This window comes from Quercus robur, chromosome 2 (assembly GCF_932294415.1).
Source record: "Quercus robur chromosome 2, dhQueRobu3.1, whole genome shotgun sequence".
In the NCBI taxonomy this organism is placed as follows: Eukaryota; Viridiplantae; Streptophyta; class Magnoliopsida; order Fagales; family Fagaceae; genus Quercus; species Quercus robur.
The window spans coordinates 92507549-92579637 of NC_065535.1; the positions used below are offsets into that span (position 1 = coordinate 92507549).

Sequence of the window (72089 nt, forward strand, 5' to 3'; positions counted from 1 at the left end):
GATGGAAGGTTGTAAGCAAGGTGAAGTTCTTAGGAGACCCTCTGCAACAGATATCAACTGGCCAGTTGTTTTAGATGTACAGTTCAGTGGGAACTCTTTATTTACAAAAATGGATTACAAGGAGGTTCCTATCACAAAGACTGGAATGTATAACTTGTTTTTTGTGGCATGTGATCCAAAACTCAAGGAACTAGTAATGAGTGGGAAAACAATGTGGAAAAATCCTGATGGTTATTTGCCTGGTAGGATGGCGCCATTAAAGAAGTTTTATGTATTTATGTCACTTGCTTATGTGATTCTTAGTATCATTTGGTTTACTCAGTATGTGAGGTTTTGGAAGGATATACTGCAACTTCAGCATTGCATCACTGCTGTTATTGCTCTTGGGTTATTTGAGATGATTCTTTGGTATTTTGAGTATGTAAATTTTAACGATACTGGAATAAGGCCAGTTGTAGTTACAACTTGGGTTGTAACAGTTGGAGCTGTTAGGAAAACAGTTTCACGCCTTCTCATCCTCTCTGTTTCAATGGGTTATGGCGTTGTGCGGCCCACTCTTGGCGGTCTTACCTCAAAGGTGCTTCTTATTGGGATAACTTACTTTTTGGCATCTGAGTTGCTGGATATTACTGAGTATGTGGGGACCATCAATGACATATCAGGAAGGGCAAGACTATTTTTAGTTCTTCCTGATGCTTTCCTGGATGCATTTTTGATATTGTGGATTTTTACATCTCTTTCAAGAACACTAGAGCAGTTACAGGTATCACATTTTTACCAGTGATTTGCTTCTATTTTGATACTTAATCTCTTCTTCTAATTTTATCATAGTAACATTACTTAAAATTCTTATTCCTGTGTGATGTTATTATGCTTTGATACGGCATAACTTTTAGACACTAATATAATTTCTTTCCAGGCAAAAAGGAGTTCTGCTAAGTTGGATATATATAGGAAGTTCTCAAATGCATTAGCTGTGACAGTAATTGCCTCAGTTGCTTGGATAGGATATGAGGTATGGTTTCTAGTTGATAGTGTAATGGTTTTTGTGCAAATTAACATTCATTTAGTATCCTTTGTCATTTTAAGAACTTATTTACTTCTTGAGTAGTTATTGTGATTTTTCTGGGGGGGCACTAAAGGAATGCAATATCATAAAAAAATCATCTAAATAAATATGTATAGTACATTGTTACGTGTAACAACTTAGTTTCTTTAGGAAGCTCCTTATAAACATGCAGAACTGGTATATCACCCTCTTTAGGCCAACCAGGAAGCCATAACTCACTGATGACCCGTTTTACCAAAACTTGGGTTTCCTGATTATATATTGCAATTATATTTTAAATTTTACTGCTTTTGCATGAGAATATTAAAATTTTCAAGTTGCCTTTTCGTGGTCCTTGACATTGTAATGATCTACATATTACCGAGTGAAACTGTCCCTGATTTTTAGAAATCAACTGTTAAATATCCGTGGCTTATTTTTAACTTATTTGGTTTGGGGTGAAAAATCAAAGTCAATCACCCTATAGATATCCCCGCATAGCTAAGGAGAGAGTAAGGATGGTGGTGTAATAAGTGCCTAAATTGCCTTGAGAGTTTTTAGGTGAGCTTGGTATTATGCATGATGGGTCTCATACATTCTTCTCTAAATCACTTAACAAGAAACGAAAACTTTCGGATCCTGTGGCCAAAGGCCCACATTGTTGGAAGGGAGTATATATGATAGCTTATTAACTATCAAAACTATCTTGGGAGTTTCAAGTTGGGTTTGACATTAAGCGTGCGTTTTGCATTAGCTTATTTTAGTTTTGTTTCTGAACGTGTGCTAAAGTATACTTGCACTTTGCGAAAGTGTGAAAAAGTGAGGTTTTAAAAAGTTTTACATAAAAGTTAAAAGCTAAAAGCTGAAGGAAAAAGCTAATGCAAAACAGACACTAAGCTTGCTTAATGGAGTGATGGACCTCATCTATTTCTCTCAGTGATGGACCTCATTTATTTCTCTCCTTCAATTTACTTACTAAAAAATATGATTGACTTCTATGACTTGGTAGTGGTTACAATTCTATGCATCACATTAGAGGAGAATAACAGAAACTTGGTAAAAGGTTTGATGATAATCTGTGTGGGTGAGGCAATTTACTTGATTCTTTTGTGTATCTCTTTTCCATATGGGTTAGATTGCTTTTCTTTTCCTAAATTTTGCACAATTGTTATTAGATCTGATAAGCTTGCTCATACAGGTCTACTTCAAAGCAACCGATCCATTCAATGAGCGATGGCAGAGTGCTTGGATCATCACTGCTTTCTGGGACATTCTTGCATTTGCATTGCTCTGTGTAATCTGCTATCTGTGGGCCCCATCTCAGAGCTCTCAACGGTATGTTATAATATGCAAACATCTATAATCAACAGCATGGTTTCTTTGCTAATTATTGGCTGAAATTTCCAATGCAAAAATTTTGCTTGAAATGGCAGTCTGCATAAAAAGGTTGAAAACATTATCCAAAGTTGTTTCTTCTCTCTAACTTTAAACAGGCTTGCTTAATAAGATTATTTGAGGATTTTACCCTTATGTTAAGAACTAAATTTAAACACTGGGTAACCTCAAATCTCCTCCAATAGGTAGCCTGGTAAAACACCCTTTGTTTAATCAGGTGTTTTCTTAGTTCAAATTTACATGAATCTATTCTGGAGGTGTATTTGTATTATTGCTATCGGAACTTGCACGTGCAAGCTGCCTACTCCTAAATAAAACATTATATAAAGTGGGAGAAGAATCTGGAAAAGAGGAATTGGGAGAAGTGGGAGTGTAGACATCCTTTACGGCCTACATTCACTAGGTCATCTCCAGTCTTTCTTTCCTTTTTATTTGGGGGAAAGTTCATAAATGTCTCTTTTTTCATGCCTAAAGAAAGTAACAAAGTAAACTATTCACCAGCACCCTTTTTTCTCTTTTTCATTTTTAAATGTTGACTTATACTTCCAATTATCACAGGTATGCTTACTCTGAGGAAGTGGGAGAAGAATCTGATGAAGAAGCTCATTCTCTAACCAGTAGAAAGGGGGAGGGTGATATCAGTTTAGTCAAGCAAGAGAAGAATGTTGGAACCAATGATGATTTTGAACAAGAAGATGATGAGGAAGAAGATAAGAGGGAATGATCACGCAATAATTTTTGGTTGTGCGTTATGGTCATGTTAATATGAGCTCTGGGGTTGAGTCTGTTGAGATCAGCCTATTCTCCCTGGAGTAACATTTATTGCTTCAATGATGACCCTGGTATGCAATGGGGTGGTGTAAGATTTTGTAAAAGTGTTCTAGGGTCAAAAGGCTGCTTACTATTTTTGATATTTTTTTTCCACAATATTAGCTTTGTTTCTTTGTGCATGTATAACATATGTTGCAAATGGTGATGTCAATAGGGTAAAGCAGCTTGAGAGAGAGAATGGGATTGAAATATTAGATGTCAATGCCCTTGACAATACGTGTGTCATCATGATTAATTGTGAGCTTGGATTGTCATGTGATGCCATTTCTTCTCTATTTTTTAGCATCTAATGTAATTCAATTTGTTCAGTTAGTGCGTTATGGTCATGTTAATATGAGCTCTGGGGTTGAGATCAGCCTATTCTCCCTGGAGTAACATTAATTGCTTCAATGATGACCCTGGTATGCAATGGGGTGGTGTAAGATTTTGTAAAAATGTTCTAGGGTCAAAAGGCTGCTTACTATTTTTGATATTTTTTTTTCCACAATATTAGCTTTGTTTCTTTGTGCATGTATAACATATGTTTCAAATGGTGATGTCAATAGGGTAAAGCAGCTTGAGAGAGATAATGGGATTGAAATATTAGATGTCAATGCCCTTGACAATACGTGTGTCATCATGATTAATTGTGAGCTTGGATTGTCATGTGATGCCATTTCTTCTCTAGTTTTTAGCATTTAATGTAATTCAATTTGTTCAGTTAGTGCAAGATGTCCCTTCTCATTTAAGTAGTCAGAGCATCTAGTTCCAGTAAATGCTCATTTGTATTTGGCAGAAGTTTGTTACAGTTGATTATGTTTCCTTCATAAAGAGATTGTTGCAGACTTGTAGGAATGTTCAACTATACTTAGCAAATAATCATATCATTTTAAGAAGGATTTAAGACTAACTCTTATAAGTCGCATCTACAATTTTCATTTTTCACTTCATCAAAAAAGAAATTATCAAATTTTATAGGACCGTATTCACTCAGGTCTTTTACTTAATTTAATATTATATATATAATTATATTTTATTATTATTTTATATATATACATACATAAGATTTTTGTATCACCGTGTGGTAAAGAAATCACTCCTGGTTATAACAATTTTAAGGGCTTGTTTGGTAAGGGATTTCGAACAACAATTTTCAGTGTTTAAATATTGAAAACTGAGTAAAAAAAAAAAAAAAAAAGTGTTTGGTAGGAATTTTCAATTAGGAGAGTCTGAGTTACGTTTCTTATTTTATGGTATTTGAATACTGAATTTAGAAAACTCTTTTTACCGGTTTTCAGTTTTCAAATAACATTCTTTAATGACACTTTTATAAATATATTAAAAATTGTAGGCCCCACCTGATAAGACTACATATAAAAGATAGTTTTGGAACTCTCCACTGATGTCGGAACTTCTTTCTCTCTCTCAAGTCTCAAGCCTTTGGTCTTCTTTTTCTCTTTCTTTTTCCTCCCATTCATGCCTGGGACCTTCCCTCTCATGCAAAGTCCTCTTCAAACTCTGGCTGTGCATCTATGTATCTTCCTATGTATAAACTTCAGAGTTTCTTCCATTATTCCATGTATGGACCATTTCATATATTGGGCATATGGAAGAATGCTAGCATGGCTCCAATTACTTACATTGTCTACCTTCGAAATTTCAAACCCATTCAAAGCCTTACCTGAATCATAATCATAATTAAACTAGAGAAATAGTACTAAAATAGCATACCCTACTTTGAAACAATGCAACCTAAACACCCAAAACTGGATAGCACCAACAAGAGGCCAAAATGGAAAATTAACCCTGTTTGCCAAACAATATAATTAGTAAGCATTGTTTTCAAACTATATTTTTTACTAGCATTGAGTCTAAGAGACTCGATTTAGGACCTATAAATCGAGCCTCAAAGACTCAATTTTTATAGTCTAATCACGTCTGATGTGACATTTTTTCCACATGGTGACCACTTGGAAATCGAGTCTCTAAGACTCGATTTATAAGCCAACCCTACAAAACAAGTAAAATCCTGCATCTTTAGCCTCCTTCTCATCAGAGAAGAAAGAGAGAGGAAAAAAAAAAAAAACCCAGAAACAGAACACCGACGCCGCCAGCACGACCCAAGCGGTGGTCAAAGTGTATTTTTTTTTATTTTTGGATTTGGGTTTCCGATTCGATTGGTTTTTATTTTGGATTTTGTAATTGGGTTTTTTGGGGCTTTGGAAGTTTCAGAAAGGAGAGTGGGAGAAGAAGAGGACGAGAGGAAGATGGGAAAGAACGACTTTTGTTTGTTTTGTTGAAGAATAAGAAGGACAATCTGGGTCTGGGTCTGGGTACCAGTACCACTCCAAACACTTGAGTAAATGTTGCAGATGTAAATCGAGTCTTAGAGACTTGATTTCCAGGTGAACGCCACGTGATAAAAGTGTCAACTCAAACCCGATCAGAACATGAAAACCAACCCTCAAAGACTCGATTTATAGTCCAAAAATCGAGCATCTTAGACTTGAGATATTAATAAAAAATATAGTTTGAAAACAATGCCTACTATTTATATTGTTTGGCAAATAGAGTTAATTTCTCATTTTGGCCCCAACAAGAAGGGTAGCCTACAACTAGATTTGCAGTCAGATCTGTGGATTTTCAGAGTTCAAGCCATACACTTTGATGCGTGGGTTTTGTAGTGGTTGTTGATGGCAACAAAAGCGACTTGTTTCCCCTTGGAATGCTCTGATAGAGATGAGAACCTCTGAGAGAGAAGTAGTAATGGGTTTTGAGGACACAAAGAAAAGGAAAAGAGAGGAGGAACAGAGGAGAGTAGTTTGAAAAGAGGCAATGGTAAAATGAGGGAGCTTTCTCCCTCTTCAAATAATATAATAATACTTTTACTGTACTTTTCAGTTTATATATATATATATATATATATAAACACATATACATATCAATGGTTAAGCAGATCTGTCATTTTTGAAAGACATGACATGGGAAAACTGTAAATTCCAACAAAAAAGGGGAAAAAGTAAATGACAAATGGGGACATGAAAATTATTAAAAACACGTTTGCAAGATACTAAAAATGAAGGGAACTGTAGAGGATTATACTAAGAAGCCAAAAAACACCTTATCTAATATATCGAGAACAAGAAATCAGTAAAAATATTTGGGCACCCATTCATGCCCTCATCTTCAATCGATTCGGATATACAAAAGTTGCATTATAGGTTGGGACACTTGGACATCACATCTCTAGCATGTGCCTGGCCTTCTACCCGACATTTGGAGAGAGAGAGAGAGAGAGAGAGAGAGAGAGTTAGATAATAGAATTTATAGAGAGGGAAGGAGGAGGAGGAGGCACGTGATTGGGGTATTTGTTTCTCAATTCATTGACATGGCTCCACATAATAAATCCACATAAAGCATTTACTTGCATAATAACTCATCACAAAACATTTACTTACACAAGTTTGCTGCCTCCATCTCAATATCCCTTGAATAACACAAACCAATAAGATACTGACAATATTAACCAAATCTTTGAAACAAAGGATCAATGAAGCTTCTTTTCTTTATCCAACAAAACAGAGCGTTTCATCAGCATCCATTGCTTTGCATTAGTGTACAAAGCAAGCAACATAAACTGTGAGAAGCAAAGAAGCATAATCATAGCATCAAAAAGGAAAGGATATCTGTGGGGGGGATGCATGGTTAAGTAAACAATATGAAGAACAACAGAGCATGACACAAGACAGATTGTGAAAAATGAATTGAAGGAACGCATCTCCTTTCTATCTTGTCTTCCACTTGGCACATAATAAATAAGGACGAAGAGAGCAGATACTGCAATATATGGTAGGATCAGCTTGTCACGACAAAGAAGAGGAAACATAGAGAACAAGGCATAAAGTGTAATCCATTTAAGAAGAAAAGGCTCTTCCAGTGCCAAAAGGCTTGCAGGCAGGAGAGGAAGCAAAATTGACTTCTCGTGCACTGTAAATTGAAACAATGAAAATAATTTTTATATACAATACTATGAAAAGAGAGATTAGGAAAAACAAAATGAATCAAATTCAAAAAAAAAAAAAAAAAAAGATGACTTACCTTGGAATGAGAACATATAGAATGAGAATGCACTATTCAGCAGTCCATAAAGGAAACCTTGGTTGCTTGGAGCCCATATCTGCTGAACCATTGAAGGCAGACATGTAGAAACAGTTGCACCAAGGCTGAGAAGCTTCAATGATTGTATTGTGAAGATACTCTTCCATTTTACAAGAACTGATGTTGTGCACCAAAAGTTAGCCACATAATCCTCATATATTCCTCTCTCAAAAGGAGCAAGACGAGAGAGAACCTGTAAATTTACCAAGCTTAAGTAATTCATAACTATAGTTGACTCAAAGATAAACTCAAAGAGAAGAATTTCTAAAAAAACTATGGATAGCCATAGCATAAAAACAGCAAAGATGGATTGCCATCTGATAGACCAACATCCTTGTAAGGAATTACCGCAAAAGATCTATGGAGTTAATTTAGTGTACAATAGAAGCATATTGACCACAGTTGTTTACCCTTGAAAAGGCTTCCATAGAATGAAGATATGGCCACCAAACAAGAGAAAATGTTCCCAAGACCACAAGGCCTAGTTTCAACACTTCAAGAACAGGATTCCGGTGCCTAAGACTTTTACCCAAGAGATGGCTGAAAAATGCAGGTGCAAAATATGCAGTCATCTGCAGTAAACCACAATGAAACATTTGCTGAAGCCAAATCAGCTGGCAGGAGTGAAGTCCAGGAATAACAAATACATTATTAAATATTTAGCTTGTTACAAAAGGACTTGCAGACCACAATTTCTTTCACACACATGGCGCATGGAAGAGCATATAAACAATATTTCATATATCTTCAAACATAAATTAATCAAAATCCCTGGGAGAATGTTACTCAATATATAGCAAGGCAATTCTGCAATGGGCTTTTTATGAAATAAGCATTTTCTTCCCCTCTGCATCATATTTTTTTCAGTGTTATTAAAAGACTAAACCCACTTAAGCACAAAGGCCTCTTCCTAGGTGCAAAGTGGAACCAAGCACCTAATTAAAGTGAAGTGTAAATTTTTTTTAAGGTTAAGTAATGACTTCTAATAGATGGATTCATAATATATAATAATAAATTAATTAAAATTTATAAAAATTAAAAAAAAAAAAAAAAAAAAAAAAAAAAAAAAAACAGTAGTGTACAACAGTTGCAGGTTCATAAATCAATTCCCACATAAGCTAATTTAATTTCTTAAAGTTTCTACGGAGTATTTTGAAAAGAATTATCAATGGACAACATATAAAATTTAAACATAACATTTTATACAATTCTCCTGTGCTTCACAAAATCTACTCAATCATCACAATGATCAAACAATGTAAATGACTTAATTATAACACCAAAATCATAGATCAACAAGCATACAAAATAGAAAAAAGTAGTGATTTTTATGCAAAGGGTTTAGGGTTTTAGGTTTAGGGACCTGCTTGTGGTTGAGAGCAAGACTGAACAAGAAACAAGCTACTAGCTCTTTGTTAGAGAGAACAGCAGCAACAGCTCCAACAGTAAGGCCTAAGCTGATACAATTGTACTGACAGAATCAATGAGAATGAGAATTAAAACATTAGCAACCCATACTAAGTGCCTTCAAAGTTTTAATATAGGGGTGGAAAAAAGCAATGGGAAATTCAATTTTGAACCTGAAAATGACCGTGATCTATGAGCATCAAACATGGACTCAGTAAAATCATTGCAATGTGCCATGCTATGTGAGTTTTATGGCCATTTGAGCGACCTGAATGGTACGCAAGAACAAAATAGAAAACTGCAGGAAAGAACACCAGTGCATCAGAGGATAGAACCGTCCACCTCATGAGAAGTTTTCTGCAGGAAAGAGCATAGAAAACTTCAGAAAGCTAAAATTTATCATTACTTACTGCTAATCAAGAAAATTGAAAAAAGAAGTTTTTGATGAAAAAGAATGTCTGATAATACAAACCCAAGGTAAGATTCATGGCCTCGAGAAGTGAAAAGAGAAACTGATTCAGGATGGAAGAATCTGAGAAATAGACCATGGAAATAGCTCTGGTAGGCAGTAAGGGGAGGGTAGTCAAGTCCCCAGTAGCTGATATTATTGGTTGTGCTGTTGCGATACCATTCCTTGACTGGCAAATTAAGGGTGATCTCCATCCAATGCCTCTGTGCCTCAAAGTCTCCATACTTGGGAGGATTTCCTGCACCAGAATAAGGATGGAGTGATATAGCCACTCTCATCAAAAGTGCAAACACAGCAATGCACAGGAATGAGGCTGCAATTCCCTTGTGAACCAACCACCAGCAAAGATCACCATCACCAACTTCCTTGTCTTTCACCACCTTCCTCCCCTTTGTCCTCTCCATCTCTCTTAGACTCTCCAGCCCTAGTCCACGGCAGAGACCACCAAAATTCTAGCTTTTTCTTAATGATCTGTATAATACAGGCAAAAGAAAACTATTGAAGAAGCCAACAAAAATATATCAATGTGTCACTTGAATCCCTATAATAAAGTGCGTTGGATCATAAATCGTATGGCGCAAATCAGGAGGCAGGCTGACACAGTACAATTTTTTGAATTCCACGTTACAGAAGAAAACACAACACGGATCTTCAAGAATATTGGGATATTGCTTCTTTTTGGTGCCAAACAAATAGGAGGAAGAGTTACAAATAAAGATTTGAAGCTTAAAAATTTGAATTGATTTATGCTCAAAAACATGATTAAAACACAGGTTACCCCACAACTATTGGCAGACACATTATTCCAAAATTAAAAGCAGTATTCAATTCAAGCAAGTCCCATAATTTTCAGTAAGAAGTATCTATACAGTAAAACGGTTTTGACAAAATAAAAAAGAATATGTATATAGATCCCACAATCTTGTACAGCTCTCTCTATCAAACATGAATGACACTAAAAAAAGCACAAAGAAATTATATTTTAGACAAACAATCTGTAATAGACATACATCCTTTGATCATAATTCAAAAGAAGAGCTACCAAAACTTTAATAATGTTGCTAAACTGTGTCTCCTTGACATTTTATCAAACACCTGAAGCTCAACATGCAAATGACTAGCATGTAGGTGCAATCATTGGTGAAATTCGTACTAAACCGTCAATGGGTCACAGAATTGACAAACACATAGACAACCCAGAACAAAGTTTGACTAAATATTAAAAACCGTGTCTTCTTGACATTTTATCAAACACCAGAACCTCAACATGCAAATGACTTGGATGTAGCTATGGGCAGTGATGAAATTTGTACTAAATCGTCAATGGGTCACCGAATTGACAAACATATAGACAAACTAGAACTTTTGATCAATATTTAGTTTTGGTACCTCTGGGATTCCTGGCGTTGGCAACCAAGTTTCAAATTTGGTCTCTTTCTTATAGTGTGACAGCTTGGTGTTCTTCTTCAACCTCTATTCCCACTAGCACCTTCATCTTCGTTTATTTGGTTAGTGTTTTTCTCACTCTTTGTGGAGGAAAGAAATGGAGAATGAAAATGTTGAAAGATCCGTGAGGGCTGTTTACGTTGAACTAGTGTTAAAAAATTGCTCCCATGCCCCCCCACATGGAAAACAATTATGTTAGATTTCGATGGAATTTTGAAAGTTTCATTTTAGTCCGCTTTAGAGGTACAAATTGAAATTACCAATTGAAAATTTAAGGACTAAATTAGAAAAATGTCAAACCACACAAGATGGATGCTAATTGATCCCAAACAAAACAAAATTGTGAATAACGGAATGGAAAAGTGAAAATTATCTTATGATACAATCTTATAAGACGTTTCTCTCATAAAATGTGTGAGTCCCAAATGTTGTGAATGAATCATTTCATGCGATACATTTTCATTGGAAAAGGGTGTTGTGTAAGGATAAGAACAAGGTAGAGTAGGGTCATATCATAATATCAATGTATCATTTTCTTATTGTAAGGTCTAATTAAATAAATAAGACTTCATTAACTTATTTAAATTTATATTCAATAAATGATTACAATTTACATAAAGAAGATTAATATTATAATCGAATCAAAACTAACTCTCAAATTTGACGTACCAAAATACATCAAATTAACAAATATATAGTTAGCCTTAAAATCTAGATTAACTCAAACTATGAAATTTAAAATCATATCATATCATATACTATATAATAAGAGTTGAGCTTGGAAGCCATGGTTGTGTCAAGTGTCTTCACCAAATTGCAGCAATATTTTTAAAAAATAGATATAATTTTTCTTCTCTTATAATTTCTTAAAAAAAAATTTAATTAAAAAAAAAAAAAAAAGGTTGGCTGCCCCAAATTGCAAGAAATTTATAGATGAAAAAAAATAAATAAATAAATATTAAGCCCTATGTATATCACTATATCCTACTTGGATTTGATCACAATTGAAATACTAATCCACATCAAGTACCACTTCCAAAACTAATTAGATAAAGCATGAATACAAAAACTTCTAATTAAAATGAATTACAAGGACCAACAAAACTAATTTGATAAAGCCCAAGACACCTAAACAAAAAGGAGAATGCGCATAAATATAAAAATCAAAAGACAAAAAAGGAGAAGATAATTTGATTACAGTTGAAACACTATCCGCATCAAATACCTCTTTTAAATATTAATGTTTTAGCTATTATATACTGATTTCTTTTTCAAACTAAGTCTATCTCTCAATTTGAAAAAAAAAAAAAAAAAAAAAAAATTCTCACTCCCTCTCCAAGAAACGGTTTGATATGGAAAACATCACCACCACCACCACACGCAAGTATTTTTTTACACTTTACATGCACTTGATTTGTCTTTCAAATATGCATACTGTTAATTTGCATTTACAAGATCAAAATGAAATTCCATTATGAATTTACGGCTATCAAGATCTATAGATTCGACCAATAAAAGACAAAGAATTACAGATTATATAAGCAATGAACAATTGATGATAACCAATATAGTCATACATTTATTTTACATAATAAATTTGCATCGATCTACTTCAATTGTGTACATCTATTTTATAATAAATTTGTTGAATACTTTAATAAACCAGGATGCTAATGCTGTTGCAAATTTCCAAAGATGTGAAATACCTTACGTGAAATACCTTGCAAAAACCCTTAAGACATACATAATATCAATTGGATCAATTGATAAAACACATTGTACAAGGTCAGTAGGTTGGGAGAATTATTGCAGCCTTGTAGATATATTGAAAAACTAAATTTTATCAAATAATAAGCCTTCAAATTGCAAAATGACAATTTTTGCATGAGTACATGTTAATTATAGTAATTATATAAAAAAATATTATCATAATTAATATTGCTATTTACAAATAAAAAAAAAAAAACATTGTTTGTTCTTTGTAGTTTTGTGCACTATTGAATTCCTAAAAAGAGGATTGCCCCGTGCACATATTTTATTTGGCTTCACCATTGCAGAAATTCCAAACAAAGATACAAACCTTGGTACATATAAAGTAGTAGCTCAATTCTTAATACATGCATGGAATATGCGGTGTAGCAATTAAAAACTCATTATTCCTTTCTCTATAATAATTATTTATCTTGTTATTGTTTTTCAAATAAAATATATTTTTTCAAATAAAATATATATTTTATAAGATTATGGTAAAACCTTGCAACACATGGGTCTTTAATTGGTGTATATATATATATATATATATATATATATTAAAATGATTAAGTGTGGATTAGGTTCATGTTCTTTGGGGTGGGGGGTGTGGTGGGGGAGGGGGAGGAATTATGTTAAACTGTATTAGCTTAAATTCATTGAATTGGTGGAGTAAATGCACCTCACTTAATAAATCCAAATTGAAGTGAAAGTGATGGGGTACTAATAATGTTTTGACGTTGATAAATTCTACAATTAAAACGGGAGAATAAAGATTTAAAACGTGAATGTTTTAATTGAAAATATCAAAAAATACTAATTGAGTTGCAAGTCTTTTAGAAAAGATTGGTTTTATTTTATTTTATTTAGAATCAAAGGGCTAATAATTTATAACACAACAAATTTATATCAATTAAAAAAAATTTTGAAAATGCATATTAATTGAAAGAGTAATGCTATAGACACAAACTAATTTATAACATTTTTACAAACTGTTGATGTGGTTTTAGTAATTTTCAAATAACTATTGGTAAATATAAATGTGATGTTAGTAGTGGACCCATATTAAAACTAATAAAAAAAATTTTACATCAATAGTTTGTAAAAATATTATAAAATAATTTGTGACTATAATATTACTTGCTAATAATATTTTTTTTTTGGGGGGGGGGGGGGGGAGAAACAAAGGTTTATTAAATAAATAAATAAATAAATAAGAATTGGTTGGGTGAGTTTGGGTTCATAATTGTTCCTTTTGGGCTTAACCAAACCTCAAAAGAGTAAAAAATAAAAATAAAATAAAAACAAAAATAAAAACTGTCTCTGTTTTTTTGTAAAAAGGTTATTGAAGAGGAGAGTAGCATCATCAAAGAGGGTCGGGTCGGAGAAGCAGCAAATCTGAAAGAAAACCCATAATAATAGTATCATGGCGAACAGCAATGGAGGTGTTGGAGAAGAAGAGTTGAATCGATTAGCGGAGCTGAGCAAAACCCTAAAAGAAGGGGAGAGAATTCTAGCACCGACCAGAAGACCCGACGGTACACTCCGAAAGCCCATTCGGATTAGGGCTGGGTATGTTCCTCAAGAGGAAGTCGCCATTTATCAATCCAAAGGAGCTCTCTTGAAAAAGGAGATGGCCTCTCAGCCCCAACTGGGCCCACCTGGCTATGATCCTGATTTCGACTCCAGTTCTTCTTTAAAGCCCAAGACTAAGTCCGTTAAGAGAAACGAGAGAAAGAAGGAAAAGCGGCTACAGGTTTCTTTTTTCTTACTATAACTTCTATCTTTACTTACTTAGTAGTTAAGGATAGTTTTAGTTAGTTGAACTGGTAAAGTATCTTGTTTTTGTGTTCAAATTTCACTTATGTTCAAAACTGATCGGTGTCTTGGTCTGATTAGACGTTATATTCAAATCTCGTTTATACTAAAAACTGTTTGGTATCTTGGTCTGACTAGACACCATAGGTTCAAATTTCATGTTCGGAAGGTGAAGAGTGGTTAGTGAAAGCACACCCTAGGATATCTGGTGTTATTAAATAGAAAAAAAAAATATTGTTATTTAGTGCTCCGTTCAACTGGTAAAGTCTCCTTTTCGTTGTTGTGTTATATAAGAGACCTGGGTTTGAATTCTGCTTATGCCAAAAACTAATTAGTGTCTTGGTCTGAGTGGGATGCCGTAGGTTCAAATTCTATTATGTAAGGTAAAGAATGCTTAGTGGAAAGTCATTTACATGGAATGGATACCTGGTATTATTAAGTTCATCTAGGCTTGGTTTCAAGCCTGAAGCCCAACTAGGTCACACCTAGCGTATTTGGATCTTCTGTAAAACACATTTGATGGGGCAGAAGGACTGAAAAAGTGTAGTGTTTTTGCATTAATTGACGTTAAGAATGCTGAAGTCAATTGGTAAAGTCTCTTATTGTCGTGTTGTATAAGACACTTGGGTTTGAATCCTGCTTATACGAAAATTAATTAGTGTCTTGGCCCGAATGGATGCTTTAGCTTCAAATTTTATTGTATCTATAAATAAAGAGCTATAAGAATAGATATACCTTTGTAAGGTAAAAAATGTTTAGTGAAAACTCATGTACATGGAATTGACATGCCCTAGGATACTTGGTGTTATTAAATGAATCTAGGCTCTATGCCCGAAGCCCAGCTAGGTAACATGTAGTGCGTTATGTTCCTTTTGTAAAACACATTTGATGGGGCAAAAGGACTGTTAAAGTGTAGTTGTTTTGCATTGAGTGATGATTTCATAAATGCAGTATCTACTAATCTCATGCAGGTTTCTTTTTGGTTGATTTATCATCCAGGCTGCTCTTGAAAAGGGTAAGAACATGGAACAAACAGTAGGTGGGGAGATAAAATTGGAAGAAGCACCACCTGATGAAGATTTAGGTAATGGATCGGAGTCTATCGAGCAGTTAACATCTCAGATAAATGAGCTAGCTGTTTCTGCAAATGCTAGTGTAATCACCCCTCCCTCAAACTCAACGGAGGGTTCAAATTCAGGAAATCCTGTTCAAGATATTGATAAAAGAATTCGCGCACTTAAAAAGAAGGTAGAATTCATGCATTTAGCCTTCCATTCAAATAGAAATGACCATATTTCATTTCATGTTCTGTTCGTGGTTGTTAGTATCATATGATACACATTGCATTTTGCATGATATTTATACACATTGCATATTGTATGATATTGATACACAATAAAATTCTGCATGGAGAAAATTATTTTTATCTTAATTTTTTTTTTTTTTAATCAATACGCATCAAATTAGAGTGTATTGGGGATACTCATGTATTGTATGATCATATGAATTGTATTGAATCATTTCATCCGTGTCTGTCATTCAATTCATAAACATGTGAATTTGCCTGTGCAAATTTATTCGATTAGGCCAGATTTTGTTGCGTCCAACAATTAAAAAATATAGCTTTTTAATTGTTTTCTTTGGAGAGTAGGCTTACAATGTGAAGGTTCAAGTGATAGCCTAATGGTAATGACATCCTTTGTGATGCCCATGTTTGTAGTTTGAACCTCGCCTACCCTTCTCCCACTATCTCCCTATAAAAAAGTAATAGATTTATAACATGTGTATACGTTTTCTAAAATTAGTCTTTTTGTATTCTTTCTTTTAATCCTTCTTCTTTGATTCTCTTATCTCTCCTTTCTTTTTGTTTTCACGATTTTTGTTCATCGGGGTCATAGGACAACAACAAGACAACCGAAATATCACTTTTGAGTGTGACAAATTTGAATGTAGATGTTCTAATAGAATCCTAATTTGATGCGTTTACAGAAAATATTATAGTGGTGATATATATAATGTACGTATTGAATTTCTGACGTAATTTTCAGTTGGTCAGATGATAAATACATGTGTGTGTAGAAGGGTGGGTGCATGCATGCATGCATGCGTTTACAAAAAGGTGCAACTTTTCTTACTTCAATTTCTACTTTTTAGACTACCAGATTTAATGAATTTTTTATATTCCATTTAGAAAAATTGAGGGAAAGAAAGGAAGAAACACCAAAATACATTGGATCTCTTACAGTCTTATTAACCCACCAAGGATAATTGTTGAAAATAGATTTATTTAAGCGTAAGTTGTTTAATTTTAATTTCCAAAATTTGCAACTTTTCTTATTTTGATATCTACTTTTTAGACTGTTGGGGTTAATGAAATTTTAATATTCCATTTAGAAAAATTGTGGCATGTGAGTGTGTGTATGTTTTCAAAAATGTGCAACTTCTTACTTCACTTTCTACTTGTTAGACTATTGGGGTTACTGAATTTTTAGTATTCCATTCAGAAAAATTGAGGGGAAGAAAAAGTAAGATAGACTGAGAGATACATTGGATCTCTTTTTTTCTTTTTGATAAGTAATACAATGGATCTCTTATTAACCCAATAAGGATAATTTTGGAAACTAGATTTCTTGAAGTGTAATCTGTTGAATTTTATTTTTATTTACCATTTTTTTGTAACATTTCTTACTTCAATGTCTACTTTTTAAACTATTTGGGGTTAATTAATTTTAACATTCCATTTAGAAAATTGAGGGAAAGAAAGGAAGACAAATTGAAAGATACATTGGATCTCTTATTAACCCACCAAGGATAATTTTGGAAAATAGATTTATTGAAGTGTGGGTGTGTTTTTTACTCTGGAAGTTGTTGAATTCTATATTTATTTACAATCTTTTGCAAACTTTCTTACTACAAGTTGGGGTTACTGAATTTTTAGTATTCCATTCAGAAAAATTGAGGGGAAGAAAAAGTAAGATAGACTGAGAGATACATTGGATCTCTCTGTTTTTTTTTTGGATAAGTAATACATTGGATCTCTTATTAACCCAATAAAGATAATTTTGGAAACTAGATTTCTTAAAGTGTAATCTGTTGAATTTTATTGTTATTTACCATTTTTTTTGTAACATTTCTTACTTCAATGTCTACTTTTTAAACTATTTGGGGTTAATGAATTTTTAACATTCCATTTAGAAAATTGAGGGAAAGAAAGGAAGGCAATTTGAAAGATACATTGGGTCTCTTATTAACCCACCAAGGATAATTTTGGAAAATAGATTTATTGAAGTGTGGGTGTGTTTTTGACTCTGGAAGTTGTTGAATTCTATATTTATTTACATTATTTTGCAAACTTTCTTACTACAAGTTCTATGTTTTAGACTATTTGAAATTTTAATAGAAGCTATCGAAATTATTGAATCTCTTTTGAAACCAATCGGAATAAGGTTCTTGACTCTCTGAAGTATCCATACCCACAACACTTTCCACATCTACAAGTGACTGCTCTGCCATGGCCAAAGGTAGAGAAAAAGCAATTGGATCAACAACTAGGGGCTGATCAGCTTCCTCCGAGTAGGTATCTGAAACCCCATCCTCCACCAATACTTCATCCTCTTCGAAGGGGGCTAGTTGGAAACCATATATGGTTCTCCTGTAAGGGAGCTAGGTGAGGATAAAATGTGTTGGATTCCTAGCAAAGATAAGGGTTTCTTGGTTAGTGATTATTATAGAATTTTAGTTGGCACCACTTTCTATGGTTTTCCTTGAAAAAGTATTTGGAAGCAGAAAATTCCCTCTAGAGTAGCTTTCTTTGTTTGGATTGCTGCCTTAGGGAAATGCTTGACGATTGATAATTTACGAAAAAGGAAGGTGTGGATTTTGGATTGGTGCTACATGTGTAAGAGAAATGGTGAATCGGTTGACCATCTATTCCTTCATTGTCTTTTTGCTATGGATCTATGGTCTATGGTTTTGGGTCTTTTTGGAGTAACTTGGGTTATGCCGCACACTGTTTTAGGGCTGTTACGGTGTTGGCAAGGCAGCTTTGGTCGTCATCGAAATGGTTATATTTGGTCCATCATTCCTCATTGCTTATTGTGGTGTCTTTGGAGGGAGAGGAATAGTAGATGTTTTGAAGATATTGAGAGATCTATTCCGGACCTCAAGCTTCTCTTTTTTAGAACTTTAAGGGATTGGTTGTTTGCTTTGCAAAATCAATCATTCCCTTCTTTTATTGATTTCCTAGACTCTTGCAATTTTTGTATTTGATTTCTTTTCCCTTGTTCACTCCCTGTGCACTAGGGTGTTCTTTTTTTTCTTTTCTTTTTTTATCAATATATCTTATTACTTATCCAAAAAAAAAAAGATTTATTGAATTCATTTCTTCAATGTTCCATAAAGTACAATAGATTGAATTTATTTCTTTTCAGTTTGTTCTGGATAGATCGAGTGTACAATCAGTGAATTACATTATAATTAACATTCACAGGTTACATTTTACATATGGCATGTGACGAATGAGCTATAACTCAAATGACATTTCCTCCTAGGTGAGGTCATGGTTCAAAACCCATTGAGTACATTTCTAACTTACCCATTGCCTATTTTATTAGTGTTGGCAGCACTGTCTCAAATTGTTTAGATATGATGATACGCTCTTTACATCTGAATACAATATGACCTAAGTTTGACAATGGGCAAGGTATTTATTTGATGATTTAAGAAAAAATGGTATTTCTTTTACTTTGCCTGGCAATTAGGCTTGTTTAGTTATGCATGTGAAGATGTTTGTGATATACTTAGGTACCAGCATTGTGCACTCCGAAATGTTTTTGTTTTTAGGCCAGAAATGGTGTAGCATTTTTCTTTCTCCTTTCCTATTTTCCATTGAGCTGATATTTAGTTAAGCCATTAGGTCTACACCTGGTTTGCCTTTTGCTGCATTCAAATGTAGTGGCATTCTCACACACAATAATCTCTGTTGCAAGAGATGCAGTTTACTGCTGATTTTCTTTAGAGTTGTTATGTTTGGCTGCAATCTGCACGCTGACCTTGTGTTTTGTAAGGGAATTAAAGGTTTGTTAATTTGTTTGAGATATTCTACTAAGTAAGAAAGTTGTTGCTTAATATATGAAATTAAATACAAAATCAGGATCACAAAAGCCTTGACCAGTTATCAGTTCAAAATTTTGTGATATCTGTGCACATGATCAAACTTTTTTTTTTTTTGGGGCGGCGCTCTTACCTTAGCAATTTATGTTTGTGCAAAATGAGGAATCATGAGGACCAGTTGCTTTTGCCTCTTCATCATGTAAAGTTTGTTTCTGTGTGATTTATGAGCTGACTGCTGTATTTATCTGCGTCTTTTCTTTTCTACTTCCTCCTGTCCTTCAGTCCTTTGTTTCCCTTCTTTTTATTTCTTCTTCTCTATGGTCTGATATTACCGAGTGGATTGCCTTTAATGATCTTGATTAAGGTGGTGTATTAGATCAAAAAAAGGCTATCTTGGACAGTGCCTAGTGCCTACGCTTCTAAAATGATATTTTCTGGGGAAGAGGCCTTTTAAAAAAAGGGGAAACTATAATTTCTAGCGTAATACTTTAAGAAAAATAATCTGAATTAATGTATTTGGCTTGGCCCAAAAACTGTTGTTTATCCTTAGTGTGTACTTAGCATACTAAAATGTGTGTGTGTGTGTGAGAGAGAGAGAGAGATGTGGATGCCAGGGATTTTTTTTTTTTAATGAGCCAATCTCAAGTTGTGCTTGGTAACTGTTCCCAAAGATTGGCTTTTTTGTCTACAAGCGGAGAAGTAGGTCAAATGACTAGCTGCACAATCTCAAGTGAAGCTTCAGTAGCTCAATTTATCTTATGGCCCTGTGTTTAGGAGAGTTCTGGGTTAGAACTAGATAAGTATGTAGGATATGGAGTTGGTCTTGCTATCTTGAAGAGTGCAATTTGAGTAAAAGCCTCAATTTGTAGATGTTTTTCAAAGTGATCAAGTGAAAGGAATAAGGGTTGGACTTGCAATATGTTTCCATGTCCAAGAACAGTGGGAAGAAAGGCACAGAATACAATAAAGAAGTGTAAAAGGAAGTAAAAATAGAGGGAAATTGCACTTGTGAGCTATGTGCTAGAGGCAAGTCCTTCAGAGATGGTGAGTGATACCAAAGCTAGGTGGTGATGGACGGAAATATATATGCTGAAACAGGACCATTCATTTGTTATTGACAGGCAAATAAAATCAGATATTAATATAGGGGCAAGGGTCCTTGATTACAAGCTACTACTTTTGAAGTGATGGGCTTCTAACATGAAGAGTTGAAGTCTCTCTCAAACTAATCTACCCCATTAATAGTGTCAAATGGATTGCAGCTAGTTAGGCATAAGGAATATGATTTCCAAAGAAAAACTTTGAACCAAATATGGAGGCTTAAGGAAGTAAATCAGGTACAGAGTATTGTTGATATTGGCAAGTGTCAATCTCAGAAGTACTATATGTTTCAATGGTCAGTTATTTTGAATGTCGATCATTATGGTGAGGGAAAGGGAATGTCTTTTGGGGTAGAAAAGAGAGAACAGGGTGTCAGGGACCGTGTCAATAGTTACGTGAACAGTAATCAAGAGAAAGAGAAGAAGAAAAGAGAGGGAAAAATAAAAAAGAAAGATCACACTAGGATACATACCTTCTGAAACCACAATGCTCAAATCTAAAAATCTCTAAGTACATGATCATATATAGAGACCATAACCCATGTAGAAATTTCTAAACTCGATTCAATTAACAAAGTATCCTTAATTTGCAAGGGCTGTAGAAAATTTCAAATTTTCCCTTCATTACAAACTAACAATAACTCGTGAATTAAAAACTGAAATTATTTTTTTAATCCTGTACTTCTTAGAACATTGTGATACCCCATATTGTGTGGATTTGATTGGATTGGATTGTATGAGTGTGTGTTGTGTGGGAATGTGTTGAGTCCCACATCAAGTGTTTATTAGGTAGATCCTTTCTATATAAGTGTTTACGAGGAGCTCTAATTGTAACTTGATTAGTCTGTTTAGGGTATAAAGTAGATGTGACTAGCACTTTATGGGCGGTGATAAATGGTATCAAAGTCAAGACTTGAGGGTATTGCTGCACAATACTGGTTGAGGACGTCTATGGGGAAGATTGTGGTACTCCAGATAGTGTAGATTTAATTTGATTGGCTGGTATGAGTATGTGTTGTGTGAGTGGTTGTTGAGTCCCACATTGGGTGCTAACTAAATAGATCTTGGTTTTTTTTGGGGGGGATAAATAACGGAATTGTATTGATAAAAAATGCAGGTACACTGGGGGTGTACATGGATAACAGTACATCAAACTCATAAATTACAATGATCAAGCATTTCTAAAAATTAGAACAAGGAAAAAGATTAAAGGACGAATTCCACTCCAGCAAGGTGTGGAAAAGGAGAGATTTAAGTTCCGAAATAGACTGTTCGTTCCCCTCGAAACATCTTGAGTTCCGTTCTCGCTGAATACACCATAAGACACAATGTGGTACAGCCTTTCGTAAATCAATGCTCCGATGTCCACCGAAGGAACCTGGCCAACTTGAAAGTAAATCAGTAACACTTTGTGGCATACCCCATAGAAGACCAAACACAGTCCACACCACAGACCATAACTCATAAGCAATAGGACAATGAAGAAGAAGATGATTTACCGATTCTCCACTCTTTTTACACACATAGCACCAATCTACAACTGTGACACCCTCATACCATAAGTTCTCAAGAGTCAAAATCTTACCTAATGTGGGAGTCCATGAGAAGAAAGCAACCCTAAGAGGGTTCTTTGAACGCTACACAGGTTTCCAAGGAAAAACAGTGTTAAGATTAGAGGAAAGGGAAAACTAGTACTCACTCACTTTAAAACTCTTATTCCTTGCTGGTTTCCAACAAAGTTTGTCATGACCTTCACCATTAAGAGGCATAGAATTGATAAGATCCAAAAAAGTGTAAAAATGTTCCAATTCCCAATCTTGGGCATCCCTAGAAAATTGAAGATCCTAGTGAAGCCTTTGGTTAGGAAAGTGCATAACATCCTCAATAGAAGACCCCTTATTACAACTAATGCTATAAAGTTCCAGAAATGCCTCCTAGAGAGTACAACCCCCACACCACACATGATGCCAAAATTTAATTCTATTACCAACACCAACCTCGAACTGAATGGATTTTGAAAAGGCTGGCCAGCCTTGTTTTATGGTCTAAATAGATCTTGGTTATATAAGCAATTACGAGGAACTCTAATAGTAATTTTATATAAGCGATTACAGGGAACTCTAATAGTAATTTGACTGGTCGTTTTAAGTATAGCGCCAAGTGCTTTTTTTGGGTCATGACAGACACGATCTTCAAAACCATATAAGACTCACTGTTGCATGTGAGCCCCTCCCACACACACGCACATTCTAGGGCCTGATTGGAGTAGTTCTCAAAAAACTATGTTCTAATTTTATAAACAAAAAGGCAGAAAAGTAGCAGAATTTGTGTTTGATTGGTTGTTTTATGTTTTTAATTTTCAAAAATTTCTGACTCAAAAATCATTGTATTGAACAATATTTAGGAATCCAAAATGGTGTTTTTGGCTATTTTAAGTACTTCTGTTCTAGGAACGAATCTGAAAACTTACACAACAATTGGACAATATGGAGACTCACTATTGGCAAACTCTCCAAAATGAAGTATTACGTAAAAACATATATATACTAAAGCTGTTTGCTCACTTGCTTTGAACACAAGATAATCTTGCAAGTCTTGTGGTCAAATTTTTTTGTGCAAACCACTATCAACTATAAAAGCTCATTTTTCTGGAGGGAAACAAACTAAAATTTTGCCAATTCAGTAAACTTCACAGGTTTGACTTTTCTAATTTGTGGATTGTCACTCTAAACCCACCAACCACCAAGGTGAGGGGAAATGACCCCTACTTGTCAGATCTGTATTTTAGATTGGCACAAAAGGGGGGATTAGAATCATAAGAAGAAAAGATTGTTATCAGTTGTTCATAATAGTTGTCTCATTTGACCCATTTTTGTTGGTTCAACTGGAGGCAGCATGAGGATGATTGGAGGGCAGTACTCCCCTTAATCCCAGCTAGTTTTCTAATCCATGTCTGGTGGAAACAAGAAAAAAAAATGCAACAATCCCAATATTGCTGGAAGGCTCATGCTTTATGTGGTCACTTCATTTTGGTCCAACTTGTTTAACCAATACGTTTGTTCAATTCTGCAGATTCGACTTACAGAAGCTCAACTGCAGAAAACCACACAAGAAGATATGAAGCCTGAGCAGTTGGAAAAATGGACAAAGCTTGAAGGCTGGCATAAGGAGCTACAACTATTGGAAGATAAAAAGGCTGAAATGGCAGCATCATGAACTAGAGTTGGGTTGGAGAAACTTTGTAGTTTCTGTCCTTGGTGCTTTCTTGATAAAGATAAAAACCCTTTATGGTGGGAACAGGAGTTCATCTATCTAGATTTTGTTCGTGTCAGCTGTGTCACACATGCATCCCGATTGACCATATGGTTCTATTCTCGCAGTTGTTCCTCCACAGTAATAGGGTTAATCTGCACAGTAACTATCCATCTCTAGTGTTTTCTTAATTATCTTTTGTTCAGTTTCTAATTTTCTAACTGTTCATCTCATCTCTAGTATTTTCATTAGCATACTCTATTCAGTCGACAACATTAATTCAATTTCATGACAATCCCCCCCCCCCCCCCCCCCCTTCCTCTTCCCCAAAAAAAAAGATTCTGTTAATATGATCCATTCGAAATCTTTCTTAAAATTCGTACTAACTAATGTTAATAGGGAGATGTTACTTGGTAATCCAAATGGTCCGATCATTCCAACTTCATGTCATACATGCATGTAATTAGTACCAGCTTTCTTTCTTCCTTGGCCTATAGGCTAATGTAATAGAATGTAGCTCATTCTTTAAATCCATTCCTATTAGTCTCTCTTTTCGCATTAAGAAACGTTCCTACAAGCTATAAGGGGACACTCGGAACATGGAAAATTATGTATAGTTCTGTAATATCTCAAGATTATTTATCATGTTTAACGCTGATACTGCATTCAATTTGCCTCTCTCTCTCTCTCTCTCTCAATTGGAAACGATGGGCCAATTGTAGGGTAACATCCACTCTAAGAACATTACTAATTCCAAAAAATAAATTAAAAAGAAAATAAAGATGTAGGGTAACTTCCTTAAAACACTCTTACAATAATACTGTTACCAAACCATAAATTAAAAAGAAAATAAAGAAGAAAAGGATTCTTTATCCCATACAGCAGCTTTTTCTATAGGTACTGTTTATTATAACTAGAGAGGGCAAAAATTTCCAGCTTTGCCTTGCACTGTCAAAATAAATCTTTCAATTTTGAAGGTCTGTTTTGGCCCTTTCTCTAACCAACATGGGGTATTGTTGTCCCTTAGGAAATACCAAAGTGTAGATACTAGTTCAACTACAAGGACATTGACTCCCTCTTCTGTGTGTATGGATAAAGGATTCTATGTGACATTAGGATTGGGTAGATTTCTCAATTGTAATATCCATAGGTAAAAGCTTGGGCCAACATGCCTCAGGCTGGCATAGGCGAAGCTAGGGGGTGCCAAGGGGGCCCTTAGTTTTCAAAATTTTCCTCTAATTTCTTTTACATTTCGTAATAATCTAAAAAATACACAAAAATGTATTTCAACGGCCACCCTTGAGAAAATTTCTTGGCTTCGCCACTACCTCAAGGCATGAGTTTGACTTTCCCTATTAGTAGCGTGTTGTAGCTCCTTACAATACCCAACTTGCAAGTTGTTCATCTAACTCATCAACAACTGTGGTGTGAGGTTTTAGCCTGAGAGTAATTAGGGTGTTGTTACGGTCACGAAAGCCAAAAGGTCAACCCCTTTTAACTATTATTTATTTACAAAAAAAAAAAAAAAAAGTCTATTAGATTTTGGACCCAATATTTTAATGCCCAACAAATTGTCCTAGGAGTGTCATGGACCACCCAATAGATGGTATTCACAAACTTTCTTGTCTCTTTCCATAGGGGTAAGGAGGGATGCTTGAAGAGTGACTACTAGTGGAAATAGTTTGCCGTGTTGTGGATGGTGTATGGAAACGATTTATGAGGATGGTTACTGAATAACTTCACCTTGCTTTCCTTAGCTTTTATAGCCGTATTACATTTCATAGCTTGTTGCTCAACTATATATTCAGAGGATGCTAGTGTCTCACACTCTTTATTACACACTCACCGTACATACACTGCCACATGACTAAAATTGTGTTAATAAAACAAGACTTTATAGTTTTAATTAAAACTTGTCACAAACCCACACAATGCATGGGCATAAATAATTATTTTGTATTGTAATATAATGTATACTTTTTTCTCTAAAATTTTTTTAAGATAATTTTTTCTCCCTAAAAATTAAACAATTTCTATTTGGTCCAATTCAATCCAATTAGGTCTTCTTTGGTCCAATTTGTTCCAATCAATCCACTCGATCAATTTCGGTCCCCCTTCAGTCCATTTTAGACTAATTGAGCCTTAAATTGATTCTTTTTGTAGGTTCTTTTCAAGTTTAGTTCAAAACTTCATTTTTTTCATAATTTTTGGGTTGAAAAGTATGAAAATGTATTATATTTGGGCTAAACTCTTTAGTTTTGAGTTAAAAAATACAAAGAAAAATACTGAAATAGATACAAAGAAAAATACTAAAATAGACATTAGAAATTAGAAATATGAGTCCTAAAAATGCAATAAAAATGATAAATATTTAAAAGTATTATTTGGTCCATTTTGTTCTCTTCAGTCCAATTTGTCCTTTTTGGTCCTATTTAGTCCATCCTATCCACTAAAGTTCTATTCAATCCAATTCGGTCCATTCAGTCCACATTGGTCCTATTTTGTCCACTTTGGTCCTATTCGGTCCACACTATCTACTTTGGTTCTATTTGATCCTATCTCAGTCCACATTGGTCCTATTCAGTCCATTCTATCCACTTTGATCCACTTCAGTCCTATTCAGGCCATTCGGTCCATTCTGTCCACTTCTGTTCTATTCAGTCTACATTGCTCATATCGGTCTGCTTCGGTCCAGTCTATCCACTTCAGTCCAGTCTGTCTACTTCAGTCCAATTCGGTCTAATTTGGTCCAATCCGGTCTGCTTCAGTTCTATTCGGTCCAATCGTTCTTATTCGGTCCACCTTGTTTCTATTCGGTCCATTTGGTCATATTTTGTCCACATCGCTCTTATTCTGTCCAATCTGTCCATGTCGGGCCGCTTTGGTCTAGTCTGTCTACTTTAGTCTTATTCAGTCCAATTTGTTCCCATTCAATTTATTCTATCCATTTTGGTACTATTCGTTCTTATTTGGTCAATTCAGTCCACCTTGTTCCTATTCAATTCTATTTTGTCCATTTGGTCCAATTCGGTCCATTCAGATTCTTTCGATTCATTTTGGTTCACTTCAATCTATTTATGTGCACTTACATAATGGGAAAAGACATGTTTGGACTGAAAGAACTTAATCTAAATCCATATATATATATATATATATATATCTCTCAAACTCGTAATATCTAAAATCTTAAACATAGCATTTATTGTTACTACGTTTTTATTGAGCCACATTAATGTAGCATTTCAGTCTACTTTAGTACGGCCAAATTTAAGTGAAAGTTTTTCTAAACATAAAGACCATGAATATACAAATGATATTTAGGGCAGTTACTCATTTGTTTTAACTTTTAATGTCGTTACTTTTAAACAAAAAAAAAAAATATATATATATATATATATATATAAATGTATGTATGTATGTATAATTTTTATTTAAATAAATTATTCAAATTATTTATTCTCTTAAAAGAAATTATCATGATAATCAAAACTCATATCATACTTATACTGAATATGTATAATTTATTCTCTATATTTTATTGGAGAGAGAGAGAGAGAGAGAGAGAGAGAGAGAGAGAGAGAGAGAGAGAGAGAGAGAGAGAGAGAGAGAGAGAGAATATTTGTGATGGGGATCTAAAAAATACAACACCAAAATGTATGAACCAAAAATAGAGTTTTGAAAATCACAATGCTCATCCACAACATTTTCACAATACTTTCACAACAAATCTTAGATAGTAGGTTGTTACTAGTTCTAATTTGAATTCACAATTAAAATTACTTTTTTACCTATCAATAACAAGTAGTATCAACCTGCCACATAATATTTGTTATAAAATTGTTGTAAAAATATTGTAGATATAACAGTTCTATAAATAAAAAGTGGAATGTTATGATGCACAATACAAAATAAAAGGTGTACATTCAAAAATGACTTGACAAATCTACCTGAAACAAATTACCCATTTTTATAATCATAATTAATATACAACTAGGGGTGTCAATTTGGGTTAGCGTGTCAGGTTCGTGTCATGTCGAGGTAGGGGTATTCGACTAAATGACTCAACCCTAACCCGACCTATTTAATAATCGTGTTATGATCCTTCAACCCTAACCCGACCTGTTAATAAGGCAGGTTGACCTAACCCAACCCATTTGACACACTTAATAAACGAGTCGTGTTGGGCTGACACAAATGTAACACAACCCAATTTCAACCTGCATAATATTAAATATAACATCTATCTAGAAATAATTTTTTTACATCCTAAAAAGCAATGCATACACTTCAAGTCTTCAACCCACATTGAAAATAATATAGTTCAACAGAAATATAACATTCATCTAGAAATAAGTTCTTTACACTCCAAAAGAAGTGCATACACTTCAATCCAAATTCAAAATAACAAAATTTAACAAAAATATAATATTCTTGAAACTCGTCAAATGCTAAGTATCAATTTTGAAAGAATTTGAGTAAACAGTAGACTAATCCTGACTATGACCACAATTATAATTCATAGATTCTTTGTTGATGTCCAAATTCATAACATCTTCCACAAGCTCATCCAATTTTATTTGTGCAAGTTTTATGCCAAAAAAATAGAGTATTAGTAGTTCTAGGGTTTGAAAGTTTCAATTTCCAATTATATCCCGTGTAAATTTTTATAATTACTCACTTTTCTTTCTAAATTTAAAATATATGTTGGATATAAAAGGTATTTGACAAATCTAAAATAAAATAAATATTTATTTGTTATACGAATTAAACGAGTTGTGTTAAGAGGGTCATTTCGGGTTGACACAAATAAATTGGCGTGTCAAACGTGTTTATTAAGGGTTATGCGGGTTAACCCGCTTATGACACGTTTTTTATCGTGTCGCTTTCGGGTCGACCCGTTTATGACCCAAACCCATTAAGGCCCAACCCTAACCCGAAAAAACCCATGTTGGGTTCATGTCGTGTTCGCGGGTTGGGTCGAACATTGACACCCCTATATACAACTAAAATTAAACTGTTTTTTTTTTTTTTTTTGGACAAGTACAACTTACAAGTTAGAATGAAATATTCTAATTTTTATTTTTAATTTAACAAAATCTAATCTAAAAAAGTCTAACAGACAATGAAACTACATTCAACCAAGTACGAAAAGGATTTGGAATAGGGGTGTGCATGGGTCGAGTTGGGTCGGGTTGAGGGGATTTTTTGACCCAACCCACCATGGTGGGTCAAAAAAAATTCAACCCAACCCAACCCATCACATAAGTCCAACCCAACCCAACCCAACCCACATGGGTCGGGTTGAACCCATGGGTTTGACAAATTTTTATTATTAAATTGAGTAAAAAAATATATATATATTAATATATTAAAAAAACTTAAAAATTAATATCAATGTAACTCCTTAAAGACAAACAACACTAATGACTAAACAACAATAGTAATTTATTAGGATTTGTATGAACTAAATGGTTTTTATATAGGATAGGAAGAACTGGCTATTTAAAAAAATTTATTAATTATATAATATATTATATAATATATATATATATATATATATTAAATTAGTATTAGTAGGAGGAATTGAGGAAATGCTGCTCTACAGTTGGTTTTTTAAAAAAAATTATTAAATATATATATATAAGTGCCCTATAATTGATTTAAAAAAATATCAAATATAAAATATATTTTAAATATATATTAAATATGGGTGGGTCGGGTTGGGTTTGACGGGTTTGTAATTTTATGACCCAAACCCAACCCGACCCGCCATAAAAAATTTTTGTAACCCAACTCAACGGGTCGGGTTTGGCGGGTCAATGGGTTTTCTGCACACCCCTAATTTGGAATATTACTTTCATACACAATTGCTTACATGAGTATTGGTGATGAGTTCTCTGTCATTAATCGCTCTAATGAAAGAACACCACATCACTTACCAATAGTAGAGTGCCAAACAACACTTGGGATGCCCAAATCAGCACTCTACCATGTGTTATAGAGTACTGGCTAATGAACTCATTAATTGACCACAGTTCTTCAAAATTTTCTTTTATATCATTTTTCTTCAATTTTATTCCATATTTTTTTGTATCTTATAAGAGATAATTTTACTAAATTTTTAGGAGCACCAAGAAATTGAAAACTCTTATTCAATAATGGAAATAAACCAAAAATTTAATTCTATAATGAAACAATCACAGGCCTCTGTTCAATTGAGACCATCACAACAATCTGTCTCTTTCCTAAGCCTTACTTAGGAAGAGTTGGAATGCTCTGTTCATACCTGAAGAAATTTTCTGGATCAACTGCAGTCTTTACCTTCACCAACCTATCAAAATTTCCATTGAAGTACTTGACCCCATAAACCTTCCCTTCTTCATAGGTACCATTGTGACTGATACCAATGTCAATGTCCCTATAATTCAAATAAGCACTCCTAGGATTCTTTGATACTAATGGGGTCATGTAACTAAATAGGCTCCTTATCTGAGTTAAATATTTCTTTTGTGCCTCAATTCCCTCTTCTTCCCAGGTTATTGAGTGCTGCACCTTAAACAAATTCCCAGCACGGTGTGGAAAAGGCGTGTCTGTTGCCGGGATTCTGCTCATTTTTCCGCCATACGGGTTGAAAACCAATCCAGGTTTTCCAATCTCAATAACTTTCTTCCACAGCAATTCCAACCCATCTTTCGGAATTGGGGCCTGCACATAGTCTGACTTCCTCTTCAAGAAATCCGCGGAATCAAGATTTCGATCAAGCAAGACATCAGGGGAGGTTCCATTGTCATAATGATTCCACCACAGAACAGAATCAATCCAACTCATTTCCTCAACATTTTCCTTCTTTAGGCCTAATTCAGGAAACTCTTTTCCTAACAATGTGACAACATCATCACCCTTACCTAAAAACAATGCCATAATTGTGGCTCTGATAGTCTTTTGACCCTTCATCACTTTGGAAGTCACGGGTTGTATAAGCATCCTCATGAAAAGGTTCTCATCAGTGTTTGGTGCAACATTCTGCCACTGATAAACAACATCAGTTGCATTCTCTTCCAAGGTCCTTTGAACTTGAAAAACTGTAACAATTTCTGGAACCGGAACCAAATTTATTTTGTATGCCAATATTACTCCAAAACTTGCCCCTCCTCCCCCTCTGATAGCCCAAAAAAGATCTTCTCCCATCGAAATCTTGTCAAGAATTCTACCATTTACGTCTACTATTTTTGCATCAACAACATTATCGACTGATAGTCCATATTTTCGCAACATGTTACCATATCCTCCACCACTGAAGTGCCCTCCAACTCCCAAAGTGAGACAAATCCCAGCAGGGAAGCCATGTACTTTGCTCTGCTCCCATATTCTATAATAAACTTCTCCGACAGTTGCACCGGCTTGTACCTGTTAAAATGAATGGTCGGGGGGGAAAATTGTAAATCTATAATCTATATAAGATGGCTTTTGAGACCTTATAATATTATAGATTATTATTCTATTACATTTTTAAATTGAAGTAAAATTATGTTCTACATTTAAACACCTCATTAAACCAACTAGTACTAATTAAGAAGGATGAACACTCCAAAACCCTCAATGTGGGGGGTTTTCCGAGTATCCTAGTATGTGGGGAAGGGGGAATCTATAATCTAATATATATATATATATATATATATATATATATATAAACCAAATATGTTTGACTTTTAGTTAACCTCATAATATTGTGCATAAACTTTTAAGATCTCACAATTTTACACGTCATTATTATAACTAGCATGTAATCCTATGTATATGCACGGATACATTTAAAAACAATCACAATTACTTCAAAATAAATTTGGTGTAAGAATTATAGCTTACACATGTTTTAAGTCATGAATTTCTAAAATATGTAATAATTTCTCATTTTATATATTTATATATATATGATTTAAAATTTAATTGGATCTAAACTGTTCGAGTTTTGTACCCAATAATTCACTTGCCACAAAAATTAAAAAATTAGGTGGGACACATGGCGTAAAATTGAACTCGAATTAAAATTCAATTTAGAATCTATTTGAATTTAGACTCTTTGATTTTTGCACCTAATATTTCACTTGACACACAAATTTAAAAATTAGATGAGATACGTGAGGCAAAGTTAAACTCCAATATAGAATTTAATTGGATTTTCTCTTATTAATATATATATATTCATATTTTCTAATTGATTTTAAATTCCATACTCTTTTTAAAGCCTCTATTAAAAATTTTCCCGTCATATTTTCTTTAAAATATTAAAATTTATAAGGATTTGGTGTAAACCTTTGGTTTACACCCTCTAATAAGAACATGCTATATTATTATATTACTAAAATATAAATACATCTGATCACACACGATAATATCTCCATAAATACAATATTTCAAGTATTAAGTAAAAGACTGATGCAATGTTATTAGGTGTGATATGATATATTGAGTTTTAAGTAAAAAGATGATGTGACAATCTCTTATTGGATTGTGTAAAATATGGGTTTTACACCCCATCCTTACCAAATTCAAACCCTTTCTTTAAATAAAAAATATATATAATTTCATATTTAGACTAATAAATTTTTCTATTAATAATTACCATAATTATCAAAATTCATATTTAGATAAAAAAATTATACAAACTATGTATCAAAATCCTTGCCTCATAGTTGTTGTACTTATACAAACTATGTATATATATATTCAATGAATTCACCTATCCTCAGTGGTAGAGCCAGAAATTTTTCTCAGGGGGGTCTATGCTAAATGTATCATTGTATTATGGTATCCTTAATTTTCTCAATATAAATGTGTATGACTTTATTCTTTTATATGTATATATATATATATATATATATGAGTGTGCGTGTGTGTCTTAAAGAGAGTTACTTTTATATTTTTATAAACCTATGCTTTAAACATTCCTAAAATTAATGATTTATAAATGACAAAAAGTCGATATTAAGAGGAAAATTAATGAGACAGCAATAAATGAAATAGTATTTATATATATTTTTTTAAATGAAGAGGACCATTGCCTAAAATTTTTTCGAATCTTTGAATTTTTGACATTAAAATAGAGGTGGAGGGGCATTTTTTGGAAAAATGAGGGGAGCCTCCCCTCCCTCCTCCCCCAACACCCCCCACCCCCCCCCCCCCCCCCCTCCCTCCGCCCTTGCTTGTGATGAATGGTATACTATGTGTACTACACCCTCCTCTCATGTAAGAGTTTTACATCATCTAATAAAAAATTGTCACACCAGCATTATATTTAAAATTCACTACATCCTACCATACTTAATAACATCTCAATAAACTCTCAATTCGATTAGATTTATATATGAATTGGTATTACCCCCATTCGGATGTGATTATGCTTATTCTTAAATTTGTGATAAGATGATATGGTATGTTAAGATCAGAGGGGTAAAACATGAGTTTTACACCACATCCTTATAGAATTTAATCTCCTCATATAAAATATCAATCTCATGAAACTCACATATTGGGTCTACATTTATGTGAGAAAAGAAAAGGATTTAATTATAAACCTGGTGCACTAAATAATTTCACTTCGAGCTAAACTAAAATCAGTGACTACCCTTCCCTCCCCTCTACTCGGCTACTCCCCTCTCTCTCTCTCTCTCCATCCAAAAATACTGTTCGTGTTCCTAGATTTTAATCACAGTCAATCTTGAATTAGACTAAAATCAATGACCATGTTCTTGATATACAACATATGCTACAAATGTGAGATATGCTAACATTACCCAAGCAGTTTTTTCCGCAATATCAACTGTGATGGACCGAAGATTGAACAGGTCAAGGATGATAAATGGGACATCAGATACATAAGAGAGACCCTCGTAGTCATGGCCACCACTGCGGATTCTAAGCTGAATGCCATTTTGCTTGGCGCAAATAACTGTGGCTTGGACATGGGATTCGTTTGTTGGAGTCACGATCATGACTGGTTTTGGTGTGTAAGAGGCATTGAACCTGGCATTTCGAATGTAGGCTCGTAGAACAGGTGTGTAGGCAGTGTTGTTTAGAGCATAGACTATTTTGGAGACTGTGTCTGGTTGCTTTGTTTGGTTTGTTAAGCATTGGACAAAGGTGTCAAAATCTGAATCTGAGGTTGCCCATGAGGCAGAGACATGAAGAAGAACGAGGCAAAGAAGAGGAAGCATTGGAGGCACAGAAAGATGTGGCAATGGGCTTGACTTTCCCATTTGTGATTGTTTATCTGTTTTTGGTTTGAAAATTGAGTATTTATGCTGCTATATATGTAGGAATTATGTCTCAAAAAATAAAAAATAAAAAAGAGTTGGTATGGGTTTTTAAAAAAATGCTTGAAAAACTAGGTTACTTTTGGTACATTCTGTTTGTTTTGATATTAACATTTTTTAGAAAATTATTTCATTTTTTTATATTTGGTAACAACCTTAAAATGAGTTGTAAATTTATTTTTTTACTTCCCTTATTTAGCTTAACATGGGATAAAATTGTTTTCCAGAAAATTATAATGAAAAACAACTTTGTAATGGATTAAATAAGGAAAGTTAATAGATAGTTTTCATTTGAACAATTTATTTTTCCAATACTACTAAACACTTGAAAATGTGAAAAATTATCTTCATATAATCCTTATCATTGGAAATAAAAGGTAATGTAATGGAGTAACTATTTCTATTAATATATTTTGTTGTGAAATGGGAATAAAACCACATCTGTATTTTCAAAAACATACTAATTTTATAATATAATTATTATGCATGTAGAGATTGTTTGTATTTTTGCAAATATAATAATTTCTAAATTTATTACATGTATAAAGGAAGAGTTGGATTAGTTACATCTGATATAACTCTAAGCAATATTACACTACTTTATAAATTTTTATTGGATTAATATTTCAAAAATATTATAGTTGGATTACATATTCTCTATGTTTGTAACACACATATCAAGTTTAATGCCAATTGGATGCAATTTATTCTTCAATCTAGAAACTCATCTTTTATGCTCAATTTTAAATACAAAAACTTGAAATTTAAACATTTGATCGATAACATAATTATTTATGTTAGATCATCTTGAAGTTTTGCAAACATGTAGAGTATGAAAAGGAAATTCCTCAACATATGTAATAACTTTAGAAATTATTATATTTCCAAAAATATAAACTATCTCTATATGTATAATAATTACAAAATTAATATGTTTCAAAAATATATATGGATATGTAGTTTTAGAGGTGCATTTCTCTTTAAAGAGTAGTTATTCATAATAAATAACTATTCCATACAACAAAAAGAGTAAGAAAAATGATATGTCTACAACTTTTTTACAATATTTTTACAACAAATCCTAATTGGCAGGTTGTTACTGGTTATTATTGTTAGGGTAAAAAAGTAATCTTAATGTTAGTTTCAAATTTGAACCAATAACAACTAACCACCTATGATTTGTTATAAAAATAATGTAAAAATATTGTAGACATAGCATCTCTCAAAGAGTAATAGTAAGAACACAACAAAATGTTACAACAATTTTACAATATTTCCTTTTTTTTTAAGAAAAAATTTACAATATTTCTAAATTAGCATGCCATCTCACACATGGCCCCACCATAATCTTCAATTTAAAATTTTGATATATTAATTTGAGAATGTTGTGAATTTTTGTTATGTCCATAGCATAGCATTGCAGTATTACTCTCATAAAAAATCAACCAAACCACCAAATAGCTATTCCACATTAAAAATAAAATAAAATAAAAAGCTATTCCACATAAATAAGTATTTAATAACAGGATTTATTACAAATGTACCAAACATACCTTAGATTTTCTTCCCTTTTGAAACCTACCTAACTCGGCACCGGAAAGTTCAATGGAAAATATTGGGAGGAAAAAAAAAAATTTTAAAAAAATAAAGAATGAAAGAAAGAAAAGGGATAGAAAAACGAGTTAGGTAGGACAGGTTGGAGTCTGAAGAACCAACTGATTGTAAATTTGTAATGTTAAGGATCCGATTAAAATGGCAGAATTAGGAGAATTAGGGTCAACCGTGACCTTCAAATGTCAACATGCCACGTGAGTGATTTTGGGGAGCAGTACAATATACTAACCGTGGGCCAAAGAATTCACAACTAATTAGGGAGCTAAGTTTTTGAGTCAAATGTGCAGAGATGTAACTTAACAATATTTAATTAAGGAGCTAATTTTTTTAGGAGAATTAAAGAGCTTATTAAGGTGGATCTCTTTCTTAATCAACCAAACTTTATATTAAATAAAATAAATGAACACACAAGACAATATTTTATTTTCAAAGATTATATTGTACAAAAAAAAAAAATTGAAGAAATTCAAATTTGAAAACAAATCAAATTAAATTAAAAATTAAACCAAATCAAGCCAAATTAAGAAAGTCACAAATTCAATTAAATTCCTTATTTATGAAAGATTATTTATTTATGAGAATCAAATCAAATCATATAGGGAGAGTCACCAATTTCCCTGTTTATGAAAGATTATCTAATTAAAAGAATCTAATCAAGCTTTAATGAGATAACCTCTATTAGGCACAGATATAGACAGAATGACCCTTTCGAAAACATATATAAACTTGGACTAAAATAAAAAATCTAAGACTTAAGGGGCTAAAATATAAACAATCCAAAACTTTATGGATCAAAAATTATAATTCAAACTAGAGAGAGAGAGAGAGAGAGAGAGAGTATTACACCACTCAACTTTTTTACACAAATTTTAACAAATCTCCTATTGAATTAAAATTACAAAATAATTAAAGATTAATAACCTTCTCAAATAAAAAATGTTTAAATTTCAAAAAAAAAAATTGTATAATAATTTTAAGTTCATATATTAAATAATAAATAATATCCAATTAACAAAAATTCGGTATTTGTGTTAAAAGCTCGTGAAATCCAAGAATTGAATTTTTAAAATATTAATTCACTAAAAAGTATGTTACACATGGGTTCCATTTAGCTCAACTAGTAAAATCTCTAATGATCAAATAAAATATTTGGGATTCAATCCCCGCCTACGCCAAATACTAATTTGTATCCTGCTCTAATAATAAAAAGCATCATCAAGAGTAGACGCAATAAGTTAAAACTCTCTCAAAAAAAATTATTTTACGCCATGCGCGACGTTACTTCATTCTAACCCATATACCTAGGGCTGTCCACGGGTCGGTCCGGGTCGGGTTTGTGCCCAACTCGGAACCGACCCGACGTAATCGGGTTTTGGAAAAACTCACCCGTCGCCGACCGCCGGAGTAAACGGGTCGGGCGGATCAGACTTCAACGGGTGCGCGGATGGGTCGGTCGGAGTCAAAGATCTGAGAAAACAGCAAAAAAACGACGAGGAAACTGTGAGGAAAGTTCAGAAAAACCCAGATTCAGCGAAAATCTCATCGGAATCTATGAGATTTCGCCAAATCCGGCGGTAATCTCACCGGATTCGATGAGATTTCGCTAGATTCGCTCAAAATTTCGTCAGATCTACGTGAAATAGCGCCTGAATCCGGGTTTTTTGGCCGAGATCTGGGTTTTTTATCGCCGGAATCTAGGTTTTTCGCCGGATTATGGGTTTTTGCCGGTCGGTTCGGGTTTTTGGGGAGAGAAACCGAAACCGACACGCTAGAGTCAGTTTTTGGTGGAGAAAATCTGCCACCGACCGCCAGAGTAGCTCGGGTCGGTCGGTTCTCCAGGTGGGTCGGGTCACCGGATATGTTTGGACAGCCCTACATATACCTATACTGTAAAATACTTAACTTTAGTGACACTTTAAATAAAGAGCTCCTTTATCTTTTTTCTCAAAACAAAAATAAATAAAAACAAAAACTAAAGAGCTCATTTACACTGAAAATATTCATTATTATTATATTGTCATTTCTTACATCTAAGAGCTCTTTATCAATTTAGTTACCCAACTATTCTCAAGAAAGAAATAGGCGAAACTACACTATTGGTCCTTGAAGTTTACCCTGTGTGCGCAATTGGTCCCTTAAGTTTGAAGCGAGCACAATTAATCCCTTAAGTTTTAAAACTGAGTTGTATTGGTCCCTTTACTAATTGTTGTTAACGGTGTTACTTATGTGGCTAACAGAACAATGACTTGGCATTTTTTTTAATGACGTGGCATGTTTTTAATTAAAAAATTAAAAAAAATAGTTCTTAGATGAAATTGAAAAATCATATTGGCTGGATTAAAAAAAAATCTGATATTTGTTTAACAAAAACAGAGTCTCAAAGACTCTTTGATATCCAAATCAACAATGGAATCTATCAGCTATCGTTACCGGCGGTCACTGTCGAGCAACCGATTTCTCACTGTGTTCTCTTTCTCTCCATCGTTGTCCGTCGACGTAGGCAGTGGAGATGAGCTCAACGAAGCTAAAGTGTTTTGGACCAATGACTTCACGGACGACGATCACTACGATCACGATCAGCTAACAAGTTACAGAAATCAACGAGCTTGGGAATCCTCGTGGCGTTGCAGGAAATCGATAACCGGTCTCGGAATTTCCGAGACGAACCAGTTCTGTGTCGAAAGCCATCAATCTCCGCGATTCTGGCGATCCCAAGGCCGCTGGAGAGAGAGCTCTCTTAGGCTCTAAACTGCAACAGGAAGTTCCAGAACGAGCAGAACGAGAACCTGTAGCTTCACCGGCAATCGACTCCGATGAAGGTTCTGGTGCTGTTGAAGGTGATGGCAGCGAAGAATCCGAACGGGATGATTGCCGATGACGTGGCGGCGGACGATTTGGACGAGGATGAGATGTTGCCGCCGCATGAGATTGTGACGCGAGGACGATTTGGACAAGGACGAGATGTTGCCGCCACACGAGAAGTTACAAATTAAACAAAATCTGATATTAAAAACAAATCATGTTTTTAATTAATTTAATGTAGTGGCATGTTTTTAATTAAAAAAAAAAAAGTTAAGTCTTTGTTCTGTTAGCCATGTAAGTAACACTGTTAACAGTAGTTAGTAAAATGACCAATACAATTCAGTTTTAAACTTGGGGGACCAAATGCACATACAGGATAAACTTCAAGGACCAATAGTGTAGTTTCGTCAAAGAAATATAAAAAAAGTAGTTAACCAACACTAGTAAAAGCTCTAAAGCACTTTAATACTGTAGTTTGTCAATCACTAAAACTTTTCAGTTAAAACTCTTTATCACAAAATATCTCCAAGTAAAACTCTACTTGCTAAAACTAACCATACAGACCACATAATTAAGGAAAAAGATAAAAATTTCTTTGTACTGGTGCAAAAATATATTGACCAGATGCTGAAAGCACCGCAAAATCACAAACCGTTTCATCTAGCAATACAAATAAACACTATAATTCTACCTCAATTAGAAGACTAACAGACCATCTTCTCAACAAACAAAAAAAAAAACTAACAGACCAGAATTGTGTGCGCATTCAACATACAAATCATTTCTCCATTATATAATCTGCAAAATCTATAATGAAGTTTAAATTAGAGTTTATGCAGATTCAACATCAGAATCCTCTGGCCTCTCAACATATAGCTCAAATTCCTCAGGACTCCATCTGCAAATCAAGTGAAGCCGGAAGGTAGCCATCTGGGTTCCCAACAAACGCTGCAAACAAGAGAAAGGATATCACATTATCAGTTTCATCAACAACCAAAAAACAAAAAACAATTTAAATATGAATAAATAGAATCAATCCATATTAATATTTATTATTGGTAACTCACACATGCACCAATAGGTCTTGAACCCAAGACCTTTTCCTCCACCCTGTTCCTTGTGGAGAAAATGATATTGAGCCAGAGATCATTTACTTTCTAATCAAGCAAAAAAAAAAAACTAACCAGTATACGAGCTGACTCAGGGGACAAAGGCTTTCCCTCTTCACAAACAACAAAGTCAGAAAGAAGCTCCACAACACCTGCACACCATAAATAAAATAAATGATGTAAGCCTAAATAAATGACACATGCATATAAGGGACAGAAAGCAGCAGAGAGCAATTATGAACCTTTGTTCAACCGAACAGGCATCCCTTGCTTCCGTAGAAAGGGCTCCATCTCATGTGTAAATTGCTCCAAAGGACCTTCCTTGAGCTCCACCTGAAAAATCCAAAGTAAATTTCAATTTATGATGAACAATATATGAGATATATCAATATCATAAGTCGTAAATGATAGGTAACATATGGCTTTTGCCAGCATTTAGGCTTAAAACAAACCAAAATGCATAACTTCCAAACATAAGATTGAAACATTTTTTTTGTTGGTAAGTTACAAACGATCCCAGTGGGTCTCAAACCCACGACCTCACCCCCCATCCTATTATTACGGGAGGAGGAAGCACCAGTGGTAGCTCATTGTAGCATTTTTGTGAACATAGAACTATAGCATTAGGCCTGCAGAGAACAACTGAATGCAAAAATTACATGCTGACGAGAACAAATTCTAGATCTTTACGTCACAACAAAACATGGCAAATGGATAATAGAAAAAGTTACTACAAACCTTTTCTGTTGCAGTACTTCCTGTCCTTGCAAAGTCATATTCCTCATATTCATTAAATAACCTACAAAAAGATATTGAAAGAAGCATAAAGATAGAATTAGGAAGAGAAAATGGAACACTTGGGCAGGCTAATACTCATTTGGCTGAGAAATATTGTGCAATACAAGGCATGGCTACATTTAAGATAGTATCAGTACAAAGGAAAATACGAGAAGTTTAATCATTTGGACGCAACTTCAAAATGCAAGTACAATAAATAATTTGACATGTACATTTTCTTAAGAGGAGGGGGGGGGGGGGGATGATAGGACTAAAGATCTACATCAGCAACTCTAAGCATTCACCCTTACAATTCTCCAAAGGCAATAAACCCTTGATATGAAACAGGCTTATGGTCTTTTATATATATATATATATATATAAATATATATATACATTCACCATTTCTTTTTCAAAAAACTATCAGGTACTAGTATAACCTGCCTCTTTTCCAACAAACTATGGATCAACATGAAGGACTCTCAAAATCTAATTTTCCCTTCTTTCTCCTTGCATGTGCATGTGTTGTGTGTGAGTGAAAAAGAGGGAGGTTACATTTTATAGATTCCATATGTCTAATTCAAACACTCCTTTCTAAAAAGATCCATTTCATCATATCCACTTTTTAATAACTCCAAATGTTTGACCATATTTCTTTATATTTTTCATCAAACTTAAAACAGTCCATCTAAAGCTCTTTTCAGTTCTGGTGAAGGGACGAGAGAAAAGAATAGAAACAGAAATTTTGAGTTTTACGGTGAAAATTCTAACACACGGCTCCAAACCCCAATTCTCTGTCCTTTTATCATCTTTCCTTAGCAAACAATGGGAGCTTATGGTTCAGAACATTAAATCCTCTGAAGCTTACCTTTCAACATCTTCTTTTGGCATATTGGTAAAACATAGCCCAGTATTTCCATGCAGAAGCTAAGACAAAAATTAAACAAAGGAAGCATAAGACAAAATATAAATATAAGATTTTTTTGATAAATAAAACAATGTTACACAATATATCAATATAAGATAAAAAGAGCATTATGAGTTATTGACCTCATAAATGAGAGAACACTTACCTTCGAAACTTTATATATGTTAGGTCTAATCTCATCAGCAGCAGATCGACCTAGAGCAACCTGCATGACTTTGTTCGAACCCAAGAAAAATCTGACAAAATAACACCAAAGCACTCGTCATGGTATGTTCTTATTTTCTGTAGCAACCATAGGTCAAAAACCAAATAGAACACAATCATGTACTCCTAACTTAAGAACATCTCCTAACCAGGTTGTACTAAAGTTCCTTAAAACTGAATCACATCATGTTTACTATTTCAATTTAGCACCCAGGTTGATACTCAATAAACATAGAAACCAAAACACATTTTGGAATTTGCCAATGAACCTGGTTCAAATGACAATTCTTCCTATCGTGCCAGTTTAGAATGACCACATGCATCTGGGGTGAGTGTGTAACTTACACAATCAAGTGCATTCAACCAATATCAAAAGCTCAATCAAGTACTTCCACACAATTGAACTGGAAAAAGTGTCACTCAGCATTCCGAACGCACAAATATTGAACCACACCATACACCCTTTTATCAAAATTTCTATTGAATTAAGAGTTTTGACAAATCAACTGTTGGATTATATTATCTACTTATTATACCCTTCCATACTTTCAAAATATCGACCAATTGCTATCTCGTCATAAAACATTTAAATTTCAAGTTTAAAAAAAAAAAAAATTAATTATGCACAAAACATCAGTTTGTGCATTAGATAGTAAATAACATCCGATTAACATAGAATTTAGCGGAAATGTAAATTGATCCTAACCCATATATGTAAACCAAATTCAGGAAAATAATTTATCCTTTTTTCCTTCAAATCTAAACAAATGGCACCTCTTGTAAGACCAAAATGGATGGATTAGGTAATGGGTTCAAAACAAACTTACCAATCAAAATAAAAACAAAAACAGAAAAGTAAATGCAAGCAGAGCCTTTGTACAAACAATCCAAAGTTAAACATCCCCCCCCCCAACACAATGAATTATTACCTGCTTGAAGACTTAAGGCGCTCTCTAAACTCCTTGAACTTGAGGTTCCTCATGTTTTCGAACGAAAACACGTAAGCCCAGCTGTAAGTCTCTGCAGCATCTCTTATTGCATTCACTATCGCTTCTTTGTGTCCCCTACCCTTCTTCCTCGTCTTCGAAAGAGTCACTAAGTTTTTTGTATTGAAAAGAGTTAATTTTGTTGAAAACAGAGAGAAAAACAAAGAGCAGTATGAATGAAAAGACAGAGCAGAAAGAGAGAGATAGAGAGAGAGAACCAACCTGGTCTATCACGCTTCGACTTCGGCATTTCTGTGTGGCGGTGGCGGCGGCTACTTGTCTCTCGAGCTTTTCTCTGGTTTTCAACTGCTAAAACCCTTTGTTTTTTGTTTGTTCGAGGCTTTCTGTTTCTCACTTTTTTCTACTGCTTATGTCGCTAGGGTTTGTTTTGTTGGTTATAATTGTAAGAATCGGAGCGGGGCATCCGGGTTATAAATGACCCGGTTTAAATTTGGGGAGACAATTCTCTTCACTTTTTTTTTTTTATTTAATTAACGAATAAAAATTTCTTTCTTTCTTTAATTCTATATTTGAGGAAGTAGATTTGAATAATGAATATCTCCTTTTTAAATTCGATAGTTGGGAGAAAGAGATTTGAACCATGGAGAAGCATTCAGGTTATAAATAACCCTCATTAGATTTGGGGAGACAATTCTCTTCAGGTTTTTTTTTTTTTTTTTTTGGACATAAATGCACTTTTAGTCCTTACATTTTGAATTTTTTCCATTTTAGTCCCTATATTTTCATTTCACCACTTTTAGTCCCTAAATCAATTAACGCATTCCATTTTGGTCTTTACCGTTACTCACTTAACAAAAATTGCTGATGTGGCAAACGGAGTACACTGCTAGCACATTAAATGCTGACGTGACCAATAAAATAACATTAAAAAATGCCACGTCAGCATCAGATAATAATTAAAAAAGACACATAAGCCTCCACATCAACTTTTGATTTTGAAAATTAATTTATCTATTTTAACAAAATAAAAAATGAAAAAAAAACAAAATTAAAATCTAAAATACATGAATTTAGATCTGCCATCCTCTTCATCAAAAAGACAGAAGAGCAAAAATCCAAAAAAAAAAAAATCATACAAACCCAGAAAATCAAACATAAGAACACAAGAAAATCAAACCCAAAAAAATCATAAATGAATATTATACAAACAAAATCAATCCATTTATGTATATATACATAAACCAAATTATCCAAAACAAAATCAATCCACATATACCAACACAAACCCAACTCAACCATACCAACACAAAGCGAAATTAAAATTAAAATAAGAACACAAACTCAGATTTTCTAGGATTTTCTTACCCTTTCTTGTCAACCAAACACAAACACAAACTTATCTCCAACAAGAACACCAAAACATCTCAAACCTAGCAATCAACAATCAACAAACCCACCCCATGACCAACTCTTACAACAAACCCACCCTTTGACCCACCACTGGACCCAACCGACCACTGCTTCACAACCATCGACCACCGCCATCGATTTTTGTTTCACAACTACCACCACACCAATCTTAGCCTCTCTCTAAACCCAGATCAAAACTATGGAAGGTTGTGGAAAAGGGAGGGAACAAGGAGGGGCGAGCAGAAAGGGGAATCGAGGAGGGGGAGACACCGGTCTGAGACAGAGAGGCCCACCGAGAGAGAAAGACATTGATCTGAGCCAAAAAGAGAGAGCAAAGCATCGATCTGAGCGAGGAGCTTGAGGCATTTCGGTTTGGGTTGGAGCAAAGTCAAGAGATAAAGAGAATGGGTCAGTCAGAGAAAGGAAAAAAAGCACCACAACCAGTTGTGGTGGTGGTAGTGACGATGAGCAAGGAGGTAGAGCTCGAAACTTTTGGCCATGAACGTGCGTAAATTGTAAGGGTCATATTTGCAAATTGGCATATCTTGAGACGAAACGCATTTCATATGTAATTGAGTTTTAATCTCTAGTATGTTCAAGAAGACCGTGAAGATTGTTATCAAATGGTATGATTGAAGATACAAGAATGCTCAAGAAAAACTGTATATGCTAGTCTCCCTCGATAGCTATCGATCTATCAAGATTTAATAAACCTCAATACCTAGCTCGACACCTCTCAATCTACTAAGCTTGGGAAAAACTTAATGTTAAGTTATGTTTTTGGCCCATGGTGACTTGGTTTTTTTGGAATCTGTGCACTAGGGTTCTATAGCACATAAAAGATTTATAGCCGTCATCATAGATATAAAGAGACACGTATAACATGAGTTGCTACTTGTGTGCTTAGGATGTTGTGTCAAGCTACTCCCAGTTCATCCAAGCGTGGATTGAAGAACTCTACAAAGCTACAGCAATAAAAAAAATGTTGCTGTGGAGTTAATCACAGACAAGGAGATTCGTGCAAAGGAGAAGCTTTCTACAAAATCAAGTCCAATTGGGGAATAGAGTTGAACTGGTATAGCTCAGTAAGGCATACTGTAGGTAGATACTTTATGATAAACATGTAAGGCAAGATTCTTTATACTTGTAGCCGTTTTGAATAATGAATATCTCTTTTTTTAATTCGATAGTTGGGAGAAAGAGATTTGAACCATGGAGAAGCATTCAGGTTATAAATAACCCTCATTAGATTTGGGGAGATAATTCTTTTCATTTTTTTTTTTTGACATAAATGCACTTTTAGTCCTTACATTTTGCATCTTTTCTATTTTAGTCCCTATATTTTCATTTCACCACTTTTAGTCCATAAATCAATTAACGCGTTTCATTTTAGTCTTTACCGTTACTCACTTAACAGAAATTGCTAATGTGGCAAACGGAGTACACTGCTAGCACATTAAATGCTGACGTGACCAATAAAATAACATTAAAAAATGCCACATAAGCCTCCACATCAACTTTTGATTTTGAAAATTAATTTATCTATTTTAACAAAATAAAAAAAAATGAAAAAAAAAATAGAACCTAAAATACATGAATTTAGATTTGCCATCCTCTTCATCAAAAAGACAGAAGAGCACAAATCCAAAAAAAAAAAAAAATCATACAAACCCAGAAAATCAAACATAAGAACACAAGAAAATCAAACCCAGAAAAATCATAAATAAATATTGTACAAACAAAATCAATCCATTTATGTATATATACATAAACCAAATTATCCAAAACAAAATCAATCCACATATACCAACACAAACCCAACTCAACCATACCAACGCAAAGCGAAATTAAAATTAAAATAAGAACACAAACCCAGATTAAACATAAGAACACAAACTCAGATTTTCTAGGATTTTCTTACCCATTATTGTCAACCAAACACAAACACAAACTTATCTCCAACAAGAACACCAAAACATCTCAAACCTAGCAATCAACAATCAACAAACCCACCCCACGACCCACTCCAACAACAAACCCACCCTTTGACCCACCACCGGACCCAACCGACCACTGCTTCATAACCATCGACCACCGCCACCGATTTTTGTTTCACAACTACCACCACACCAATCTTAGCCTCTCTCTAAACCCAGATCAAAACTATGGAAGGTTGTGGAAAAGGGAGGAAACAAGGAGGGGCGAGCAGAAAGGGGAATCGAGGAGGGGGAGACACCGGTCTGAGACAGAGAGACCCACCGAGAGAGAAAGACATCGATCTGAGCCACAGAGAGAAAGCAAAGCATTGATCTAAGCGAGGAGCTTGAGGCATTTCGGTTTGGGTTTGAGCAAAGTCAAGAGATAAAGAGAATGGGTCAGTCAGAGAAAGGAAAAAAAGCACCACAACCAGTTGTGGTGGTGGCAGTGGCGATGAGCAAGGAGGTAGAGCTCAAAACTTTTGGCCATGAACGTGCCTTGGAAAAGAGAGATCTCCGTTTTTTGGAAGAGAGAGGGGAAGTTTTGAGTTTTGGAAAGGAGAGGAAGCTTGGAGAATGTTTTAGAAGGGTTGGGGGAACCGGTTTTTGATAAAGAAGTTTTGGGCTGAAGTTTTTTCTGGGTTTGTGTTCATGTGATTGAATATTTTGGTTTTGGGTTCTTTCTTGTTCATGTTTAAGATGAGACCAGATCCATGTGTATTTTAGGTTCTAATTTTGTTTTTTTTTTCATTTTGTTAAAATAGATAAATTAATTTTCAAAATCAAAAGTTGATGTGGATACTTATGTGTCTTTTTAAATTATTATTTTATGCTGACGTGGCATTTTTTAATATTATTTTATTGGCCACGTCAGCATTTAATGTGCTAACAATACATTCCGTTTGCCACATCAGCAATTTATGTTAAGTGAGTAACGGTAAGGACAAAAATGGAACACGTTAATTGATTTAGGGACTAAAAGTGGTGAAATGAAAATGTAGGGACCAAAATGGAAAATATGCAAAATGTAGGGACTAAAAGTGCATTTACGCCTTTTTTTTTTAATTCGATACTTGGGCGAGGAAAATATGAACCATGGATGTCACATTTAAAAACAGAGAAAAAAAAAAAAAAAGAAGAAGAAGAAAGTTACCGACCAGTTAAGAATTAGATATACAAGGCACTTAGCAAAAAAGACAATCATCTTCTAAACATTAATTTAGAGTATTTTAATTTTAACTAATACTAAAGTTTATTCACAACTTGTTGAGGTATTCGATCGCCAGCGGTACAATATAATTTTTAAATGAGTAAATTGTAAGGGTCATATTTGCAAATTGGCATATCTTGAGACGAAACGCATTTCATATGTAATTGAGTTTTAATCTCTAGTATGTTCAAGAAGACCGTGAAGATTGTTATCAAGTGGTATGATTGAAGATACAAGAATGCTCAAGAAAAACTGTATATGCTAGTCTCCCTCAATAGCTATCGATCTATCAAGATTTAATAAACCTCAATACCTAGCTCGACACCTCTCAATCTATTAAGCTTGGGAAAAACTGAATGTTAAGTTATGTTTTTGGCCCATGATGACTTGGTTTTTTTGGAATTCGTGCACTAGGGTTCTATAGCACATAAAAGATTTATAGCCGTTATCATAGATATAAAGAGACACGTATAACATGAGTTGCTACTTGTGTGCTTAGGATGTTGTGTCAAGCTACTCCCAGTTCATCCAAGCGTGGATTGCAGAACTCTACAAAGCTACAGCAATAAAAAAAATGTAGTTGTGGAGTTAATCACAGACAAGGAGATTCGTGCAAAGGAGAAGCTTTCTACAAGATCAAGTCCAATTGGGGAATAGAGTTGAAACTGGTATAGCTCAGTAAGGCATACTGTAGGTAGATACTTTATGATAAACATGTAAAGCAAGATTCTTTATACTTGTAGCCGTTTTTTATTGTTAGTGAATTCTTTGGGAGTGGTGACTTGAAATTCACCTGGTGGTGTTTTGCCTGCAAGAGTTTTCCACATTGTAATCAAATCGTCATGTCAAACTTATTTTTTGCTACACTCTATTTAGTTTGGTATTTTGATTGTGCCTTAATTTGATTTGCATGTAACATCGACTAATTAATCAACTTGGGTAATTAGATTATTTATATTGGTTTTATTTTATATTAATCACAATTGCACAACTCAATAATAATAAAACTTATTGTGCAATTCTCTACAAAAGTAATTTATTGGGTAATAATACTTATTCAAAGTTGTATTCTGTTTTGTTTTAGCAATGATTTATTATAGAAAATGAGCCATTTTCTAAAAAACATTTTCAATAAAAACAATCTCATTTTCCTATACTTGATAGCAACCTTAAATGAGTTAAAAAAACAATCTTTTAACTTCCCTTATTTAGCTTGATGTGATATGGAGTTGTTTTCTGCTTGATAGCAAACTTATTTTCTACTGTACTCTATTTAGTTTGGTGTTTTGATTGTGCCTTAATCTGATTTGCATGTAATATCAACTAATTAATCAACTTGGGTAATTAGATTATTTTTATTATTTTTATTTTATATTAATCACAATTGCACAACTCAATAATAATAATACTTATTGTGCAATTCTCTAAAAAAAAAGGTAATTTATTGGGTAATTATACTTGTAGGGACACAGTTCACTGCCCAAGCCCAAATAGTATGGAGTCTTGGCCCAGTACAATAAATTTGTAGAGAGTGGGTCAAAGAACTAGGTCCTAATAAATTGGACAACGGCTAATATGGATTTAAAAGATGATAAAATAAGAACAAGAATTGCTAGCCTGAATGGATTTATTGTCCAAGGAGGTCAATGTTTATATAAATCAGTTAAACAGATTACAAATACAATTTGGACTGCTACAATGTTCTTTCTTGATTTTTCCGATCCCCCTTCTTTGGGATCTCCTTCCTAATTTATACTAAGTATCCTTCCTAACATGTGCCCTACACATGTACAACAAGTTGCTTGTGCTAATACTTGTCTCATCAACCTCATGCAGAAGTCTTTGGGGGTGGTTGTAAGGCTGAAAAAGTACTGTTCAGAGATCACTTCCTCACTAATGCGGCCAGAGAGTTAGATGTGGAGCATTCAATGCAGTGGTACCAACTTTTCCTTGGATAGTTTTTAGTTCCCTTCCCTCTCATATGTTCATGACGCACATCCCTGTCACTGGAGCTTCCTGGAAGGTCACCTTGATCATTGGGACACCCATTTGAGCTGTAATTATCATATCTAAGGAGAAATTCCTCTTCGGACCATTTTCCATTCACCCCTTATTCATGAGACTCTACACTGAAAACCCCCATAACTATCTATTCCTCCTTGGACAATCCATGTTCTCGGTCAAGGCCCAAGGCCCAGTAGATGATTTGGGCCCTTAACCCTACAATACTTATTCAAAGTTGAACTCTGTTTTGTTTTAGCAATGATGTATTATAGAAAACTAGTTTGTAACCCCATGCATATGCATGAATATATTCAAAAGATACACATTAAGTTGCACAGTAGAATAATCTTACATATATGATTTAAATATTATTGATAGTCATTCTTATATTTTTTTTTTTAACTTTTTAAAAAGTTTGGTAAGAATGTTATTAGGTAGAAAATGTAAATTGTAAATTTTTAAATATTTTCATGTTCATTAATTCTAGACTCTTTAGTTTTTGTAAACAATAACTCACTTGAATGGATATTTATGATATGGTCCCACATTTGATTCCAAAATTAAGAAATAAAAATCTCTCTAAAAATAAATAATTTAGGACACATGGCGCAAAATTGGACTTTAATTGTAGAATCTAATTGAATTTTTTTCTAAACTTTACCTATTAATATATATATATATATATATATTTGTGCCAAATGAATTGTTTTGAGTTATAAAAAAAAGGCTCATAAATATAAATCATTCAAACTCTCTTTCTCTAATTTTATATATAGTGTTAGATATATAATTATGTTTTTTATCATTTATCTATATTGGACTTGTCGTTTTCTACTCTAAATTAACTCATTTGGCACAAAAATTAAGAAATTTTGATTAGATGGAACACATGCCGTAAAATTAAACTCTAATTGAAATCCAATTTTTACACTAAACTAACTAACTAACTTGTTTCAAAATTTTAAAAATTTTGATTAGATGGGACTCGTGGCGCAAAATTAGACTCTAATTGAATTTCAATTTAAAATCTAATTGGATTTTCTCTCATCTTTACTTATTAATATATATATATATATATATAGATGACTTATAAACTTGAATTGTTTTTACTTCTACAAAGAAAAAGGCTCATAAATATAAAATCATTCAAAAATTATGTTTTTTATGGTTTACTTATATTGAACTCCTCATTTTTTACACTAAATTAACTCATTTGGTACAAAAATTAAAAAACTTAAATTAGATGGGACACATGTCGCAAAATTGAACTCTAATTGAAATCAAATTTTTACATTGAATTAACTCACTTTGCACAAAAATTTAAAAACTTAGATTAGATGGGACACATGGTGCAAAATTAGACTCTAATTGAATTTCAATTTGAAATCTAATTGGATTTTCTTTCAGTTTTACCTATTATTATATATATATAGATGAGTCATTTTCTAAAAAGTATTTTTTATAAAACAATCTTATTTTCCTATGTTTGATAGCAATCTTAAATGAGTTAAAAAACAATCTCTTAACTTTCCTTATTTAGCTTTGTGGGGGCAATTTAGTTAGGAGGTACTGTTAAGGCTGTACTAATTGGGCCTATGGCCCAATCCGAGGACATTGGACCATCCGAGGATGTTCGGATGAAATTATAAGGGGAACGAAGTAAAGAGAAGAGTAGAGATAATAAGAGATAAGTCCAACGAATGTCCGAGGATAAAAGCCATCTTGGTAACAAATGTTCGAGGTCAGTAAGACTGCCATATCATCATGGACCTTCTTCGAAGTTACATCACAACTAAGGGTTGGACATTGGACCAAAGGTAAGAAAAGAAAGGTAAACAAATATCTTCAAAAGCTGCTACCTCCGCATTAAATGCCTCTCAACCAACTCTCTGGCCGCATTAATGTGGAAGTGACGCCTGAACAGTGATCAAGTAACCTTACAGCTACTGGTTGATGGTTCTGGGAGATGCTGGATGGGATAGGAAGGAGTCCCCCGAATCTAACTTACATGTGTGCGGTAAGGATGACACCAAGATTATAGTATATAACATGGAAAGATGTACTAAAAAAAGGGGATCGGGGAAAAAATCAAGGAATTTTAGAACAAAACTGCGAACTCTTGTATAATTTTATTGATCAACAAGACAATATAGTATAAACTCCTCAAGTTACTCCGAGGACAGATTTTCTCATCCTACTGGTGTCTAGCAGCTTTAAATTACCAATTTTGCTCGTTTTTCTTCTGAAATAGATCTAGTTCTTTTATTCACGCTCTACAAATTTATTGTTTGGGCCGCTTGGGCTAGAACCCAATCCTATTTTGGGTCCAATCCCATTTCAGTCCTTACAAGCTTAATGTGATATGGAGTTGTTTTCCAAAAAATATATATATATATATATATATATATATATTTTTTTAAATCATATAAGCTAAATTGTTATGTATACCATGTGGCTTTGGCTTATTATAGTTTTAATTCATACTTTAATTACTAGTATATTGAATCCTTAAGTGTTGAACCAAATGAGAGGTTAAGTAAAAAGATTCAAAATAATTAGGTTTTTATTTAATAAAAAAATATGTAATACACACACATACCCAACATGTGACCTTCATTTTATTTCCAAATGGAAAATGCTGAGGATGGAAATATAATAGTAATTTGAAATGTCAATTAAATCATGAGGTTAGTTAGGTAAAATGCTAGTTAGCCCACAAGGAAAGTAAGTGTGTGTTTGGTAAAAATAATTTTTACCAACTTATTTTACCATTCAGCTTACTTTTGCTATTATTTATGAGTTTTACTGTATTATTTCATTTAACTTTTAACTTTATCTATAGTACTTTCAGTAAAAAGTTTTTAGTTTCAGCAAAATAAGTAGATCCCAAACAAACTCTAAATAAGCGTTTTTTTTTTCTTTCTTTTTTTTTTTTTTTAAAAAAGGAAAGTAATAAGCTAATTTAGAATGAAATGTGGCATTTTTGTTTTAATCCTGATAAGGTAAGGATAATTTTTTTTTTTTTTTAAAAGAAGATAAAAATTATACTCTAGTTTAATTTAAATATATTTAAGTGTAAAGCTCCTTTCTGGAGACTTGAACTTCGACCATTACCCCCCACACTCCAGAAACACTTATATTTGTAAAATTACCATTACATCAAGGGTGTGCGATAGTGGCAGAGATAGTTCTTACATATTAATTAAAGAAATTGTTTGCTAACTTAAGCATAAGAGAGTCACCAGTGTGCATAACCCCAAGTGCCATCTAGTTTTTTATTTATTTCCTGTAGGTGTTTGTGAACGAGGTGGTATCAATCCTCTTTTTTTTTTTTTTTTTTCTTGGCTGAATAGGTGGTATCAGCAAAAAGTTTTTAGTTTTAGCAAAATAAGTAAATCCCAAACAAACTCTAAATGAGCGTTTTTTTTTTCTTTTTTTTTTTTAAAGGAAAGTAATAAGCTAATTTAGAATGAAATGTGGCATTTTTGTTTTAATCCTGATAAGGTAAGGATAATTTTTTTTTTTTTTTAAAGAAGATAGAAATTCTACTCTAGTTTAATTGAAGTATATTTAAGTGTAAAGCTCCTTTCTGGAGACTTGAACTTCAACCATTACCCCCCACACTCCACAAACACTTATATTTGTAAAATTACCATTACATCAAGGGTGTGCGATAATGGCAGAGATAGTTCTTACATATTAATTAAAGAAATTGTTTGCTAACTTAAGCATAAGAGAGTCACCAGTGTGCATAACCCCAAGTGCCATCTAGTTTTTTATTTATTTCCTGTAGGTGTTTGTGAACGAGGTGGTATCAATCCTCTTTTTCTTTTTTTTTTCTTGGCTGAATAGGTGGTATCAATCCTCATTTCTTAGATAACTTGGACAACATGTTCTACTATTTCTGCTACATCTCCTTTTAATTTGATTAAAATATAAATATATAATTTTCCTAATTTAATACGTAGAGAAATTTTAACAATAGTTTTCATAATAAATGCTATAGCGCTTAAAAAAAAAAAAAAAAAAAAAAAAAAAAAAAAAAACTCTAGCTTCCAAACTCAATAGTTTGAAAACCCCCACGAGCGAGTATTTGTGCCCTTTAAAAACACAAGCTAACCCATGGTTTCATTCTCATTTCCATACCCCTCTCTTTTCCTTCTGTTACAACAATGTCCTAATCTTTTTTCCTGCTCATTTTCTTGGTAGATAATTTTAAAAGGACAAAACTTAGGTACAATACCTAAGTACTATACTTAAGTCTTACTCGTTTTAAAATATGATATTTAAAGAAAAACTAATAAAATTAATGGAGATGCAAGGTAACGATCCTCGTTCCTTGTGTAAGCAGCATCACATGCTCTACCATTTGAGCTACATCCCCTTTTAATATAAAAATATAATCTTTGTCCATTTTAATTAGAACTTGTTTACTATTTAAATTTTGTAAAGGTTAATCTCTTTTCTATATTTCAAAAAGTTAATTATTGCCTTTTTTTTACTTTCAAAATTACCCTAATTTAATTAACTTATCCTTATTTTTAAAACACAAGGAATAAGGTTAAAAGCATACATTGACAAAAATTAAAAACAAGAAACCTACCAGGTAAAAATTCCCCACTAGATAGTAGATAGATACAAGCTCCTATTGCAAGAAGGAAAAAAAAAAAAAAACACTCTTAGACTTAATTTGAAATTTGACTGGACTAATATTTCCTTTTAGCAAAATTTCCGTGAATAAAACACCCTCACTTTATTTTTTTGTTTTTGTTTAAAATTTTTTTTCTTTATGGCAAAATTTTTGGGCACAAAACACCATCACGTTAGTTTTGTTTTTTTTTTTCAAAAATTTTTAGCAAAATTTTCGGGAGTCATTCTCAGTAAAACAATCGCTTATTCTTATCAAAATCAACTTTGGAACATTCTATCAAACTTATACTTATCTACTAAAGCAACAATTATAGCAAAATATAAATAAAAAGAATTACACTAACTTATCTTTCTACTCATTTTCTTTAGTATTATTCTTTTTTCTGTTAAGGGCCCAAATCATATATTGGGCCTTGGGCTTGGCCGAGAGCATGAGTGATCCAAGGACGAATGAATAGTAGAGGATGGTTCAGGTTTAGAATCTCATGAGTAAAGAACGAGTGGGAAGGTGATCCGAGGAGGAATTTCTCCTTGGATATGATAAGTGCAGCTCAAATGTATATTCCAATAATCAGGATGACCTTCCAAGAAGCTCCAATGATAGGGACGTGCATCATGAACATATGAGAAGGATGGGAACTCAAAAATATCTAAGAGAAAGCTACTACCACTGCATTAAATGCTCTACAACTAATCCTCTGGCCGCATTAATGACGAAGTGATCTCTGAACAATATTTTTTTAGTCTTACAACCACCCCCAAAGACTTCTGGAGGAGGCTAATGGGACAAGGATCAACATGAGTAATCAGCTATACACGTGTAGGGCAAAGATGAAATAATAGACGTAGTATAAATTAAGGTGGAAACCCCAAAGGTGAGAGATTGGGAAATTGAGAGAAAAAACACTGTAGCAATCAAAATTACATTTGTAACCTATTCAATTGATTTATATTAGAACTTACCTCCTCAGACCATGTCAAGAGTGAATTTATTCAGATCAATCCTTCTTGTTTGTGCTTGATCATCTTTTAAACCCATGCTAGCCGTTGTCCAACTCATCTGGGCTTAGTTTTTTGACCCACACTCTACAAATTTATTGTACTGTGCTCACTGGGCTAACATCCCTTTACAACTTGGGCTTGGGCTCAAAACTGTGTCCCTACAATTGACGTCGTCTGTGGGAAGAACTTGTGTGTAAATGAGTGCAACGGTCAACTATGGTAGGATCTGGTTCGCACCAAGTAGAGTCCACAGGTTTTCAACGACAAGATGATTTTCTTAATCTTGAGCGTGAGAGAGATCGAGAAGGGAGCATGCATACTATGCATACAAGCAGAAGCCACTCTCAAGTTGGAAGTCACGTCTCTCAAAGGCAAAACAACAATAAAGCCATGCAGCTGGAGATTGACAATTTAAAGAAGAAGTTACGCCATGCACAACGAAAGCGAACTCCTTCCAGCTCTAATATTTCATCTAATGATGAAAAGGACGATAGTTATAGGTGAAAGTCAAGGACTCCACCAAGCGAGTCTTTCTCCTACGATGAAAAACACCATTATAAATGCAGGTTCAAGAGCCTACCTCGTAAAGACTTGGGAAATGATGCTATAAGCAAGGCGTTGAATCAAATCTCTAAATCATCTTTCACGCACAAGATAGAGGGGGCGAAACTTCCTCGGCGATTCCATCAACCCACGTTCACCATTTACAATGGTCAAACGGACCCTGTAGAACATGTGAGCCACTTCAATCAGAGGATGGTTGTCCATTCCAAGGACGAGGCTTTGATGTGTAAGGTGTTTCCCTCCAATTTAGGACCTGTGGCGATGAAATGGTTCGATGGCTTGAGGGCAAATTCCATAGATTCCTTTAAGGAGCTCACCCGGGCATTTGGCTCTCACTTTATCACGTGTAGCAAGGTTCCTTGGCCCTTGGACTCACTATTGTTCTTATCCATACAAGAGGGGGAGACCCTGAAAATGTACTCGGATAAATACTAGGAGATGTTCAATGAGATAGATGGTGACTTTGATAACGTGGTCATCAATACTTTTAAGACTGGCCTCCTAGCCGAGAACGGTTTAAGGAAATCTCTGACTGGTAAACCTATTACCAGTATGCGCCAACTCATGGACTGGATTGATAAGTACAAAAGGGTTGAGAAAGACCAACAGCAGGGGAAAAGAAAGGTTAAGGTTATCCCTCAAGAGATAAGGAATTTCAGGTCGGATTGATACAATAACAACCGACCTCGGAGGGACTTTGCTGGGCAGTCAGGGTCTGCCAACACTCAGGCGGTTAATGCTGTGTTTCGAGAACCAATGCACCAGGTTTTGGAGAAGATTAAGAATGAGCTGTTCTTCAAATGGCCAAATAAGATGGCAGGAAACCCCATGAGGTGCAATTAAAGCCTTTATTTCCATTACCACCAAGACCAAGGACACACCACTAAGGACTATAGGAATTTGTGAGATCATTTAGACCAGCTGGTCCAAAAGGGAAAACTCAAGCAGCTCTTGCACCATTCCAGTGGCCAGGGGGGCCAGACAAATTCAGAACCCCGAAGAGATGATTCTTCAAGACCTCTCTTGGGAATGATAAATGTCATCTTTGCTGCTCCAGGGAGGACTGGCTACTGTCCCTCTAGAGTGATGTCTGTGACTCAGCTACCCGCCAAGGACACTAGTTCAGAGCCAAAGAAGGCTAGAGTGGATATCCAGCCGGTACTGGGTTTCTTAGACGAGGATAAGATCGGAACCATATAGCCCCATGATGATGCTTTGGTGGTCACACTCAGAATTGGGGGGTATGACGTGAAAAGGGTGATGGTGGACTAGGGCAGTGGTGCTGAGATTATGTACCCCAACCTATATAAGGGGGTGAATTTGAGACCCAAGGACTTAACAACCTACGATTATCCTTTGGTGAATTTCGATGGGAAAATTGTTATTCCGAAGGGTCAAATCAGACTGCCTATACAAACTGGTTCGGAAGTGGTAGAGGTGGATTTCATCATGGTGGATGCTTATTCCCCCTATACGGCCATTGTGGCTAGACTCTGACTTCATGCCCTAGGAGTCGTTTCTTCTACTCTGCACCAGAAGGTGAAATATCCATCAGAGGGCCAGGTTAAAGAGATCCTTGAGAGTCAGTCCACGGCAAGGCAGTGCTTGGTGGCTGCCGTCTTACATCAACCCGAGGTTGAGTCCTTGGCCTCTGTTAAAAGGGGCTTATAGTAATCAAAAACCCCGGTGTTGCCTATCAATGGACCAGCCGAGGAGGCGAAATGTGAAGATTTAGAAAAAGTTGTTATTGGCGATGATCCGGAGAAGTTCTTTCAGATCGGGGCTCAATTACCTCCTTAAGAAAAGGAAGAGCTGATAGAATTTCTTAAGGAAAATGTTAATGTGTTCGCATGGAACGCTTACGAAGCCCAGGGGTGGATCCGAGCTTCATTTGCCATCATTTAAATGTTAATCCGTTTGTCACCCCCAAAAAGCAACCACCTCAACACTCATCTAAGATTCATTCTGATGTTGTTAGAGACGAAGTGATGAGGCTTAAGCAGGCAAGGGCTATTAAGGAGGTTTTCTACCCCGAGTGGCTGGCCAATACCGTGGTAGTGAAAAAGAAGAATGGAAAGTGGCGTGTGTGTATGGATTTCACAGATCTGAATAAAGCTTGCTTAAAAGATCCATTCCGTATGTCTCAGATAGACCAATTGGTGGATGCAACTACAGGCCACCCTCGGATGAGCTTTCTAGACGCCTTCCAGGGATACCATTAAATACCATTGGCCTCAGACAACCAAGAGAATACAACTTTTGTCACTTCCACTGGAAACTACCATTACAAAGTTATGCCTTTTGGGTTGAAAAATACAGGGTCTATCTATCAGAGGATGATGACTAGGATGTTTAAGTCCCAGTTGGGTAAGAATATTGAAATCTACATAGATGACATAGTAGTAAAGAGCAAGGTAGTATCTGAGCATGTGAAAGACCTTGGAAACATTTTTGAAATTCTGAGAAAACACAAGTTGCGCCTTAATGCCTCCAAGTGCTCTTTTGGTGTGGGGTTAGGTAAGTTTCTGGGCTACATAGTCACCCATTGTGGAATTGAAGTCAATCCTAACCAAATTAAAGCAATTAACAATCTTCAGCCACCTCGGAATCCCAAGGAGGTCCAGAAGCTAACAGGGATAACTGCCACCTTAAACCGGTTCATCTCTAGATCAGTGGATAAATGCAAACCCTTCTTCCTGTTGATGAACAAATGGAAAGGATTTGAGTGGACAAAGGAGTGTGCCTTGGCTTTTCAGCAACTCATAAAATACCTCTCTCGGCCACCTATCATGTCCAGTCCCAAAGTAGATAAGGTCCTGTTTGCTTACATTGCTGTGGCCCTACATGCGGTGAGCTTAATACTGGTGCGAGTTGATAGTGGTGTGCAAATGCCAATTTATTATGTAAGCAAGTCACTACATGAGGCCGAGATTCGTTATCTGCCATTGGAAAAGGCCATTTTGGCAGTGGTACATACTACACGTAAGCTCCCCCACTATTTCCAATCACACATAGTGGTAGTCTTGACCCAACTACCACTAAGATCTCTACTTAGGAGTGCTGATTTCACGAGGAGGATTGCCAAATAAGGTACGATCCTAGGGGCTTTTGATATCAGGTACATGCCTCGTACCTCTGTCAAGGGCCAGGTCCTCGCAAATTTGGTGGCCGAGTTTGTTGAGCCCTCGTTGGAGGAAGTAATAAAGACACAAAGTATGGATGAAAAATCAGTTGGCACAATCTTTTTGCAAGAGCCCTTAGTCTAGAAGATATATGTTGATGGTGTAATGAATCAAAGGGGCTCTGAAGTGGGGTTAGTTCTGATTTCTCCTGAATGAATCACCATTGAAAAGTCATTAAGATTGGGATTATCGGTCACAAATAATAAGGCTGAATATGAAACTTTGCTGGAAGGAATGTCCATGGTCCAAAGAATGGGTAGAAAAGCAGTAAAGATGTTCTTGGACTCAAGATTGGTCATTGGCCAAGTGAAAGGAGAGCTAGCAGCAAGAGATACAAGAATGCAAGGGTATTTAAGTCAAGTTAGGCATATGCAATCAGGATTTGAATCTTTCAACCTACTACACATCCCTAGAAGTGGAAACATACATGCTGATTCCCTAGCCATGCTTGCAACCTCCTTGGCATAGAGCTTACCTCTGGTCATCCTTGTCGAAGACTTGTGCAAACCCACAGAGGTAAAGGGAGAGATGGTCCATGTTCACCAAGTTAGAGTAGAGCCTAGCTGGATGGACCCCATAGTACTATTCTTGAAGGAAGACATTTGCCCAAAGATAAATTAGAAGCTGATAAGATAGGGAGAAAGGCACCTCGGTTCTGGTTATCCGAGGACTAGAAAGTATACAAGCACTCTTTTTCTAGACCATATTTACTTTGCATACACTTTGAGGCATTAGAACTACTCCTCGAAGAGTTACATAAGGGAATTTGTGGAAGCCACACAGAAGGTAGATCTTTGTCCCATAGAGCCATCACACAAGGTTATTGGTGGCCAAACATGCCAAAAGAGGCATATGAGTATGTGAAGAAGTGTGATTAATGTCAAAGATTTGCACCAAACATACACCAACCAAGAGGAGTCCTTAACCCCCTATCGAGCCCTTAGCCATTTGCTTAATGGGGCCTACATATTGTTGGCCTTTTCCCCAAGATAACAGGGAACAAAAGATATTTACTGGTTGGCACGGACTACTTCACTAAGTGGGTTGAAGCTGAACCATTGGTGAATATCAGAGACGTAGACGCCAAGAAATTTGTCTGGAAAAACATTGTCACACGGTTTGGGGTCCCTCGTACCCTCATCTAGGACAATGGCCTTCAGTTTGATAGATTTGGCCTTTCAGACCATATACTTTAGGAAAATTAACACTTTGTGACATCTATACATTTTTCCCAATTGTCAAAGCATATCCCAAATTACACTTAACTCCTCAAATCACTAGCCTTAGGTAATTTAATGTTTTTGAATATTTATCCAAGTGTTGGATAGAATGAGGATTGCCTGCCCATTTATTCCTTACCAGATATAATATTTATTTCTATGAGATCCAGCCTTTCCTACAGAAGGTTCAATTCTCAATACAAGTATAAGACAATCCTCTTTATTGCTGGCATGTGTTTAATTTACTTAGATTGTCAACAATGTGTTAACTTTTATTGAAGAAAGAGCTGCAAATATTCAATGGTGTATGTAGCATTGTTAAGCTTAAAAGCATATAAGATAAAGACACAGGGTGTAAAAAGAAAAGTCTTTTCATTGATTAAAAGAAAGATACATTACAAATGATGGCATAGGCCACAACAAAAGAAAATGACAGAAAGATTAAAAAAAAAAAAAAAAAATCCTACAACTAGGCCTTGGCTAGGTGAGAGTCCTCCTTGGTGTTAGTTGCCTTGATTTTGGCACCTTCAGCATCCTTAGCCTTGGAGACCATGTCCTTGATTGTGAGAGTGTCCTCGGATTGGCTGACTTTGGCTGGTGGTTGAACCTTCTCATCCTTCCCTGCCCTAACCGAAACCACAGCATCAAGAGAAGAGTCTTGAATGATGAGAGGCTGCTCAGGAGGAGGCAAGGGAAGGGTAACAGAAGGAGGGGGCTCTACTAGGTCCTCTCAAATAGCCTCAGGGAAGAAAATGCTCCCAGCACCCCTTAACTTGGAGTCAACAGGAATTCCCGCCCGAGTGAGTGCTTTTGCCCATACCTCGATGCAGTAGTCCCTGCACACTCCTGCTACTTCCTCTACCAACCGTGCTTTTGTGTCCACCACCCTACGCTTATAGGCTGCGTTCTCCACGGCTTCAGAGGCTTCCCTGGCCACCTAAGCTGCATCTTTGACTTTCTGCAACTCAGCCTTGAGATCTAGAACCAGTTGCTTCTGGGTGGCCAGGTCTATTTCAGTCAAGTGGAGCAGCTGGCGTTGGTCCTCGGCCTGGGTCTGGGCATTCTTTAAGCCAGCCTCAACACTCAAATGTGCCCTATCCACCTCCTTCAGCTTATTGGTCAGCTCCATTTGATCTTGCTTAAGGGCTCTGAGGGCCTTCTCAACCTCAACACGGGAGTAGGCCTCGGCCTTAACTTCATTATGGGCATTTTGGACCCATTCCTCGGTTACAAAAACTTGCTGGGTAACCTACACAAAAGTAGCAAAAGGGTCATAAAAAGAAAAAAAAATGATAATAACTAATAATATAAACGAAGGTACATCAAAACACTTAACTCAAAAGGGTGTTGGTTAACTTACCATAGCAAGGTCTCTCTTTAATAACATGAAGAGATCAGGCTGCCTTGTGTGCCTAAGAGCCTCCATGTCCCTAGGGAGGAGAAGAGGCTGCTCTAAGGCCTCGGCAAGAAAGGTGGCATGCCCTTTTCGCGACTCCCAAATTGTAGTGTCCTAGGGAATGAGGGCACCCTCCAGTTCTAGCCGAGGGCCCAAGTGCGTGGCCCTCGGCGCACCTCAGCCCCACCAAGTTCCTCCCTACTCTCCACGAAGGGAGTCCGTTTATCTTTAGCGTTTTTGAGCTGCTTGGCCCCCTTTGTAGGAATCACCTCGCCCTCCTCCACCTCCATCACTTTTCTTTTCTTTTTCAAGTCGGGACAAGGGAGCGGTACGACTGTGGTTACAGGGAAAAGAGGAGGAGGGGGGAGATTGGTAGAAGTTTGGGACTTGGGGGCCTCCTTAGAGGATGACCCTTTGTTTCTCCCAGCAACAAGGTCTTTGAGGCTTCTCCTTTAATTTAAAGCCATTTATTCTTATTCTTCAGAGCTGGAATCCACCCGAGCAACTATTAATCTCGGAGAATGGGTTGCAGAAAATCTATCAAAATCAGCCTTAGAGTCCGAGAGCTCCACTGGCCTTTCTAGCACTTCTCCTTCTTCTTCGAGACGGAATTGGTCAATCTTGGCCTCAAGGGATAGGCGCGAAGAGGCTGTTTCCTCCCTCGGAGCGACTAATTCTCTGGGAGAACATTGGAGAGGCAACTCAATAAGTGGAAGGTCTCTCTGAGCCAAGAATCCAAGCACCGAGACGTCTATGTGAGCTAGTCTAGGGTCGTCGGCTCTTATGGCTTGGCCTATGTCCTAAAATACGCGTGACAGAGGCTCGTAATCCAATATCAGATGAACGGCCCGCAGTTGTCTATCTTCGCTTATGAATATTTCAGATCTCAGTAGTTTGTTGAGTCTTGGAACGTTGACAAAGCTGAGTCTCGGAGCGACGTGAGTTTTATCTGAAAAACATCCAAGAAGGAAATTGTGGTCAGATCAGTGAAAGCTATTATCCAAAGAAGGCAAAGTGCTAAGGGTGAGTAGAAGAAAAACTAAGAAGGCTAAAGTCCCTACCGAGGGACCTAATCCTAGGGTACTCCACCTGGCTTTCCCGCCCGAACAGGGCAGTGAAGAACATCGTGCCACTCCCCGAAGGCGATCAGACAATCATCCTTCAAGCCCTTGTTAGACTTAGGAAGGTAGGATATTAATCTAATAGCATCAGACCGGGACTTGAGATAATATCCCGCATTGGCAAGGGAATGGCACTCGTACATGTGAACGACATCGTGCCATGTGGCCCTAAATTCATCTAATCGTTCAGAGCATCTACGCTCCTTAAGACTCTAAACAGGTTGGGAGCGCACTGATGGGGGCACAACCTATGGTTGAATAGGTAGTCTCTGGTTATCCTACCCATGGGAAGTGTCATTCCTCCCTCTATGAAGGCAATCATTGGAATGACAACTTCACCCTCTTCTCTATTTGTAAGTATCTGGTCTGGAGCACAATATTGTAGGGCTACTCCCTGTGGAATATGGTACTTCGCCCTAAAACCCTCCATACCAGCCAGAGAATCTACTAGGTGCTTAAACCTACCCATTTAAACAAACTAAGGAAAAGCGAAAGAAGTTTTTTGAAAGAAAGAAGGCCGAGGAGGTTAGACGAGGAGAAAAAGAAGAGTTTAAAGAAATAGAAACTTACGAGAACGAGTACTTGTGTTAATCTTTGAAACCTTTAAAAAAAAATTCAAAGATTTCTTAAGGAAAGGGTTTGGGAAGTTTAGTAACTTAGACAGCTTTGTGAGTTTGAATGCTTGATCTCTGAAGAGCTGGAAGACTCGTGAAATGAGGGGAAAATGATTTCTCTTGAGGCTTTATATAGAAGGCGAAATTAAGTGGGAGTTATCCCGCTCAAAATTCCAAGAAAAAGATCAACCGTTGGATCTGCGCCTCACCGTTAGATCTAGGGAACAAAGTGCCGCCTAGAGCAATTAATGACGCTTTGCGGGCTCCGAAGTGTCAGTGGCAATTATGGGGTGTGCAAAACGGCACTCCCACGTGTGAAAATCAAAGGATCAAGTGGAGTTAACTTTTAAAAAATCAAAACCCCACTTTTCTCCTCGAATGAGAGGGAAAAAACCGGAGTTTTGAGGGGCTATTATAGGGTTAAGGGCTTAAATCATATATTGGGCCTTAGGCTTGGCCGAGAGCATGAGTGATCCGAGGACAAATGAATAGTAGAGGATGGTTTAGGCTTAGAATCTCATGAGTAAAGAACGAGTGGGAAGGTGGTCTGAGGAGGAATTTCTCCTCGGATATGATAAGTGCAGCTCAAATGTGTATTTCAATAATCAGGGTGACCTTTTAGGAAGCTCCAATGATAGGGACGTGCATCATGAACATACGAGAAGGATGTGAACTCAAAAATATCTAAAGAAAAGCTGCTACCACCGCATTGAATGCTCTGTAGTTAACCCTCTGACCGCATTAATGACGAAGTGATCTCTGAACAGTATTTTTTCAGCCTTACAACCACTCCCAAAGACTTCTGGAGGAGGCTAATGGGACAAGGATCAATATGAGTAATCAGCTGTACACGTGTAGGGCAAAGATGAAAGAATAGATGTAGTATAAATTAAGGTGGAAACCCCAAAGGTGAGAGATCGGGAAATTGAGAGAAAACACATTGTAGCAATCAAAATTACATTTGTAACATTCAATTGATTTATATTAGAACTTACCTCCTTGGATCGTGTCGAGAGTGAATTTATTCAGATCAATCCTTCTTGTTTGTGCTTGATCATCTTTTAAACCCATGCTAGCTGTTATCCAACTTATTTGGACTTAGTTCTTTAACCTAGTCTCTACAAATTTATTGTACTGGGCTCATTGGGCTAACATCCCTTAACAACTTGGGCTTGGGCTCAAAATCGTGTCCCTACAAACTTAAATATATGACATTTTAAGAAAATAAAATAATTAAAAATGTGATATTTTAAGAAAATAATAATAAAATTAATGGAGATATAAGGTAATGATCCTCATTCTTTGTGTAAGTTGTACAACATATTCTATCATTTGAGCTACATCCCCTTTTAATATAAAAATATTAACTTTTGTCCATTGTAATTATAAGTTGTTTAGTATTTCAATCTTGTAAAGGTTGATAATAATAATAATCATCATCATCATCATCTTTTTCTTCTTCTTGTGAGAGGATGTAATAATAAATATCATTTGAATGGTCAATGGAATAAATTTTAGTAATTTTTACTACGATTCATAATTAATCTAACATATGTTTGGTACATCTTATTTTTTCAGCCTTTTTGTAATTGGGTTGTTTAAAAATGTTGTATCTAGAAAAAGTGAACTTTATAAAAAGTTATATTTTGAAAAAGTGTGGTTTCAAAATATGATGCCAAACAAGTAATATATATATATATATTTTTTAAAGCAACATGACTACTACAAAGGATGTTATTACCATTAGGTTACTACTAAAACCCTTAAATAGGCACTATGTATTATAGAAGTTTCTATCTTTGCCCTTTTTTTTCGACTTGAGTGATTGCCTTTTACAAATGGAGTGTAATAAAAGTTCCAAAAATATATATATATATATATATATATCCAAAGTTCCAAACAATGGGGCTTTGGTTCTTTAGTTGTTTTTGTTGTCTTAAGGCTACTTGTTATGTCATTATACTGAGTGGCAAGTATTCTTTATATGTGATGAGGATAATTTGTTATATCGTTGGCTATTCTATTTTATGGGCAATTTTCTTTTCGTATTTTCCCATCAATAATTATCAAAGTTATACATGCATCATCCAGTGGGTATTGGACTCGTGCTCACGCACCTCATACTTATTTTTCGGGAAACACCAATTGAGCTATGTAACCTTTTAATGGCCAGGTTTGGGTGATAAAGGTTTCCCCACTCCCTTTCTCTTATCCACCCCACCCTTAAAGATTGGTTTATGGTTTGTGAGTAATTTTCTTTGTCTTTTGCCTTTTATAATTATCAAAGTTTACTAGTCTTTCTGATGATGACATTTGTCAGCAGTTTAAAATTTTTTCAGGCTGCTATAGTTACTCTATGTAGATGGTACTTTTATTGGTGGAATAGAAATTCTTGGGACAATGCAATCATGCGGGAAACTAGTGTTTATTAGTACCGGCTCAACACATTTTGTGGTCTAAGACAAAATTTAGAGTGAGGCATTTTACGTAGAGTTATTAGTTTTCTTTCCAATATTCCCATCAATAATTATCAAAGTTATACATGCACCATCCGGTGGGTATTGGACTTGTGGTCACGCACCTCATACTTATTTTTGGAGAAATACCATTTGAGCCATATACCCTATTAATGGCCAGGTTTGGGTGATAAAGGTTTCCCCCACTCCCTTTCTCTTATCCACCCCACCCTAAAAGATTGGTTTATGGTTTGTGGCCCTTGTGGGTAATTTTCTTTGTCTTTTTCCTTTTATAATTATCAAAGTTTACTAGTCTTTCTGATGATGACATTTGTCAGCAGTTTAAAATTTTTTCAGGCTGCTGTAGTTACTCTATGTAGATGGTACTTTTATTAGTGGCATAGAAATTCTTGGGACAATGCAATTATGTGAGAAAACAGTGTTCATTAGTACCGGCTCAACACAATTTGAGTATGTTTGGATACAATTTATTTTTGCTGAAATTAAAAACTGAAAACACTGTAGTAAAATAATTTTTAAATATATAAAAAAGTATTGTTAACTCTTTTTTTTACTGTTCATATGCCTTGGTGCATTATTTATAAAACAGCCACTGATCTTAAAAAAAAAAAAGAAAAAAAAAAGGCAACCGTGGGTTTGGAAACGCGGATCCAAACCCACACAAAGGTTTCCCCATTCCCTTTCTCCTATACACCCCACTCTTAAAGATTGGTTTATGGTTTGTGGGAAATTTTCTTTGTCTTTTGCCTTTTATAATTATCAAAGTTTACTAGTCTCTCTGATGATGACATTTGTCAGAAGTTTAAAATTTTTTCAGGCTGCTCTAGTTACCCTAGGTAGATGGTACTTTTATTGGTGGCATAGAAATTCTTGGGACAATGCAATCATGCAGGAAACTAGTGTTTATTAGTACCGGCTCAACACATTTTGTGGCCTAAGACAAAATTTAAAGTGAGGCATTTTACATAGAGTTATTAGTTTTCTTTCCAATATTCCAATGATGGTACTATTGTTGAACACTTCTTTGTAAAAAGTCATCAATTTGATATATATATATATATATATTAACAAATTTAGTCTCAATTGAATTGGTTTCTTTGTATTAATATTACTATAATCATGCCAAAATTTTGCAATATTAACCATGTTATTGGCATGTTATGTCTTTCATGCAAAATATGGCAACATTTTTTATGACGGATTTTCATATGCACAGAGTATTTTAAATTTAAAATAAAATTTTCAAAAACTTGTAAATTCCAAACGATGTCATTCTTACTAAATTCAGCTTATTCTTTTCTTACCTCGCTCGATTAGATGACCAAAAGGCACAATTGATTTTCATCGCTTCTTAAAGCTTCAATAACCACTTCAGAATCTCCCTCAATAATAATGGAGGGCAAACCAATTTCATGAGCAAGAATGAGTTTTAACAGCAGCTATTGTTTCCACATTAGCTACCAAAAGGGGGAGAGCAATTTCTTCAAAAATTGAAACTAAGGAAAATCCCATGATTTTTATGTAAAGACAAGTTTCTTTTAAAAATAATTTGCTTGTTCAAAAGATTTTTTATTCGAAATTTCCCGTCAACTTTTGTTAAAAATTTTTGAAAAAAATCTAGAAAATATTTTTCGATCATTAATTAATTTATTTTTTAATTTAAAATTTTGAAGAAAAATTAAAAAAAAATTGAAAAATTAACCATAACATATAACAAAAGTTGATGAAAAAGCCTTAATTGAATAAACTTGAAAGTTAAAGGATTGAAATGAATGAAAACAAAGTTAAAGGACTTAAATGAATTTTGGAGTTGTCTCCTTAAACACAGGACAAAATGGGCTTCTGCCCTTTTCCACAAAACTAATTAGCCTTTTGCCCTTCTTCCCAAACTAAATAGGGAAATGCCCCTCTTTTAAAACTCGACTTTTTCAAAATCGAGTTAAACCCTATAGTGACGTTTTTAAGGACCTATAGTGACGTTTTTAAGGACCTATAGTGGCGTTTCGTAACTTGATATCCATAAAATCGAGTTATAGGCAATTTTATTGCCTATAACTCGATTTTGTGAATATCAAGTTATAAAACGTCACTATAGGTTCTTAAAACGTCACTATAGGTCCTTAAAAACGTCACTATAGGGCTTTAGAATTTTTTTTTTTTTAACTCGATTTTGAGAAAGTCGAGTTTCAAAAGAAGGGCATTTCCCTATTTAGTTTGGGAAGAAGGGCAAAAGGCTAATTAGTTTTGTGGAAAAGGGCAAAAGCCCATTTTGTCCCTTAAACACAACACCATCAAAATTTACCTTAAAATATGAGGATGGTGGTGGAGACCATTAGAATCAAGGATAGTTGAGAGAAATGGGCAGAACTGGCTTGATTATGATAGCTTAGTAAAAATCAATTATATTAGAGCTTGAAGTTGTTTGTTAATTTTGTTATAGAATTAAAGTATACCCGAACTATCGAGGTTGGTTTCCCCTTGATCGATTCCAAATTTCCAAATAAGATTGCTTGAGGTCAGTCGGTTTGGGACTGTGCAATAAAAGCAAATCGATTAAGAGCATTGCATTGGGTTGAGTCGTATCTCAAATCCATTGATCAAACCCTCACCACTCATCATATTTAAACACCAAAGCCTAAGATCTAAATAACAAAATCCAATATCTAAAACACCAAAACCCTAGATATATTCACAAAACACATAACCAATGAAACCCACATCCACGTCAAATATACCTTGTCGGATTTGCTTTAACTTTCTCTCTGACAACCTAGATTAGCGGTATGTGAAAGCAAAAGAGAGAGAAACATTGGTGAAAATTTCAGATGGGTTAGGGTTTTGCGGATCGACCACAAAGAGAGGGTGAAGAGAAAGTTGAGAGCTCATTTTCATTATATATATATATATATATATATATATATATTAACCCTCATTTTCATTATAAAGGTCATCGTGCTTTAAAAAAAAAGAGATTTTGAATTGCATGGTTTTGTGTATGAATAAACCAGGGTGACTGAGTGTTTGTAGGTTTTTGTAAAAAAACAAAGATACAAGGTATCAATCCTCGTTCCTTGTGTAAGCCTTCACATGCTCTACCATTTAAGCTATATCCCCTTTTAATTAATTAATATATATATTTATATATATATATATATATTTATATAAACCTCATTTTCATTACAAAGGTCATTGTGCTTAAAAAAACAAGGGAGATTCTGAATGGTGTGGTTTTGTTTATGAATGAAGCAGGGTGAGTAAGTGTTTACAGGTTTTTGTAAAAAATGGAGATGCAAGATATCAATCCTCGTTCCTTGGGTAAGTCTTCCCATGCTCTACCATTTAAGCTACATCCCTTTTTAATTAATTAATTAATTAATTAATTAATATATATATATATATATATATTGACCCTCATATTCATTATAAAGGTCATTGTGTTTAAAAAAATAATAATAATAAAAGGTCATCGTGCTTAAAAAAGAGGGTGATTTTGAATAGTGTGGTTTTGTGTATGAATGAAGTAGGGTGAGTGAGTGTTTTTAGGTTTTTGTAAAAAAATGGAGATGCAAGATATCAATCCTCGTTCCTTGGGTAAGCCTTCCCATACGCTACCATTTGAGCTACATCCCATTTTAATATATATATATATATATATATATATATTTAACCCTCATTTTCATTATAAAAAGTCATCGTGCTGAAAAAAAAATAGTAATAAAAAGTCATCATGCTAAAAAAAAAAGGGAGATTTTGAATAGTATGGTTTTGTGTATGAATGAAGTAGGATAAGTGAGTGTTTGTAGGTTTTTGTAAAAAATTGGATATTCAAGGTATCAATCCTCGTCCCTTGGCTAAGCTTCCCCATGCTCTACCATTTGGGCTACATCCCCATTTAATTTAATTAATTAATATATATAATTTAACCCTCATTTTTCATTATAAAGGTTGTTGTGCTTAAAAGTTAAAACTCTAACTAAATTATTTAATTATAAACATATTTAGCCATGTTTTTAACGAAGATATGTTACAAAACTCTAACTAAACTAATCTTATGTGAGTAAAGTGTTAAATTTTAAATCAGATGTAAGCAACTAAAATTTCGACTAGACCACGGTAGTTAAATTGTAATTTGCCAAAAATAATAATAATAATAATAATAAAAGGTCATAGTGCTTACAGCAACAACAACAACAACAACAAAAAAACTCTTCCTTCCACGCTCCCATGAGTGGGCTCTATTTGAGCCCTTTAAAAATAAAACAAACCCCACCATTTCCTTATCATTTTCAATTTTCCCTAAGGGTGAGCAGTGGTGGCAAGGATAGTTCCTACGTATTAAAGAAATTGTTTGCTAACTTAATCATAAGAGAGTCACAGCATAACCCCAAGTGGCATCTAGTTTATTTATTTATTTATTTCCTATAGGTATTTGTGAACCAGGTGGTATCGATTAGGAGTGATATTGGGTCAGGTCGGGTTTACCGTGACCTGAAACTTGACCCAACTCGAAAAATCAAGTTTGAAAATTGGGTCGTTTTTTTGGGTCTCGGGTCGAGTCTCGAGTTGAACTTGTGGGCAAGCGAATTTGTTCGTTGAACCCTTGGTCTGATCCGTTGAGCCTACTCTTCTCTTATTAACTCTAAGTCTTATTTACAGCCTTTTGTTCTTGTCAAATGGCTACCAACAACGGGTCCCACCCCACTACTATCTCAATCCACTCAATTCCTCTCTCCTCCATAAAAGACTCCTTAGTGTTCACACTCTTTCTCACCCACTTACTCTCTTCTTCCTTTTTTCTTTTTTATTTTTTTTGAAAAGCTCACCCACTTACTCTCACTGACAATACAAACAATCCCAGAAATACAGAAAGCAAAATTAAAACCACTCTCTCTTACTTTCTCACATGCTCTGTTTCTCTCAGAACCAGAGTCTAGAACCAGAGCATGGAGTGCCTAGCTTTCTCTTGCCTCTTCTTGTTCATTTCTCTCCTCGCATTCGCAGGTAAAATCACAAGCCTGAGGCTTTCTCATTTTCCATTTTTTGTTTTGCTAAAAGTATTTGACCAACAAAGAGTGGGTTTTTTTTTTTTTTTTTTTTTTTTTTTTTTTTTTTTTTTTTAATTGGGTTCAAAAGTAGGATATATATATGACTCGACACCGACCCAAATCCGAAATTAAGAATCGAAACCCGACCCAAATATTCTTAGACCCACCCAAAACCTGTTGGGTCGGGTTGGTCGGGTGGATCGGGTCCATTGCTTCGTCTTGTCGATCCTCCTTTCTTTCTTTTTTTTTTTTGGCTGAATTGGTGGTATCAATCATCTTTCCTTGTATAACTTGGACTACATGTTCTACTATATGTGCTACATCTCCTTTTAATTTGATTAAAATATAAATATATAGTTTTTATAATTTAACAAGTACTACAGGCAAAGAAATTTTAACAATAGTTTTCATAATAAACGTTATAGTGCTTAAAAACAAAATAAAAAAACTCTAGCTTCCAAGTTATAGTGCTTAAAAACAAAGTTTGAAAACCCCCACGAGCGAGTATTTGTACCCTTAAAAACACAAGCTAACCCATGGTTTCATTCTCATTTCCATACCCCTTTCCTTTCCTTCCATTACAACAATGTCCTAATCTTTTTTCCTGCTCATTTTCTTGCTAAATAATTTTAAAATATGGAATTTTAAGAAAATAAAATAAAATAATTTAAAATATGATATTTAAAGAAAAAATTAATGGAGATGCAAGGTATCGATCCTCGTTCCTTGTGTAAGCTGTAGTCACACGCTCTACCATTTGAGCTACATCCCCTTTTAATATAAAAATATAATATTTGTCTAATTTAATTAGAACTTGTTTACTATTTAAATTTTGTAAAGGGTAATCTTCAGAAAGTTAATTATTGTCTTTTTGACTTTCAAAATTACCCTAATTTAATTAACTTATCTTTATTTATAAAAAAGGTTTAAACCATAAATTGACAAAAAAAAAAAAAAAAAAAACTACAGGGTAAAACCCTTAGATAGTAGATAGATACAAGTTCCTATTGTAGAAAAAAAAATATTCCCACTACCCCACATTTCTATAAATAAATAAAAAAACACTTTTAGACTTAATTTGAAATTTGACTGGACTAATTTTTCCTTTTGGCAAAATTTTTGTGAATAAAACACCCTCACTTTATTTTTTTGTTTTTGTTTTAAAAAAAAATTCTTTTGGCAAAATTTTTGCGCACAAAACACCATCACATTACTTTTGTTTTAGTTTTTGTTCAAAAGTTTTCGGGAGTCATTCTCTGTAAAATAATAGCTTATTTTAATCCAAATCAACTTTGGAACATTCTATCAAACTCATCTACTAAGGCTCCGTTTGGAAGTTCATAAGGGAAGGGAATGGAATGGAATAAAATGATCATAAGGGAATGGAAAGGAACGGAATGGAATGGAATGTATTTAAGCAAGAGAAAGGAATGGAAAAGAATGGAATGGAATGAAATTAAGTAACCTTGATTGGATGTTTTAAAATGAAGGAATGGAAAGGAATGGAATGTAAGTAATTTTGTTTGGGAGCAACATGGAGGGAATGGAATGGATTCATTTTATAACAATATTACTATTAGACCCTTATTTTAAAATAAATAATTGAATATACAGGGGTATTTTGGGAGTTTTAGTAAAAAAATCATTAAATCTAATTTCATTCCTTCTCATTCCTCCCAATTTCGGGGGGAATGAAAATTTGAGGTTTTAAGGGAATAAAGAGGAATGAGTGTTCCCTCCTACTCATTCCATTCCCTTCT

The 72089-nt window shown here is 34.8% G+C and overlaps 5 protein-coding genes across 6 annotated transcripts in view; 2 read left to right on the forward strand and 3 right to left on the reverse strand.

Annotated features, from left to right (window-relative positions):
• The window catches only part of LOC126715852 (uncharacterized), a 5814-nt gene extending 2232 nt beyond the window's left edge, over positions 1-3582 (forward strand). The window contains exons 2-5 of the mRNA XM_050416669.1: positions 1-763; positions 920-1015; positions 2247-2383; positions 3002-3582. The exon at positions 1-763 is cut by the window's left edge and continues 174 nt beyond it. Coding sequence (XP_050272626.1) covers positions 1-763; positions 920-1015; positions 2247-2383; positions 3002-3167 — 1162 coding nt within the window. The 3' untranslated portion in view covers positions 3168-3582. The remainder of the gene's footprint in view (positions 764-919; positions 1016-2246; positions 2384-3001) is intronic.
• Positions 3583-6652: 3070 nt separating this feature from the next.
• Positions 6653-10878, reverse strand: LOC126715853 (probable dolichyl pyrophosphate Man9GlcNAc2 alpha-1,3-glucosyltransferase). Of its 2 annotated transcripts, none has more exons than XM_050416671.1 (7): positions 10677-10878; positions 9291-9711; positions 8992-9175; positions 8775-8882; positions 7822-7983; positions 7352-7604; positions 6653-7240 (listed from the first exon to the last, which is right to left on the reverse strand). In XM_050416671.1, exons 2-7 carry the CDS (start codon positions 9689-9691, stop codon positions 6801-6803), a joined length of 1548 nt encoding a protein of 515 aa, XP_050272628.1. In that variant the 5' UTR covers positions 9692-9711; positions 10677-10878; the 3' UTR covers positions 6653-6800. The 2 variants fall into 2 exon arrangements, with proteins under 2 accessions (XP_050272628.1, XP_050272627.1); XM_050416670.1 differs by having other exon boundaries at positions 9291-9758; positions 10677-10876.
• A 2892-nt stretch (positions 10879-13770) lies between these two features.
• On the forward strand, positions 13771-23977 carry LOC126715854 (partner of Y14 and mago). Its single transcript, XM_050416672.1, has 3 exons — positions 13771-14238; positions 15300-15548; positions 23585-23977. The coding sequence occupies exons 1-3, from the start codon at positions 13909-13911 to the stop codon at positions 23726-23728; spliced, it is 723 nt and encodes a 240-aa protein (XP_050272629.1). The 5' UTR covers positions 13771-13908; the 3' UTR covers positions 23729-23977.
• Positions 23978-30016: 6039 nt separating this feature from the next.
• Positions 30017-34020, reverse strand: LOC126707537 (berberine bridge enzyme-like 21). Its single transcript, XM_050407237.1, has 2 exons — positions 33559-34020; positions 30017-31171 (listed from the first exon to the last, which is right to left on the reverse strand). The coding sequence occupies exons 1-2, from the start codon at positions 34018-34020 to the stop codon at positions 30017-30019; spliced, it is 1617 nt and encodes a 538-aa protein (XP_050263194.1).
• A 5044-nt stretch (positions 34021-39064) lies between these two features.
• Positions 39065-42886, reverse strand: LOC126715855 (uncharacterized). The gene is made up of 8 exons (XM_050416673.1): positions 42720-42886; positions 42441-42606; positions 41453-41543; positions 41248-41306; positions 40341-40401; positions 39845-39935; positions 39678-39754; positions 39065-39441 (listed from the first exon to the last, which is right to left on the reverse strand). Exons 1-8 carry the CDS (start codon positions 42745-42747, stop codon positions 39325-39327), a joined length of 690 nt encoding a protein of 229 aa, XP_050272630.1. The 5' UTR covers positions 42748-42886; the 3' UTR covers positions 39065-39324.
• Between the last annotated feature and the right edge of the window lie 29203 nt (positions 42887-72089).

Bases quoted from the DNA above. Each gene is read 5' to 3' on its own strand.
- LOC126715855 (XM_050416673.1), bottom strand. From the start codon at position 42,747: ATGCCGAAGTCGAAGCGTGATAGACCAG. The intron at 39,936-40,340 runs GTTTGTAGTAAC...TGGATTTTTCAG, and splicing joins GAAGTACTGCAACAGAAAAG to GTGGAGCTCAAGGAAGGTCC. The intron at 39,442-39,677 runs GTTAGTTTTTTT...TCTTGTTTGCAG, and splicing joins CTGAGTCAGCTCGTATACTG to CGTTTGTTGGGAACCCAGAT.
- LOC126715853 (XM_050416671.1), bottom strand. From the start codon at position 9,691: ATGGAGAGGACAAAGGGGAGGAAGGTGGTGAAAGACAAGGAAGTTGGT. The intron at 8,883-8,991 runs GTTCAAAATTGA...TGATTCTGTCAG, and splicing joins TAGATCACGGTCATTTTCAG to TACAATTGTATCAGCTTAGG. The intron at 7,605-7,821 runs GTAAACAACTGT...GTAAATTTACAG, and splicing joins CTATGGAAGCCTTTTCAAGG to GTTCTCTCTCGTCTTGCTCC.
- LOC126707537 (XM_050407237.1), bottom strand. From the start codon at position 34,020: ATGGGAAAGTCAAGCCCATTGCCACATCTTTCTGTGCCTCCAATGCTT. The intron at 31,172-33,558 runs GTAATGTTAGCA...TCATTTTAACAG, and splicing joins TTGCGGAAAAAACTGCTTGG to GTACAAGCCGGTGCAACTGT.
- LOC126715854 (XM_050416672.1), top strand. From the start codon at position 13,909: ATGGCGAACAGCAATGGAGGTGTTGGAGAAGAAGAGTTGAATCGATTA. The intron at 14,239-15,299 runs GTTTCTTTTTTC...TTTATCATCCAG, and splicing joins AGAAGGAAAAGCGGCTACAG to GCTGCTCTTGAAAAGGGTAA. The intron at 15,549-23,584 runs GTAGAATTCATG...TCAATTCTGCAG, and splicing joins TTCGCGCACTTAAAAAGAAG to ATTCGACTTACAGAAGCTCA.